Source organism: Eublepharis macularius, chromosome 9, assembly GCF_028583425.1.
Source record: "Eublepharis macularius isolate TG4126 chromosome 9, MPM_Emac_v1.0, whole genome shotgun sequence".
Taxonomy (NCBI): domain Eukaryota; kingdom Metazoa; phylum Chordata; class Lepidosauria; order Squamata; family Eublepharidae; genus Eublepharis; species Eublepharis macularius.
In genome coordinates, this window is record NC_072798.1 from 37,228,758 (window position 1) to 37,298,874 (window position 70,117).

The following is a 70,117-nucleotide window of genomic DNA, read 5'->3' on the forward strand; positions in this document are numbered from 1 at the left end:
CTGGGTCCGCTCCCGCTGGGCGGGTAAGGGGACCTGGCAACCCTAGTTGGCCATGATTTATTTTTGAGCCCCATTATGAGCTATGTAGCATCACAGGGCTGAAGGGATTCAAGAGATCAGTGCCCCTTGGGATCTTTCACACAGCAGAGGGCCGCACATGCAAAGAGCAGTTAACATACCCTTTGGACTGTTATGTGGTACAAGCAGATCATTAGAGTAAAAGGGACACCATGCCAAGGTTTGAAGACAAGTAGATTTAAATAAGCATAGACGTGAGCTGAGCAGCACAGTACATGCAAAAGCAAAATTTCAACTGTAAGACACGTCTAAACAGTGTTGAGTTGAAGCTGTTTGCATATCATGCCACCTACAATCACTTGTGACAAGTTCCAGAAAGTGCAGCTACAGTAGCTTTAACTTTAAGCTCTCCCCTCCCAACCATTAACAGGAGTCAAACAGGCTTGCAGGGAAGTGAAAATGTAGTCTCACCATTTGCTGGCCACTCTCTGGAAACAGTCATCCTTCCAGGCACATGGGGAAGTTTATACAAAGAGCTCAACATGATTTCAATGAGTAAGGCGGGTGTGTGATAAACACCATCCTAGAGGCCATGGGATGCCATCCATACCAGGATAGAGAAGGAATGTCAAATCAAGGGGTGAGCCTTGCAGGTAATGGCTGCCTGGCTAAAGCAGTAGTTGGACCCCCCCCCACCCCACCCCATCCGCCTAGCCTCTGACCAAGGATGAAAGGAGCAAGAAGCATCATGTTCTGCAGCCCAAAATACATTTAGGTTGCTCAAAATAAAGGCCTACATTGGTACACAAAGAAAACAGCAACGCCTGAAGCTTCAGGAGAGAAGCCAGTGTAATGTAGTAGGTTTTTTATTGGACTAGGTTCAAATATCCATTCTGCAATAAAACTTGCTGAGTGACTTTGGACCAGTGATTCTCTCTCAGCTTAACCTACCTTGTAAAATAGAGAGGGGAATGGAATCACACACGCCACCTGAGCTAGTAAATTGGCTGTCGGGGTTGTCAGGAAGCAGAGTTCCAGTAGGAGCATGTAGATGCATATGTAGCTATTGGCTGTTTTCAGGCTGGCTACCAGGGAATGCCTGGCATACTTCCTCACAATCTCATTAAGAAGAAACAGCTCATTAGATACTTCTGTAACAACACAAGTTCAGACCTCTACACTTCTAAGCACATGGCACTGTAATTCAGTCTTGCAAAACAAAATAAAGACATGGAAGGGTTAAAATTCACAACTTTTACTCCCCCCCTCATATCTCTGCAAAGCAAATTGGGTTAGATACTGATTTCCCAAGGCCCCTCATTAAGTTCCCTGGTCAAGCTGAACCAGTGCTATCTCTCCATTGACATAACTTGGGTATACTGAACACCTAAGTTCCGATCATCGCTGCTAGTGATGCTAGGAGGTGATGAAATCAACCTCTAACTCATGCCCAAGGGGTGAATGTGGGGATGTAGAGGGAGAAGGAACACAAACCTCTAAAATAGGAGCCGGTTATCTTTGAGCACACTGTGCTGCTTCAAGTCTCTCCCTTAGAACATCTCGGTCAATTTCTGGTTCACCATAAACTACCCACAGGGCAGAAAGACTTTATTGAGCATGCTTCTTACTACTTGAATGCTGAAAGAAGACACCTGCAGGAACCTGGACAAAGAGTTAGAAGAGCATTTTGCCAGCGAATGGGGATGATCAAAATTGGATGGAGTTGTTCTTTCAAAAAGGATGTGGCCAAAATCGAGAGGGTGCAGAGGAGAGTGAACAGGATGATCAGGGGTCTGGAGACTGAGCCCTACGAGGAAAGGCTGAGGGCCTTGGGAATGTTTAGTTTGGAGAAGAAGAAGGTTGAGGGGGGACATGACTGCTCTCTTTAAATATTTGAAAGGCTGTCATTTGGAGGAGGGCAAGGAGCTGTTCCAGTTGGCAGCAGAGGGTAGGACCCGAAGCAATGGGCTTAAATTACATGCACAAAGGTACCAGCTGGATATTAGGAAAAACTTTTTCACGGTCAGAGTAGTTCAAAAGTGGAATCAGCTGCCTAGGGAGGTGGTGAGGTCCCCCTCACTGGCAGTTTTCAAGAAGAGGCTGGATGAATACTTGTCAGAGATGCTTTAGGTTGATCCTGCACTGGGCAGGGGGTTGGACTAGATGGTCTGTATGGCCCCTTCCAACTCTATGATTCTATGATTCTATTGTGGTTGCTAACTAATACAATACTCAAGTGATTGCTAGGCACTGCCACACTTGGTATACAGGAACAGTACAATGTAGGCGATGTATTGGTATGAGAATGCGTGTTAATGAAAGTTATAAAGGACAATCTCAGCTGTGCTGAAACGGAGAACAACTGTGCTGTGGGAAGATACATTCCTGCAGTTAGAGGTACCTGCCCTTTTCCATGTGCCCTTTACCTTACTTCAAAAGACATAACTGCAACATGGAAACAATATATATGGTAATCAGGATTTCTTTTCAGGCAGAGAGTTCCAGACCATCAAAAGCTACATGGAAGAATTCAGGCAGAAAGATGGACAAGATACACAAATCAGCAGCCAAAGACATATTTAGTACAATCTATATTATCTCTCTATTTTTATTTGTCGTTTTTGCTTCTTTCCACAAAGCAATATAACATCACAAAGAACAAAATAGAGACAGGGCTCGTCTCTCAGTTCACGTCAGTTATTACACAATAGGTACAAAACTAGGTAACTCTTATCATACAGGATATTTTTTCAGTCGTTTATATACAAATAACTAAAGCAACATGGAAAAATATTAAAAAGGAAATTCCAGGGGATATATATTACACAGTTAAAAAAAAAAGTCAGGAGGAGACTGGAGGAGGACTAAGCAAGAAGTGGTCTTGGTAGGATTGATGTATACGTACAGATACGGCTGATCACCCTTTAAGAATGCAAGATCATTGTTGGGCTGAGGGATCAGGCTTGTTGAACCTGCCCCTTTCCTTCACTGGTAAACAGCAAAAAGATTCAGTACTGGTGCTTTTAGGGCTCTACATGTTTTTAAGGCCTCCCAGCCACAGAGTACATCACATCTTTAGCCACTACTGGCCCTCCCACTTGCTTTGACCTGTTTATTTCAACTTCATAACATTACTTTCAGGAAGCATCAAGAATAGTTGGATCCTATGCACAGTATATATTTATATATAGTATAATTTTTAAAAAATATATAAAAATATATATGTATATATAGAATTCCTCCCGGTGGTTAAATAACTGCAAGTCAGCAGCATGGATTTCAGCCACATTTTCCACCTATCACATACAAAAGAGGGTTCCCTGGGAAGACTTATCATTAATAAATGAGAAAGATGTGTGTTGGAGATGGGCATAAGAAACTGAAAAGTACATGGATATAGAGGGGATACACAAGCCCATAAAAACACGTGGGTAGATGAGGCAACATCGCTGCCGCCACCAAAATCACAAATTTAAAAAGCTCAAAGAAGCTAAAAGATAATTTCAACGAAGGGCTCTTTGAAACCTATCCTCATTTCATGAGGCTGCATGCACTAGGAATGGGTAGAAGTCTTTCTGCTGGCACGAAAGAACAATTCATCTCCTGCTGGTGCAGGGACCTGGCCTAGCCCCACCCATGGGGTGTGCTACACAGGCACTTGTTCTCCTTCTGCAGGAAAAAGACACAGCTTGAAGTGGCCATGTCTAGTACTCAAGTAAGAGGGAAGGATTTCCTGGTAGGTGGCCTCAGTATCTTTCTTCAGCTGTAAGACAAGTCAAAGCCTGGCCCTCAACAGCTTAATGACAGTATGTGGGTTTCAGGGAGGTTGTGTATATTTGTTTTTTAAAGCAGCAACAGGATTTTAAAAACCAACCCACAAGAATCTATTGCACAGGTCTAAAAGGAAAAAAAATAGGGATGATTTCATATTTACAGAAACGTGTCACTTTTAAACCTCTACTTCCTTCATCTCCTGAGTTCTCAACCTCTCTAGCTATTTTGAGCAGGAGATATGAATAGAGCTGTTATGCTTCCATCTCCCATCCAGTTTCTTCTGGAACATACAGAGTGAAATACAAACCACAGCAGCAGCACAACCATCCCTCCAGGAAATACAGTCACAAGTCTTGGCAAACCTGCCTAGCCCCACACACTAACACTTTTGCCCAACTAGGCACAACTTGGATGAAGGGTGCTGCTATTGCCACTGGCCATGATGCATGTGTGCATGAGAGAGACAGAGACAATATTAAGGCACAGAGAAAATAAACAGGAATCATTCTCCCACAAATCCTTATTTCTGGACTTGCCACAGGAGGAGTCAAAGACACCTAAAGAGAACAGATGCCTAATTATCACAATGAGTAGTGGAAGCAAGACATTACAGCAGCTTAGAACAGAACTCGTATTACTGGTAGTGAATGCGGAAGCGGAATTGAGAGAAGTGTGGGGAAAGGAAGAGGTTTAATGTTATTCCCCTTTTTTGAGGGCAGTGTTAATACAGGCACAATTAACCACAACTACAGCACAGAAATGCAACACATTGCACCACTGTATTGCCATTTCCAGCTTTAAATAATCGACACACTGAAGTGTCTTTTAACTGGCAGGCATTTCAGCTTGTAAAGGGAGCTTAGAAGCCTGACATGGAGATGTTCTGTATAGGCCAGGTCAGGACTAACAGCAGACTAAAAGAAAAACCATAAACAATTTTCAATATACAGGCTATAGAGAATGCAACAGCACAGTAATAGGTGTACATCAGAGAGAGCTGTTTCTTGCTCTTGGTCCAATTGAGAGTGAGGGAAGAGACCAGGAAATGTCCACCATCCCAGGTGAATATTCAGCATACACTATCCCAGTGGCACTTGAGCAAACCTAAGTGATATCAAAAGGATAAAATATGGACAACAGCAACAGAGATCTGGGTATCTTGCAACATGTTCTAGAATTTAAATGACAAGGATGTAGAGCTCTGGAGGGCCAGGTGGAACATAAAAACATTAATATGAAGCTGTCTGTAGAATTCCTCCACCTCAAAAGAGGATATAAAAGGAAATTAAATTAAATGACCAAATTCTAAAAATTACTGCATATTAGCTTTATTACTGATCCAGCAGAAGAAATCCATGCAGAGATGCAAATCTGTTTATGCAGACTCTTCTACTGGAAAGTAATGCAACTGAAGGCAATTCACCCAATGCGCATCCAATTCAGCATGCGGCTGAAGATGCGTATTTCATCCATCTTGCATCATGAACAAAAATGGTTATCCCCATCTACTATCTGCAGCAGTCTGTGACTGGGACTCTCTAAACTGTGGCCATTAATGTTTAACAGCATGTTTTCCTCTGCTGATGACAGGTACTATTTTCGAGAAAGCAGTGAGCTCTTCAAGAGAACTCAGTTTCATCACAAGAAACAGCCTCTGTTTCTATAAGGAAGAAGTCTGATACCTACTTATTGTTTCAATCCAGAAGCCTCTCTTCTCCCTACCCTTTCTACTTCCCATTTTGTGCAGCAGAATGTTACTCCCTTCTGAGGAATCCAACGTGGACCACTGGGGAGGGACCACGGCTCGGTGGCAGAGCGTCTGCTTGTCATGCAGGAAGTCCCAAGTTTAATCCCTTGAATCTTCAGCTAAAAAATAAGGAGGATCAGGTAATAGATCTTTATTTAAGACCCTGGAGAGCTGCTGCCAGTCTGCATAGACAACACCGTCCTTGATGGACCAACGGTCTCACTCAATATAAGGCAGCTCCATGTATGATCATTGGCAGAGACAGGAAACCTGTGTTACTGTAGCACTCCAGGATATTCCTAAAGGGATTATCATCAAGATTGCCAAGGTTAATATTGAGCTGTTCTTAGTGTTCAGCCTGCACTTGTGCAAGAGTATGGAAGTGCATTTTAGCAGTGCACATGGAAAAAAATTGGCTACTTCTCATTTCAGTCAGTTTTATTTCAAATAGCTAAGCAAGCGAGTAAAAATGCATCCTGTGATTGTGTGTTGCCTGACGCCTACCCATCCCCTAAAAAATAATAAAAAGCGGAAACACCACCTAAAAGAAAGCATGGTCCATCCTGAACCTTTGCTCCCTCCTGTATGTGATGGGTTTTTGTGTTCTTTAAATTTTTCTTAATTGAAACGTGCTCCAGTTAAACCTTTACACACAATTCTGGGCGAAGACAATCCAAGCCACCTGTCTTAGCCAAAATGGTCCAAACTTGCAACTGGCAACAGGAAGAGCCCACTCCTGACTTGAGCACCATTTAAAAATGCGATATGACTTGTGTTTCAGGTTCAATAAATAAAGAGGTTGTTGCATGCTTCATTAAGCTTTTTAGAACTCATCATCTGAGCTTAGCAACAGGGTCTTTTCGTTGTCACGGGCCCCAGAGTTGCTATGGGAACGTGAGATGATGTGACTGCCATTACGCCAGGGTGGTCCATGTTCAAGGGTTGACTGCTGAGTGTACTGCTGGTAGGCAGGGGAAAAATTGTGGATGGCATCTTGCACAATATCATGGGGGTTCATGGTCTCCTTAAGGCTGCTAGAGATGCTCTTCATGGGGGCACAGCGACCTAAGGGGAAAGCAAAGCAAGTAAGGATAGATGGAGCAGAGTTCTACTTTCCTCTCACCCAAATAATTCTGGCAAAAGTTACCTGATGGTTGTACATTAACAATCTCATGAATTACTAATGCACAACCAACAGGTGACTTTTTGCAAAAGATTATGAAAAGTTAAAGGGAAGATAATAATTGTAAGGGTGAGAAATATATTCAGGAGCAAAGTGGCTTCAGGTAGCCTCAGTCCAAGTTAAGGACAGGTGAAAAAAGGTGAGAAAGGGTGAGTGAGCAAGTGCCCAAAGCAAACTCTCAGTGCATGCAGGCAAAAGAAAGTGAAGACAGAAGTAGCTCAAAATGAAATGCAAACCTCCGGGTAGGGAAAGGGTAGAGGAAGCACTGCACATTTTTACAGGGCACCCTTCATACAGGTGCAGAGGAAACATGACAACTCCAAATGTTGCTAAATTTATTTCCAACTGGCAGTTTTCTTACTTTAAAACACAATGCTATACAAATAATATAGGCAATCGGTTGAAGGTGCGTGAGTCACAGAAGCCATAAGCATGTACAGTGGGCAAGCTTTATGTGCAGCTGCAAGTTTTGTTGAAGTTTTCCTCAAAGTAATGGCCACTGCTGCAGAGGAAAGTCACTCGTTTTTTGCCTTTTTAAAAAACAGCTTACCTCAAAGCTTCTGAAACAAAAACTCCAAAGGAGCCTCCCATTGCATTTGTGGTTTTTGTACTTTTGTTACATATAATGGCGTGCACATACAAAAGACAAGGCAGGGGAGCTGGAAGAGCAATGGTTTCCCAACAAAGAGAAAGTGAAACAAAGAGAGAGAGAGAGAGAGAGAGAGAGAGAGGATGGCACCTACCGTATGGCCCATATGATGGAACAGCTGCACCAGACACCAGAGCCCAAAGCAAAGGAGAGGCAGGGGAAACGAGAGAGATAGAGAGGGAGGGAGGGAGGGAGGGAGACAAAGAGAGGAGAAACAACAGGCTGAAAAGGCAAGTTATTCTCAGACTCTTCACCATGACATCATCACAACTTGCCACTTGATAGCAAACCTAGAAATGTAAGCTATTAAAAAAAATCTAGAGGAGAAGGCCCTCTCTACTTAGCTTTCCCTCTCAAACCCCTAAAAGTGAATTACAAGCCCACCTCATCTCAGCCCTGTGCTGGACCCACTCCCATCCTCAAGCAATAGGAAAAACAATCTATATGCCTAAATTCTGACTACAACATTGAAAGGACTGGCCCTCACAACAGTTTTTAGCATGAATAAGAGGGGAAATCATCTCTACCATTTTTGTTTTGCTGGCAAAATACTCACCTTGCTTTGGAGTCATGATGGTTCAGGCTAGGACAGGGTTTCTCTGGCTCCTCTATCCTCATTATATCCACAAAATATCCCTACCATCTCCCCTCACCCCAAGGCAACTGCCTCAGAGCTGTATTATATTACATCACACAGATGGAATATTAAAGAGGAAAAGGATTTCAGTTCTCCTTCTGCCTACTTCATAAGCTGGAAAAAAGGGAGGGTGTGCTTGTGCACTCGTAACAGGGCTCACAAGAGGGCTTCACCTATTCCAACAGAAGACTCTCTCAGCTTCATAATAAATATAGCTGAGCCCATGGAAAGGAAAACCAGATCAGAAGCTGACCCACAGAGGATAAGAGAGATTGTCCAGTTGCCCACATGGGGAGCTCAAAGGAAGAATGAATGGATCCATCTGGAATGGATCTCCCCTCTCTCACCATAGATCTATGTGCTGCCCCAGCCTCCCTACCTTGTGCATCAAGACGCTTGTCCGCATAAACCTTGTATGTGAAGGCATGACGCAGAGCAATGGCTGCGAAAAACATTTCCACACAGATGATGAAATCCTGATAGCCAGCTGCCACGGTCCCCTCGCCCACGGATACGCTGGCTGATTGGATCTTAGGGATCGCGCCACATTTTTCCAGAATGGCCAGTAACATCCCTGAACAGAACAAAAGCAGAGGGTGAAAGCAGAGAGGAGATGCAGAATACTCAACTGGGCCATAACTAACAGCCGTCTGCAAAGAGACCCTAAATTTTATGGCATTACACCCACCCACTCTTCAGATTTGCTGTATTTCTTGTACACTCCCCAGCTGGAAATTTCACTGAGCCTCCTCATTCAGTTCCTACCTTATACCACCTTCCTCCACACCATGTCTCTCCATCCGGTTCCTACAAATCCCTTCTCCTGACACCATTCCATCTCCAACATGAGACATTTGAGATCACAGCTGGCAGGGATTTGCCACCTCATTTCCCCCTTTTTGGCAATCTCAGCAGGCATCACTTCCTACTTAATCGTCGGTAAGTGTACTATCATATTGACATAACAACGGTTTTTGTGACACTCCTCCTGCCACTGTCCTTTTGTGGTTGGAACCTCAGATTTGAGAAGTACAGGTCTGCTATTAAAGAAGTTGAATGGTGCACCATAGGTGAATTTCAATGGCAAGCAGTGAACAAAACAAAAATTAAATCACAGTATCGTCGAACAAGAAAGTTTTCAGTTCATGACTGAATTTAGATCTCCGACGCTCATCAAGTTCAGAAAAAATGCAATCCCACTGGTATTTGCTAACATTTGCAAAGGTGTGAAGTTATGGCCAGCTGCAGCCAGGAAGCTGATTATTCCTACTGTGCATCATATGGCAAAGGCAGGCTTTGTACCAGCAAAGGCATTTTCTCATTTTCCTATGGCATTTATGGGGATGTAACCAATACAGCACCTGGATGCTAACCAGAACAAGCACCAGTTGACTCTGCATATAGCAAATAATAGTAATATTTGATTTATATACCACCCTTCAGGACAACTTAATGCCCACTCAGAATGGTTTACAAAGTATGTCATTATCATCCCTACAACAAAACACCCTGTGAGGTGGGTGGGGCTGAGAGAGCTTCTGGAAGCTGTGACTGACCCAAGGTCACCCAGCTGGCTTCAAGTGGAGGAGTGGGGAATCAAACCCAGTTCTCCAGATTAGAGTCTCGCACTCTTAACCACTACACCAAACTGGCTGCTAAGCTACTAAGCCAACAAGGATGCTTCAATCATAGAGAGCATTTTCCAAAACGTGTGCTGTAATTCCATTTAGAGCATTTCTGATCCTGCTTTTCTCCCCAATGGGTACTCAAAGCACCTTACAGGAAATACTAATACAATTTATACAAACAAAATATAGTATAAATAAATAGAAACACCCTCCCCCCTGAAATATATGAAACATCCTGAGCTGGTCTGATATCCACCAGGACCACAGGTGACAAACGATCCGAGGGCTCATGCTGCTGGCCACAGCCAGCTTTAAGTACAGCATATGCCCAGCCTTTCCAGGTGCCTCTTCAGCTAGCCATGTGTTAACACTGCACTACCAAGATGAAAAAAGTGAATGAAAACAACCCTTGAGGTTCCAAACGGCTGGTATTCTCTGATATGCTGGAAAATAGGACTGAAGCCATCTTCTGGTTTAAAATTATTTTAAAAATACTGCAGGATTTCACACTTGTCCCTGATCAAGAAATCTTATTGCAAAATACTCTCCTGCCACTTGATTGAACAAGTTATCTTATTAGAGTACAGTGAGGTTGACAGCAGAGTCACAAGCATTAACTGATACTGAGGAAAACAGTAGATTGAAATAGTATCAGAAGATGGAGTATAAGCCTAGGACAGGTGACAAAAACCTCCACAAATTTTTGTGGCTGATAAATATGCCTTGCCCTGACCTAGATAGCCCAGGTGAGCCCAATCTTGTCAGATGTTGGAAACTAAGCAGGGTCAGCACTGAATAGTATTTGGATGTGAGACCAGAAGGGTCGCTATGTAGAGGCAAGCAATGGCAAACCACCTCTGTTATTCTCTTGTCTTGAAAACCTCAGAAAGGGTTGCCATAAATTGACTGAGACTTGATAGCACTTTACACCCCCCAACAGGTCTGAATGGTCTTTGAGGCCTCCCCAGTCACACACCTGCATCCTGTTTGCAGAGGGGATGAGCTAAGTGTCTCACCTTGCCAGAAGGACAGGAAAATGACAGACTTGACCATGAAGAATTTGAGGACAGGACTATAAGGGCTGAGTAGTTCACGTGTGGCAAAATAGAAGAGGAATAGGGCGTAGAGTGCCAGGCTGACCGAAATATTATAAATGATTGTCACATACAGATACCCGCTTGTGACACTGTAAGAAAAGAAAACATGAACAATCTCTCAGATACCTTTAGAGCCTTTCACCCCTTCAAGCAGTTAGATATTTTTTCCCTACCTGAATCCTTCCTACCAATTCGATCATTTAAAAGGAACCCAACATCAAAAGGTACAGGTAAAAACCATCATACTACCAGTTCAGCCTACTACAGCAGTCCCCATTCACAATACATGCAGGGCCTATTCAAGACCACCCTCTGAGAACATGGTAGTCGTAGGGCATGCCAGTGTAAACGTGTAACCTACAGGGAAACATATGCAGACTTTTCTAGAGCTTTTCATGTAGCTACCATGTGTCTCAACAATTGGGCTAATCAGCTTTTATATCTGATTCATTTCCACACCCAGCCCTGATATGGTACTGGTTACAGTATTTCCTGAGTTTATCCTCACAATGGTTTACAGCACTATGAGCAGAGTTATGCCCTTCTAATCCCACTGACCTCAAAGGACTTAGAAAAGTGAAACTCTGCTTTGGCACCGTTAGAGAGGTATATTAGGCCAAGAGTTACTTGCTCAAAGTTACCCAGCAAGCATCTCAACTAAACAGAGACTGGGCCCTCATTTCCCAACACTTTGACTGTACCACTTCTTATTGATTTGGCTTGCATCCTGCTCCACCCCATGTCCCAGAGAGGCTTACTATGACAAAGTTACTTACTCGAAGTCACCGTCCTGGTACTTGCCAAAAGCCTGAAGGATAACTGTACTAATAGCCATAAGGGGCTTCACCACACAAAACTGCAGAGTAGCCTGGAAGAGACAGAAAAAGGAAGGCAGACATAATGAGCATGAAGAGAACAAATGAACATATCTCCCCTCCAAGATTTGATCTCTAGTCAGTTCAAACCATCTGTGGCGCTTTTGCTAGTGAACTATGATTAAAATGTCTGTCCAAACAGACTGGCATTTTGATCATGGGTTCTCTGAATTTCAAAGATCTCTGAGAGGAGAGGCGGGGTAAAAGTATGCACACAATATGGCTTCTTTTCTTTCTGAAGAATACATACTGCAGGATGCTGCTCACAACTCATTTTGAAGCTGAACAGAGAAAAAGACAAGGCAACAATACACACCACTTTTTAAAAAATATGCTTTTTAAAGGAGACTTACACATTAAACATACACAAAACCACCAGGAAAAAAATTATGACTGTGGAAAATAGTTAATATCTAAATATAGTGGCTTCTAATTAGAATAACAGAAGATGATCAGGTTTCTTCAAAAGATTCATAAAGTTGTTTACCATCACAGAGATGGAGCTACTCAACCATTAAAGCTAGATTTCATATTTCAAAACAGGAAGACTCTGACCGAGGCATTTTTGTTATAAAATCTTGGCAGCAGTTAGTATTGTCACAATGTTCCTGTTGGTTTGTACCATTCAAACTCTGTTCTTAGCTGCTTCGGATCCCAAAATGTTGGGAGAAAGGAGGGACTGTAAATATTTTTAAATAAACATATCCTGTAGATCAAACAAAAGGGTATAACCCATCACAGTAATAACATTTCCTCCAAAGGGTTTAATCTTTATACAGCTTATCCAAACATAGACGAGATATGCTTTTGGTTGAGAACATTTCCTATATTTATCATTTCTATTATTTTAATTATTCTCTCAAATGACAGGGTATCAGATTCAAGCAGAACAAGAACTTCTAATAACTTTCTTTTATGTTCACACATGACAAAAAAGTGGTACCTTCAGTAAAATTCTATTCTAAGCTGGTGAATCCCAATATTTCCCTCACTTTATGTTGAAGTTATTGCCCCAATTATCTTTCAAAGACAAAATAAGTGATAACTCTAAGAGAACTCAACAGACCTGCCAATTTTATTATATATGAGAGCCTTAAAAACTAATGTTTGCTAATACTTCCCCAATTTGCTAAACAAATGCATCTCAGACACATATGAGCGCAGTCTGCTATGTACACAATTCACTAACTGGCAAGGACTAGAGGCTGCCACAGTGAGTCCAGAAGGCAACTTCTTTATTCATGCTGCTGTTGTGGGTATTCATGCTGGGACATATCCAGCTACTTTCCTTCCTATCAAGAACATTAAATCTGTTAACAATGCCGATTCCAAATAATCAGATCCTATGTTTGGCACACAGCACAAGCATATCATTTCTGAATACAACAGTGAATATTCCACTGAAAAGAAAAGGTTTGAATACTACAGAAATTAGGTTTATGGGAGTTTCTTAATCCATATATTTTATGCCAGTCACAGGTACCAATTCCACATTTCCAAGTATATACCTTCCTATAACCTGCTACCATGTGACAACCCAGTACTCCAAAATGCAGGGGACTACGGTCCCCTATCCCATTCACCCCTTCCTTGATGTATAGCCTCAGCTCCAACAGAGGGGAAAGGACCACATTGATTTTTTTTTTTTTTGAAAAATTTTTATTGGGTTAGAACATTTTTATTTTTACATTACAGTCAATTTTCCCCTAATTTTTCGTTTCTAACCCCCTCCCTTTCCCCCCCTTTTGTTGACTTCCAACAGCTTTCCCACCCTCTGTCCCTTTTCCCTTACTTCTATTAAATTCCTCTGTCTAAAACAGATATACATTCTCCATTATATTAAGCAGTACATCTTTAACTCCTTTACTTATTATACACCCAAACTATACGTCTTTAGATAAACAATTTATCCCGTTTTCCAGTTTTGAATATTTCTATATAAACCTATATATCATAAACCATAAAAATTTCCCACATTTAAATCAAACAATTTGATTTGTTCTCTATATATTGCTCATTTCAACTTTTTATGGTAATTCTATATAACTCCTCGCATAATCAATCAATTTAACTCTTCTGTACATTCAGTTTGGTGCATATAATTCTTATCAAAGAAAGAAAATATTATTATTTACTCAATCCTCATGTTTAAACCTTATCATTAATTATTCTCTATCAATGTTCTATCAGTTAACCTATACATATCTATATATATCTCAATCAGTTAATCTAACTGCTTATAAATTCACATTTCTCTTCCACCCCCGGTAAAGTCACCCCTCTCTTTTATACTTTTATTATACTTCAGTAGTTCTCAAACTGCCACAGTTTTCCTCCCACCTCCCATTTCTTCTCCAAATATTGTTTCAGCTTCTCCCAGTCTGTGTTAAACTGCCCTGAGTCCAGATCTCTCAGTTTTCTTGTCATCTTGTCCATTTCAGCCATATACAGCAATTTGTAAATCCAATCTTCAATAGTTGGCACTTCTTGTACTTTCCATTTCTGCGCGTACAAAAGTCTAGCTGCTGCAGTCATATAAAAAATCAACGTCCTATGATGGGCTGGAATTCCCTCCATTCCCAAGTTTAGCAGCAGGAGTTCTGGGTTCTTATTTATTTGAAACTGTAAAATTTCACTCATTTCTCTTATTATTTCCCCCCAGAACTGCCTAGCTACCTCACACGACCACCACATGTGATAGAGGGAGCCCTCATGTTTCTTACATTTCCAGCATTTATTAGAAGTATTCAAGTTCCCTAGCGCAATCTTCTTTGGTGTCATGTACCAACGATAGATCATTTTGAAAATGTTCTCTTTAATATTAATGCATGTCGTTGTCTTCATTGTAGTTTTCCACAAGTATTCCCATGCCTCCATTGTTATTTCTTTATTGAAATTTATAGCCCATTTCACCATCTGTGTTTTAACTATCTCATCCTCAGTATACCATTTCAACAGTACTTGGTATACCTTGGATATTCTTTTCTTGTCTTCTTTAAGAAGGGTCTGCTCTAGTTCCGAGTTCTCTGTTCGTATGCCCCCTTTTGCAAAGTCCGAGTTGTATAAGTCTCTGATCTGTCTATACTGGAACCAATCATAATTAGGTGATAGTTCCTCTTGCGTCTTTATTCTAAGTTTAGATACTTCAATCTTAGTTATTTCTTTGTACGTTAAACATTGTTGTTCATTATCCACAGCTCTCGGATCTATCACCTCATATGGAACCACCCACAAGGGGGTTCCCTCTTGTAGGTAAGTTCTGTACTTCTTCCAGATTGTATATAGACTTCTCCTTACAAAATGATGCAGGAACATCGAGTTGACCTTTACTTTGTCATGCCATAGGTATGCGTGCCATCCAAAAATTTTTTTATATCCCTCTAGGGCTAATAGTTTCTTATTCTTTAATGTCATCCAGTCTTTTAGCCAAACTAGGCAGATTGCATCATGGTAAAGTCTCAGATTGGGCAGTTGCATTCCGCCTCTCTCCTTTGCGTCTTGTAGAACTTTTACTTTCACTCGAGGCTTCTTGCCTGCCCAAACAAAATCTGATATTTTCCTCTGCCATTTTTCAAATTGTTTAGAGTCTCTGATGATTGGTATTGTCTGTAACAAAAACATTACTCTTGGTAACACATTCATCTTAACTGCTGCAATCCTGCCCAACCATGACAAATTCAGTCTATTCCATTTGATCAAATCTCTCTCTATCTGAGTCCATAATTTTTCATAGTTGTTCTTGAACAAATCTATATTTTTTGCAGTCAGCTCAACTCCCAAATATTTCACCTTACTAGTTACTTCACAGTCCGTTGTTTCCATTAACAATTGTTGTTTCTGCTTAGTCATGTTTTTACATAGTATCTTTGACTTCTTTTTATTAATGAAGAAACCTGCCAAGTCACCAAACTCCTTGATCTTATCTATCACTTTTGGCATGTTCTCCAATGGATCTTCTACAATTAACATTATGTCATCTGCAAATGCTCTGACCTTGTATGAATAGTCCTTTATTTTTATTCCTCGTATTTCCTCGTCTTGTCGTATTTGTATCATCAGAATCTCCAATACTAATATGAACAACAATGGAGATAACGGGCAACCTTGTCTTGTTCCTTTACTAATCGTCAATTTCTTGGTCAGTTCATCATTCACTACAATTGCTGCAGTCTGGTCCCTATATATTTCTTTAATTGCTCTGATGAATCCTTCTCCCAATTGTAGCTTTTCCATAGTGGCAAACAAAAAATCCCAGTTTAAATTGTCAAACGCTTTTTCAGCGTCTACAAAGAAGAAACCAACCTCTTTATCGCAACGCTTGTCATAGTATTCAATAGCATTAATCACTGTCCTTAAATTGTCTCTTATTTGTCTGTCCGGCAAAAAACCTGCTTGTTCTTCCTCTATAACTTCCGAGAGCCACCCCTTCAGTCTCTCCGCCAATATCTTTGCAAAAATTTTATAATCATTGTTAAGTAATGATATAGGCCTGTAATTTTTCACGCTAGTCAGATCTTGGCCCTCTTTTGGGATCAATGATATATTCGCTTCGCTCCAAGTGTCTGGAATTCTTTGATCCCTAAAAACTCCGTTCATCACCTCTTTTAGGAATGGTGCCAGTTCATTGGCCATTGTCTTATAAAATTTAGCCGTAAGTCCATCTGGCCCTGGCGCCTTTCCTAGATTTGCGGATTGTATTGCCATATTTATTTCCTCATCAGTTACTTCACTGTTCAGCTTATTTCTCCAAGCTTCCGAGATCTCTGGAAGTTTGGTTTTCTCCAAATATGATGCTATTGATTCTTTGTTTACTTCTTTTTTATTATACAGCTTAGCGTAAAATTTATAAAAGGCTCTGCTAATGGTAGTCTGCTCCAAATACGTTTTGTTTTCTTCACAAATTTTATTTATTATTTTCTTTTCCCTTTTCTTCTTTAATTGCCATGCCAAATATTTCCCAGGTTTATTAGCACCCTCAAAAGCTTTTTGATTCAGTCTTTTAAGGTTCCACTCCAATTCTTTATTACTCATTGCTGTTAACTGTTCTTGAAGAATTTTGATTTCCTGATGTATTTTCTTTTTCCCTGGTCTCTTTTTTAACTGTACTTCTTTGGCCTTTATTTTCTCCTCAATCTCTTGTCTTTTCTCCTCTTTCTTTTTCCTTGCTCTACCATTTAAGTCCATTAGTATGCCCCTTACAACCGCCTTATACGCGTCCCAAACTTTACTGGTTGGTACTTCTTTATTCACGTTGTATTGTATAAAAAACTTAGTCTCTCTTCTCAATGTTTCCATATTCTCACTTTCCTGTAACAAGTCCTCATTTATTCTCCAGGCTTTCCTTTTTCTCCTTTTTCCAAATTTCCACATAATTGGGTTGTGATCTGAGCCTACCATCGGCATTATTTCTACCTCCTTAGTCCATAACGCTAAGTCCTTTGAGGCCCAGATCATATCAATTCTTGATAATGTAAGATGCCTTGCAGAATAAAAAGTAAACTGTCTGGTTTTAGGATATTCTCTCCTCCATACGTCTTCGAGAGTCTCTTGTTGAATCAACTCAAAAAAAAGCTTTGGCAATAGTCCTCTTTTCTTTTGTGCTTTTGTAGTCTTTTTGTCTAGTTCCAAATCTGTCACTCCATTGAAATCTCCAGCAAGAATTATTTGGTCATATACAAGATCATCTAGGTGCTTCCTTAAGTCTTCAAAGAAGCTTTCCTTTGCACCGTTAGGTGCATAAAGTCCGACTACCAACACTCTCTTTAAGTTCCAATTACATTCCACTGCTACAAATCTAGCTTCCACATCTCTCATAACAAATTTTGGCTGCAGCTCCTCTTTTATATACAACACCACTCCTCTTTTTTTCTTGTTGGAAGCCGCTACAAATTCTTTGCCCAATTTTCCAGATTTTAAATATTTTACATCCTGTTTTCTAATATGGGTCTCCTGCAAACAAACAATATCACATTTTTGTTTTAGTAGCCAATGAAAAATATTTTTTCTCTTATTCGGTGAGTTTAGTCCATTTACATTCCAAGATAATACTTTACACTCCATATTCATGGTTTTGTTGGTAAGTCTTTTTCATTGTCCTTAATAAATCTCTCCATCTCCCGCTCAGATCTGATGCGTTTTTTTGCCCCTCCAAACTCAAAGGACACTCCTTCCGGTAACTCCCATCTGTATCTAATATTCATGTCCTTCAAAGTCTGAATTAGCACTCTATATTTTTTCCTGTCCAATAACACTGATCTGGGCAATTCCTTCATTATAATAATCGTCTTGCCATCAATCTCCAATGGATCTTGAAATTGTTTTGTCACAATCCTCTCTTTCATATTTCTAGTTGTAAACTGCACGATCACATCCCTTGGTAATTTCCTCTGGGTTGCAATTCTCGAGTTCACACGATACGCCACATCTAGGATAGCCACAATTTCCTCCTCCTCCTTCCCCAGGTAATCAGCCAACACCTCAGTCATCTGTTCTTGCGCTGACTTCCCTTCCACTTCTGGCAGACCACGAAAACGAAGCTGCTTCTCCATGTGTTTAGTTTCTGCAACTGACATCCTCCCCTTCACCAGCCTCATCTCTGTTTGTTGCGTGTCTATTAAATTCTCCATCGCGTCTTCTACTGTTTTAACTCTCTGCTGCGTTCCTTGTAATTCACTGCTAATCGTTTCCACACCTTTTTTCACTTCTGACAGCTCCGACTTTACTGTCTGTGTAACTTCCTTGACCTCTTTAATAAGCTCCAATTTCGTGTCCTTAAGTTCTTTCATCATGTCTATAAGTTTTTTGTCCAAATTTTCTATTGCCGATTGCCACTCTTTTTTCGACATCGTGGGGCTTGCTTTAGCTCGCTCCCACGAATCTGCTCTCTTCCTCAGCTCCGTGGCGTATAATTAAACGTTTTCCTTTTTTTTTTTAAATGTCCCAATCTTTGCCAAAATTAATTTTTTATATCCAAAATGTCGGGCGTCTTTTCTCTATGGTTTCTCTATGTTATTATAATCCAAGATGGCCTACTTCCTCTTCCGCTGAAGCCACGACCCTTCCACTTTCAAAGATGGCGATTCCCCACTTCCTGTCCTTTGGCAAGGGCCGCTTCCCTCCAGCCACTCTATTGTTGCTACGCACTTCCTGTCTCCCGTCTTCCCACAGCAGGTCTCGCGATGGTGTCTTTTTCCCACAGCTCCAAAACCACAGGTATTCAAAACAATAGTCCGATTTTTGTAATAACTTCTTTAAACTTAGTCTCTTTTAAAATACAACTCCTGCCGAGTCTTCACCTCCTTTTCACTAGTCTGTTGCAGTTTAAAAATCTACTTTCTTTCCTCTCTGTTTTTGTCAATCTGTCCCGTTTCAAGAGATAGCGATCTTTACCTTCTCTTCAGCTTTCTCGGGTTGTAATCGCTGTTTCGATCTTAAATTCTCCTCTCGACTTCCCTCCCCGATCGAAGCTTGGGTATGTAGGTCTTATGCCAGCCGAATTGGCCCCAAAATTGCCGCAGAGATTATAGCCGACCCGTCGCAAGGTGGGACCTCAAGGATCGGGGGGGAGACTCTTTGTGTAGAGCCCCCCCTCGTCCGAGATCTAGCTCACCCTAGGGTCTTGAGCGTTCTTTGCCTGCTCCCCGCCTGAGAGCAGTCGGCCGCGGGTTATTTTCACCCCCTCCGGCCGGTTAAAACGGCAATCCGGTCAGCTCCACAAATGGAGCTGCGTTAGACCTCCATGAATCCCAAACCGGAAGCACCGGGAAAGGACCACATTGATATGTAATTCAGCCCATTGCTCTGAGACACTGTCAAATACTGGGAGTGCCCAATACTGAGCTGGACCATGTTCAGTTTGCATTAGTTATTCTTACACTAAACTCTCACCAAATTTGACCACATTCACTGCAGATCAGCTTGCCTCAAGCCAGAACAGCCCATTCCTGTCTGAAGTTAAGCTCTTCACTACAGATACTCCATGTCCCTGTTCAACAAAAACATTACCTTCCCACCAATATCCATCCCTATTCATTCCTGGGAGGTTTGGGGGAGATTTTTTGTGCGGAAAATTTCTCTTGAATGTACATATTTGCACTACAGCAAGTTCTATTTCCTCCTCCCTGCTCCACCCCATAATTGCCCATCAAGACAGCAAGTGCTGTTGAAACTGTTTGAGTTGTGGCCACAACTAGGTCTACTGTGAGATTAAACATCCTTTAACATTGAAAAAAAGGGGAACTGCTGTTTCTTGCTTCAGAAGTCAGTACAGGACTGGCAACTGTATAGAAAATTAATCAAACAGACAGATAAGAGCCTTCATCAGCTGCAAAAGATAGGGATGACAGTGATGCATAGCATACAAACAGGGGCTTAGTCACAGAAGAATATCCTGATTTGCAGTTCTGAGATGCTGGAGGGAACACTGGCAGCTGATGGTGGCCTTGGATAGCTCAGACTGGAACACTAGAGGAATATTTTAGGTATGGAGTTTATTGTCTTAGTTTTCATGGTGGACGAGATCACCTACTGGTTCAAAGTCCTGCTCCACAGAATGCTAACTTTTTCCATTTACATTCCTAGGCAAAATATGAACTAGCAGGGCCAGTACCAGGTTTCAGGGCCCCTGGGCAAAGAGTGCTTCAGAGCCCTCCTATGCCTATTACTAGGCTCCCCTACTTCCCTTCACCCATGTGCCCCCACCCACATATGCCCCTTTCCTTTGCCCACTCACAAGCTCTTCTACCACCTGCAGTCACAGCTGCCCATACTGCCTGTACACCCCTTCCTCGATGGTGCTGGGTGCTGGTTGCAGCTAGCAGTACTACTGCCTTGGCCACAAAGAACACCAAAGCTTTGTGCACCACTCACATGTCCATCACCAGCAGCGCTAGGCAGCATATGCAGCTGGGAGCAGAGGTGACAAAGCACTCACAAACAGGCAGTGAAAGGGTGTGAGTGCAGGCATTAGAGGAGATTAGAGGAGTAGGGAGTCAGCAGCAGTGGGCCCCACCAGAAGTCACGGGCCCTGGAAGCTTCCCCATCTCGCCATGTGCTGATGCTGGCCCTGTGAACTAGGCACTGTGTTCAGAGAAAGAATAAAAGAGCAAAAGACTCGGGGGTTTCAGCAGCAATCTCTTTTCGTGTAGGCACACAAGCAGTAGGAATTGGCTATACAGAGGAGAAGAGAAAGCCAAAGGAGGGGGAAAGATTGCTTGTGATAAGATGCTCTTGGATGGTGGTCATAAGACTTCAAGGAGATTAAAAATCCCAGCACAAGCCAGCTGGTGAGTCATTGCCAAGATGCGAACTGGAAAAGGTCAAGCTAATTGTTAAACTATGCTCTGAGCTTTCTCTTCTCCATTTTAGAAATGGTTTAATATTTTTCCCCTTCTTTCTGCAACGCAACCCCACAAAGCTTTTATTTTTAGACATTTCTTGGTGAAGGAAGTGTTAAGACATGCGGGAAGAGCCAGTGGATGCAGGTGACCTAGACAGACAGCAACTCTGTCACTGGGCAGAAGTTTGGGGAAGGACTGATTGAGCAAAATCTGGAACTGAGCCCACCCTCTTGAGAGTCTTACATTATGCTCAAGCTGCTGTCCAGTTGCCTCAGAATGGCACATTTGCCCAAGGCAAACAGTGTGCCAAGAGCACACAATCTTCATGGGGAAGAAGTCGGGGGAGGGGGGGGGAATGTTCTCGGATCTTGTCAAACCTGTTGTTTTAACAACTGTTTCCAGAGAAACCCTTTCTTAAGTAGATTAGCAAATCCAGACACACACTTCTTTATGACTACCTCCACTGCAGGTAAAAGAGCCTGCTTTCTGGGTTGAAAACTATAAACAAAACTGCTAATCTCGATTGCTTTGCCTTCCTGAACACACTTGGCTCCATGGCACATAAACTCAATGACATTCTACAGTGAAGTTTCCCCTGCAGTACTATGTATAACAGTGAACAGTTATTCACCACACATCTAAAGTCCAGAGTCTGAAAATATGGTAGCAGTGAGCCAAATGATACAAGGCTACGGAAGGTGGCAAAAACCAAAATATCAACCAAGTTTATTTTTATTAGTAATTACATGTTTGATGTCTTGCAAGACTTCTGCTTGAAGTTACTGGCTGTGATGAATAGTTTTAAACAATAAAAACAGACATTAAAACAAAAATAATCAAGAACCAGGTGCCTGTGAGTTCATTTTCCAATCATCTCAATGTATTTGCACTCATTGGCAAAAACAGTAAAAGCAAGGCATTCTCAGCAATAGGGCAAAAATATTGCCTGCACATTTTTCTTCATTATCTTGATACATAACAAGGCTATATAATTTAACTTTTTTAAGCATGCCAAAAATTCAATGAAAGGCTCAAAGGATTCCTCTTGGGAGCCAACTGTTCTTAGGTGCCAACAACACATTTAGATGTCATGTGGAATGGATGGTCCCCCAGAAAGGAAGGAAACAGATCAAGCAGTAATTGCCTGACAGCAGACAAACCTTCTCTGTTCCTAACGGCACCACTACAATGGGAAGTGAACAGGTTATTAATTTTTACAACTCAACCCTATGGACAGATTTAACCAAGAATAATTTTCTCAGCTGTTTATGCAGACTTGACTGCATAATTTTTTCACTGTAATGATAATGAAGAGACTGCTTTCTTCCGTGGTTCTTCCGTGACTGCTTTCTTTTGCAAGCCCTTGCCACAAGGATCTCTTGCTTGCCCATGTGACAAGCATACGTGAACCTGGAACTCAATGCGCATCATGAACTACAAACACCGTGGACACTGCCGAGTCAGAAATCTGCGTATCTTGATGCAAACTTGAAAAAGAGACTAATTGCTTCACACCCACATAGACTAACAACAGCAGTAGCAGCGTCAGTGCCCCATATATATAACCCCCACTTTCAAATAGACAATTAGGCTATACATTGTTCCCTTACATAAAGGTACACTTGAACCTTCTGTTGTAAGTCTTATTCCTAAATCTACTTCAACTAAAGAATGTTCACCACCTTTTTATAACCCTTCAGGGTATTCCCATTATACATTCCCTTTCTCACGAAACCCCTTCTCTGTGTCTTTTCATCTATGTTTCGGAAATTATTTGCACCGGCCTTTATTCAATACCATCTGTCAACCTCTGTAGCACTATTTCATGCTTGTTTATAAAAAGGGTTTCTCAATAGTTGCAAGGCTAAACATTTTTATCAAAGCAGGTGGGTGAAGATACATTGTTTGGGTGCTTCAGAGTGATACTGATTTTGCACTTGGACATTACCAAACTGTATTGCAAAAAGAAGATGAATGGAGAGTAAGCATATGAAAACCAGCACGGTATAGTGGTAAATGTAAATTTCCAGGGATATCAGCTTTCAAATCCCCACTCAGCCATGAAGCTCTCTGGACGAGGCCGAACTAGTCGCATCCTCTCAGCCTGCCACCCATGGTTGTTGTGAGGATAAAATGGGGAAGGGGACCACGTACATTGTCCTGCACTCCTTGGTGGAAGGGCGTGATTACCAGGTACTGTTGCCTTTTTACAGGGGAGGCCATCAGAAAGCTTTCAGTAACGTACAAGACAAAGGAGATAAGCAGTGGGTGAATAATACCGTTTACCTAAATGCCACAAAATCTACTAAATGTTGGGGTAATCAAGAGAGAAAGCTGAATGTGGTAGAGAAAAAGCTAATCATTGTTGAAAAGACAATGGATCATATGAAAAATTAATAAAGTGATCACACCTAAAGAAAAATCCTTTTTACCCTTCCTGTTAAACTCATACTACGGCAGAGACAGTAATGTTGCTAGAAACTACGCTTTTCTTATGCTGGAGTTTCTGGGTTCTAGCCCTGTGGGGTTCCTGCATTAACACTCTCCACATTGTTTAAAAAATGAAATAGCCCCAGTTCTCTTATTGCAGAGCAGGGGCTTGGCTGAAAAGTGAAGCTGTTACATAAGCAAAGCAAGTGAGATGGTGCTTCACAATTCCCTGTTTTATAGTTCAAACATATTTCTTCAAGACTACACAGCTAATGTAATTAGATAGTTGTCTTCCATTTCTAGTGTTTTAAAATAGTAGTTTAAAATAGTAGTAACATTTTCAGAGGTAAGACTGATTTGTCTGAATTAATAGTTGTGTGAAATTTCTAGGTGACAAACAAAATGGTCACCCTCCCAGGGGCAGACATTTAATTGCCACCTCTACTGAATAAGATCTGGGCTGAGTTTTTGTTCCTCCTCCATTTCAGGTATGTAGCCTGGGTGTGGCCAGAGATGCAAGCTGAAGGGAAGGAGCCAAAAGGCTTTTGATCTGTGGCTTGTTCCCTGTGGCCCTGAGTGAACCAGGCCAGCAGATCCAAAACCAGCCAAGAATACAGTGCATTGCACTGTATCATGCAATGTACTGTACTGCATTTTTGTGCTTTGGATCCCCATTGAGGGAAAAGGGGAGGGTAAAAATACTTAAATAATACATAAATAAAGTATGAAATTACTCTTACTGCCAGTGCTGCCTTAAACTTGTCTTAAGAAGCTTTGACAGGCCCTTGTTTCAAAAGACCCCATGAGGAGAATCATCACTGCAACTGACCAGCTCACAGATCAGATCCTCTCAGCCAATACCTGTTTGCAGAATCTCAGGAATCCAATGGAGTACGTCTTTCCCCATAAACAACAAGTGCCATACATGCAGCTGGACCTAAAAGCAACACAGCAGGATAGCCTATCAGAGAATGTTATGGCATCTTATGATGTAATGACAGTTGTATTATATTTCTTTTTGCTTTTGTGTAAAAAGGTTTTAAAATGCTGCTAACAAGCACACTAAAAACAGAAAACCAAAATAGGTACATTTTTAGAGCTGACCCCTTTCCACCACAGCTTCCCTTCTCCATGCCACTCGCGTCATAGTCTAAGCCATTTCCACTCCCCACTCATTTTAACAGAGCTGGACAGCATTCTCCATTTCTACCAGAGTCGTTGACCAGAAGAAAAGGTCTCCCTGTTCCTGATGCACCATAGATTACACAAAGTGCTTGGTGTACAGGAATAACAATGCTGGTTCATTCCAAAGCACTAAATGGAAGTGAAGAGAGAATTGATAGAACAAGTGCAAAACGGCTTCATGTACAATTCATACACAATTAACATAATGGCTTCAACCACTTTGGTACAGTTAGTGGTTAGCACAGAAGAGGGATCTGGCCTTGCCTGCCTCTTTGTGGAGTCTCCAATGACAGAGGCAGAACAAGTCCTGTGTGTCTGGAGCTGGAGCCAGATGGGGCTCCGATGCCAGTCCTGTGACCACTGCAAAAGCCACTGCCATTTAGCAGGGACAAGAATGGGACACAAGGCTTACCTACAGCTCAAGAGGCAAGGCTGGTGGATGGTGCAATTGTGAGTCGGGGAGTGCTCAGGCCAGCAGAAATGGGTGGTGATCTGGCAACACCATGGCTTCAAGTCCTAGCAGGTCAGAAGCCAAAGCCATGCTGCTGCAGCCCAACAGCAAGTTGATGGGGTCAGGCCAGGGGAAAGTCCACAGCAAAGCTGGTCATAAAGGGATGCGCACCACTCTCAAGCCTTTCCCAGGGATAAGCGGCAACCCCCAGGAATGGCTGGTTCCCCATGAACCAGAGGAAGGGGGAGGAAATTGCAGGGACTGTAGTTGCTAGCAGTCAGACCCCCCCCCCCTCCTCACATGGAAAGGACAGTTTATGGATATGAAATATCATAAATCCTTTTTACAGTAAATCCTAGACACTGCCTGACCTCAAGCAGAGGGGATGCTAGCTGACCTAGAGACTGGAAAGTTACCAAGCAATGAGTCATAGGGGGGATGACTGACTGACAGCCCTCCACACCCCTGAGAGCAGCATAGATAACGAGGCTTCCTGAGAAAACTCCCTGCCTAATCTCATCAACACCTTCCTCTAGCTCCCCTCTCCCATTTACCTAATCAAGATGCACAGTTGATAACCTTCCTCCCTGGCACTCACCAGGTCATCAAGCAATATTTTTACCTATAGTCCATCCCAGATAGTCATATCACACCTTTCCCAATTTATTGTCCTACCTCCAGACAAGCCATTTAGGTGTGGTTTTGGGGAGCAAGACATTAGCCTTGCCCCAAGGTACGTTTTGCTCTATAATTGGGCTTTCCCAGTCATGTACTCTGTGCGTGTGACCTGGATCCATACACCCACCCTCAAGTTCACTTCAGCCTTCTTGTTCTCAGCGTGAAATGCTGGTCATTTTGTTGCTGTTTCCACTGACCCCTCCTTCTTCAAGATTGATAATTATTGCCGTACCCCAAATGGCTCTCTCCGTTTTCCTCCCTGTTTTTCTTAGCTAGCCTTGTATGTGTGCTGTGTGTGTTTTGTGCTTGTTTGACTGCTTTTTTTGAGCTATTTAAGCTCCTCCAACACACAACCAAGGAAGATATAGTTGGGGCTACTCCTCTCTCCATGAAGCCAGCTCAGAGAGAAGGGCAGGAGAATGACGGGAGAGTCCCAACAGGAGGGGGTGGACCAGGGTGAAGATTCAACCTCCTCTCCTCACAGTCTGAGGCCTCTGCAGGGGTGGAAGTTGAACATAATATGCCCTCAGAAGCGGACATGCTACATCTTCACTCAATGACCCATCATCGATGGACAGCCTTCCCCTTAGCGCCACTAGTGCTGGCCCCCTTTCTCACACAATGATAGATGCCTGCTTGCCAACCAACTTCCACCAACGGAGGAAAGGCAGATATAAATTATAACATGATGCTGCATACTCACTCAATAGGCTTTCCCCTGATCTCTGACATGATAGAGCTTTCCCCACCAAGGTACTCGTAGCAGAGACTAAGGAAGTTGTAGATTACAAAAGCTGCAAAAAACAGAACAAACCAGCATAAAAGCTCAATATACACCCAGTATTACAAAGGAAAGAAGTTACCTACACAACATGAAAGAGAATATCTAGCTCATCCCAGAGCGAATAAAATACTAGTTTTAAAAATTCATTCCCTGGCTTTCTGCCAGCATGGAGCTCCCAAATATTTTTTTTATTACCAAACAGTTGCCCCTGAAGAGGGGAGAGGGTGTGGGTGCTTGTTTGTTTCTCCACTGTGCAAACAACAATTCTATGCAGAGAATGATGAATTCGGAGTTTAGGAAAATGGTAGCAGGAGGGGAGTTCAGCTGTCCTAAAGCTTTCCATAACCATGACTCCAATCCAAATCAGGGTCAAACACATGGCTGTTATTCCAATAAAAAAAACACTCTGGCGAGCCATTCACGGATCTTCCACCTTGTAAATTGGTCCTCATTTCCAAAGAATCACACTTATCAACTTTCTGCAGGTGACACAGGTGCTGCCAAGGCAGCTACAGGCATAGTGGTGGGGAAACTTGCAATGGGAAATTCACCCAACATCTCTGTCCTGAATCTATAAGATGTCACAGAAACAACTTCTTGTGACAAAAAAAATCCCATCTTCATTTAAGGGCATTAGAAAAGAGAGCAAGTCAGTAGGCAGCTGTCTCAATTAGACTTAAAAACGTTCTGCTGGCACTTTTCAGTTAACATACACAGGTTCATCTCCCATCCAAACTTTTACCATAATTCAGTTTGAACTCTGAGCCATTCTTTCACCTAGAAAAACCAAGATCTGTTCAGAATTCTTTTTTGCCTCAATTAAGATGCCATTTTCAGAAACACAGTGCTCTCTAGTGTCATTGTGGGACACTGGTGATGTACCAGAGCAGATGGGGAAGTGCCCTTAAAAAAAAATCAGCCACACAACTTCCTTGTTCATTTTCTGTTTGCTTTGAAGGTCTCTTAACTAGCTACTGACCAAGTACCAAACTGCTAAACTTGACAGGGATAGTCTCCAGTATCAGCCACTGGTTTTACAGTCAGATTTTTTTTTTAAAGGAAGGATAACATGGCACTTGCAATTTCTGTTCATCAAGCATGTGGGGATTGATACATGCTCCAGCTTGTCTAGAATTTCAATACGTGGCTAGGCTTCACCTATGGCGATACACTAGGCTAGGAGTGAGTGAGTTCCTACTAGCAAGGATGTACAATTTGGATTCAGAAATATCCATAATTCAACAAGCAATTCCATATTCCAAATCCAAATGTTATAATTCCAGATCATAGATCCAGAGGAGTTAGCCGTGTTAGTCTGTAGTAGCAAAATCGAAAAGAGTCCAGTAGCACCTTTAAGACTAACCAACTTTACTGTAGCATAAGCTTTCGAGCATCACAGTTCTCTTCGTCAGATGCGCATCTGACGAAGAGAACTGTGATTCACGCATCTGACGAAGAGAACTGTGATTCTCGAAAGCTTATGCTACAGTAAAGTTGGTTAGTCTTAAAGGTGCTACTGGACTCTTTTTGATAATTTCAGATGTTTGTAATAATTTCCAATATTCAAATTCCACTGGTTCCTAGAGAAAGCAGACTGAGTTTGCCAGGGAAACAAAAGTAAAATATATTCCTTAAACAGTCCAGCATGGGTGGAAGAGCATGCATGGAGCTGCATGTCCCCTGATTGGTATTGCCATCGTTTTACCAAAGGAGTGGGGTAAGAGCACAGCCTGTGACTGATGCCTGTCTACACTTATGGAATCCTGAAGCAGGCACAGACAAAAGGAAGTACTTTCTCACTGGTCTTTTCAGATTTAAAAGGCAGACATAACTGCTTTGTAATCCCTCTGCTGTCCCCTGTAGATTAACGCTCCGCATGCTGAAGCAGTCACTGTATCCTTGTTTTTGTTTTGGCTTAGTTAAAGTGGGAATTTTTCCCTATTGACCTTAATGGAATTCTGAATATTCAGAAATAAACTTTTAAAATCCAAAGGGTCACTGTTCCAAATTCTGGTGCATGTTCCTTGTTCAAACCTCATCTCAGCCATTAATCCTCTCCCCCATTTGCACTACAAGGATAACAATCCTGACCTACCATAAAGATTACAGAGATCATACTTTTTATATAGGGTATGTCAAAGTTAAGATTGCCATTAGACACATTAGTCTTAGATTATGGTTATTCAAGGAAAGCTTATGTTCTCAAAGATGCTGACTAATCTAAGTTTAAATACAGTTATTTGAAATCTTTTAAACCAACTCATTTCTGACTTTGTTATCCTTCTTCAGGTACCAGAAGCAGACAGGGCCGTATTAACCAATGGCTGAGCCCCTAGGCTTTCAGGTATTTTGGACCTGCTCCAGCATGTCAATCTTTCACCCAGAAAAAAATTCGGGTTTCCCACTTTGGATTTACTCAAAGCAGGAAAGAGCTTTGTAAACACCTGAAACACCAAGCGGCAAGCTGCTTTGGAATCAAGTATTTAAATCGCTTTGGTATGCTCCGTAAAGATTTGGAGCATACCAAAATGAGGAGGGAAGCTTCCAGCTGGCCAGGCAGCTGATCCAAGGGGATGGATGCTCCTTTGCACGCGGCTTCACAGCGACAGGGAAAGGAATATTTAAATGCCCTTTCCCAGTCGCTGCAAAGCAGTGGGTAAAGGGCATTCCTCTTCCCCCCCCCCTTGGAACAGCTGCCTGGCAGCTGATCCAAGGGGAGGGATGCTCCTCTGCCCGCCACTTTGCAGTGACAGGGAAAGGAACGGAAGTGTCTTTTACAGCTAGCTCCTAGTTTTCCCATATAGTTTTCAATTGCAGTGGCTGTCCCTTTAATGGCAAGGTAGAGTATGACTTGAGTGTAAACAGCCAATCTGTTTTCTGTTGTTTTCTTCCAGCCATTCTGCTTCCAGGGCCATATTATTTATAAGGCTGACTAGGCTGAAGCCGAGGGGCCCCACAGAGATTAGGGGCCTATCAGGGTTTTTTTGCTGAGGCACACCCCCATATAAATTACATCCCTCCTCTTGGATCAGCTGCCTGACCAGCTGATCCAAGTGGGGGGGAGAGGAATGTCCTTTGCCCACCGCTTTGCAGTGACAGGGAAACAGCATTTAAATGCCCTTTCCCTGTTGCTGCAAAGCGGTGGGGAAAGGGCATTCCTCCCCCCGGCCTTGGATCAACTGCCAGTATTTTACCCAAATCGCACAACCCTACACCTCACTACAGCTAATAGCCTGACCCTGGTATAGTAGGTACTAGACCGCAGTATATAGCCCTATATCCATTTTGAGGGGCTCCTGAAGAATTCTATTAACAATTTTAAAAATATTGTTATTGCGAGAGTAGAACTCCTCAGAAAAGCATATTTGGGGGGTATAATTGTCCAATACTGTAATATTTTGAAGTGAATAAAAATTATTATTTATTAAAAATATATAATTTATGGATAATTGTTTTAATGTAAGAGACAATTTGTTTCACTTCAATAAGGAAGCAGTTAATTATTTTATTAATAGAGGTTATATAAGAGAATCAATTAATTGTAATTTATGTGCGGGGGTGCCTCAGCAAAAAAAACTTGATAGCCCCCTAATCCCTGTGGGGCCCCTCGGCTTCAGCCTAGTCAGCCTTATAAATAATATGGCCCTGGAAGCAGAATGGCTGGAAGAAAACAACAGAAAACAGATTGGCTGTTTACACTCAAGTCATACTCTACCTTGCTATTAAAGGGGCAGTCACTGCAACTGAAAACTATATGGGAAAACTAGGAGCTGACTGTAAAAGACACTTCTGTTCACATCTGTTTAGGCTTCGATTTACACAATGAAACCTGAATGTGTTTACTTATGTATTTAAAATATTTATATGCCTGCCTTTGAACAAGTCATCATGACTCAAGGCAGGTAACAATATAAAATACAATGAAACTGTATAATCACGGAGAAAAAAATCAAAACAATAAATATAACTTTATGTTAAGCTATCATTAAAAAGAAAACCTATGCTGAGACTAGCAAAGATATTCCACCCTCAAATTCTTTGTCTCTACTTCAAGCTCCACCTGGATGGATTTCTTGAAAATAATCACACTGAGATATCTTGTCCAGTCACAGGATTTTTGAATGCCATTTATTCTTTTATATTGTTTGGTCAACAAAAACTGCTGAGGGACAAATCAGGGAGTGTGCTCTCTCTCTCTCTCTCTCTCTCTCTCTCTCTCACACACACACACACACACACACACACACACACAGTTTGTTGAAATGTGCATGTAAGAGGCCCTCATGTAACTGATGGTATCATTTGGTCCTATAACTGCTATTACCAAAAGTCTGCCATGCATTTTCAGATGAAGCAATGAGAAGAAAAAGATGCTTGTGAAGAGGCTGTCTCCAAAGGAAGATGGGGAGGGGGGGCATAAGATAGGTATTGTAATGGGCCTGTGGTAAGAGTTACAGGTAAAGAGGTTTTGGAACTTATTTTTAGTGGACCAACATACTTTGATGTTTTTATGATCAAGGTCATGGTCATCTCTGAGGAAAAAAAGTTTGACTGTCTGAATTTCTGGAATTAACTACTAGGTTACTGGTAGGAGGCCAAAGGGCATCTGTTGATTATTAAGGTGTGCTAGTGAGTAGGTGCCTCAAGGATGGAAGATGGGACTGTAAGTCCACCCCTATGACTTTTTTGCTGAGAGCTGAGTCACTCTCAAGTCCCCTTGTGATGACGAGTTGCAGGAATTATAGCCGCAAGCTGCAGAGGTTCTGTTTTTGTGTTAGTGATTGTCTTCTTGCCATGTATCTTGCTTTGTGATCTAGTTGTCTGTTGTCCAGAGGTAGTAGCCAAGATAAAAACCAAGTTCCTTTCTTATTCTGTGTTGCCCTCATCTGTGAGGATCTCTCTTATGAATCTTACTTCTAACTTCACTTTTCCTTAGGCTTCCGATAAAATGTTTGCTGTCACATCACTTGGCTCTTGCATTCCAGAACAAAAAGGCAGCATGACCCAGAATGGAAAAGACAAGATAATAGAATATGGAAAGTGACAAGAGCACACAAATGTTCTTCACCTGTACTTGAATGCTATTCTTACATTAACATGTTGCTCTTATCATAGGATTTGTACAGGACCCAACAAAACTAATGCCTTAGCCCTGTGAAGGAAGCCTCAATCAATTTGGCAAAGTGCCCATTATCTTCAAATATCTACAAAGCAGGCTAAGCTCTTTTGTGGAAGGGAAAACCAAGCCACATTGCTCCCTCTAGAAGGCCTCTTCTCCAGCATTCTGAAATAGGAAGGGTTAACTGCAGGAGGAACCACTCTTCCAAATTCTTGGAAAGGAAGAGATGAAACTAAAAGGGAAAAGAACAAAGACTTTCCTAAGGTACTTTCACTATTCTCAAGGAAGTACAGTAATTACTGTAACAATATCATTAACATTTTCTCAGTGTAAGAAGATATTTGTCAAAAATGGATTACTTTTTAAAACTTAAAAAAAATCACTAAATGGCATTTTTAAAAGATGCATAAGAAAAAGGAAAGGACGCTCTGAAGCACTGGTTGATACAAACTACATTTAGGGTTAAAAACTAGATATTTTGTTAATAATTTCCAAGGGTAGTTTTCCCTTGGGAAAAAGCTGTTTTAACAAAGACAGATTCCCACCCTCTCCTGTTTCCTGCTTTTTTCTAAGCTGTGAGTATAGACAACACAAAGGGAGGGGGGGCACCAAAATCTCTCATACAGCACACCAAGTGGGACAAACTTGTGAACTTTAGAATGTGGCCTGACCCTCTGAGCAGATGTTGCGATGTTTGCAAACTCCCTAGGCGCGGCAGAGGGGATAATAGTGGTTGCTAGGAGATGAGTTTCACAGAGCAGCAGGCTTCTTGCAGGGCCTTTGTATACACACACACAGCAAGCGCATGGGGAAGGGGAAAACGGATGAACAAAAATGGTCTCTGGATTGGGCATGCACATGCACTTCTCTGCCATCTGCTATCAAGTCCTAATTCATTGTCATAGGCATGCACGGCCCACTGATCCCTCAATCAGGTCAAGTTTACCCATGTGCTAGGGACCCCCCCACCACCGAAGCAGCATATATTGCACCAACACCATACAAGACATACAGCCATGAAGGCTAGTAGCAAATTAAGGCTACAGTGATCTCCCAGTACAGACTGTTCCAAGAAAATAATAAATAGAAGTTACTTGCTATAGCCACGATTCTTTGAATGCCCTGTAGTGGAGTCACACAGATGGGGCTGTGCAAGAAATGTTCAAAAGTTTTTTCACTGGGGAGGATTCAAATTCCTGTCTTAATTTATATGAGATTTGCACTCACCAAATTAAGGGAATATGGATTACTCTCCCTAGTATGCTATTTGTTTCAGCCAGGGCTTCTGTGCCTTTAATATCTTGCATGGCCAGTCAAAATTCAGCCAATAAAGCTTTTTTTTCCAATGCCAGGAAAAGCTTCACCTGCTCAATTCCTGCTGGTCAAACAAGTGATAAATCACAAGAGGTCTGCCAGGAAAAGGAGGGGGGGAAAGAGCACAATCCTTACTTAACTCCTTTAGTCTCTTTAGTCCCCATTTTACAAAAACTTCTCCCCAAGGGAAAAGGGTGGGTCTGTAAGTATGGAATTCAAATTATGGATAGAACCAATTTCCTTTAGGGTTTTTTTTGGTGAGCTCTGTACAATCTAGCAAATGAGAGATCTGAGAGCATAGAGGGTTTAAGATGCCAGTTGAATATGATTAGCAGTACAACCAAGTAAAAGAACAAAATTTTGCAAGTTGGAAAGCTCAAGTTTGCAAGTACACCTCAAGCTAAATAATTTATTTTTAAGTACACAGATAATGTGAATGTTGTTTGATACATTTGACACTTAGAATGCCTTTACTTTTACAAGTTCTGGATGTTACAGTTAGTGATTCAAGAAAACCCTATTATCAATCTAGGCAAATCTCCAAAGAGTATTTTCCGCTTTCTTTTGGCGGCGGCAGTGGGCTAGTGGGTGGTAGAATGACATATGAAGTGCATTTCAGACTAAGAGGGGGGAAAGTTCCATACTTTTGTCAATACTGCTGCTCAGAAAATCTTAACAGAAGATACCTGTACCAAAGATAGCAGGCAGCAAAGAACACTAGAATGTCTGCTAATTTGGGTCAATGCTCTGTTCTGAGTACCCAAAGCAGGAGCTGCTGTTATTTATTCAAAATAATTCCAGCAGCATAAAAACACCATCCAGTGACACCTTAAAAGACTAACAAAATTTGTTACAAAATAAGCTTTGGCAAACTAGCACATCAAATGCACTGGAGTGCATATGGTCCATTAGGACCATATTTGTATATTAACAAAAAGAAAGGGATGGCAGGGGAGATGTTACAAAGAGATGATGGTTTAATACAAAAACCAATTTTAAAAAGTAATCAATTCACTCTGTGGGTGAGGCAACAGCCAACAGTTTTTAAGGAAATTAGGGTTAACATAGAATCTAGTGCAAAATAAGCAGACACAATAGGAAGTTACAGAAGTATAGTTAAAATGACAAGGGATAGGATATGCAAGATATTATTACCTATAATAAATGAAAATTTCATGTCCCTTGGGGGTAAACAGTCTTAATGAATTCCAATTAATCACTTAAATTTTGGATTCTTCCTCTGAAGTTTCTTTGTAGAACAGCAGTTTTTAGCTCAGCAACAGAATCCCCCAGAAGATTAAACGTTCACCCACTGGTTTCTGAATACCATGATTTTTGATGTAAGATCTGTGATCATTTATTCTTTTGTGTAGAAACTGACCTGTTTGTCCAATGTACAGAGTAGAAGGGTGTTGCCAACATATGATGGCATATATTAATGCAGGATGAGCAACTGAATGAGCCAGAGATGATACAGCTGCTGCTTATTAGGTCCTGTGATTATGTTGTTTGAGGGCCAAATTAGACGAGGGTGTCCTCATAGCCATCATGAGCACTGCCACCATTTTAAAGTCATTTAAAAATGCTGTAAAGGCCCAGCCCTGCGGTGCATTAGTCTGAGGTGCTCTCCCTCCCAACCTCACAACACCTTACCAAGTGCCAAAATGCCTATGCTACTCCCTGCATGGCCGTTTTGACACTTGAGGCATGCAGGAGGAACAACAGCACCGTGCTGTGGGGTCAATCCTGATTGGTCATTCGCAGGATGACGGTAGCATTCTCATGAGAAAACTGTCACATCTAGTTTGACCCTGAGTGTATATGAGGACACAGCTGGCAGTAGGTTTGGTGTACAGTCTGCTTCCTGAATGTATGCCTCGGTTGTGTGGTTCATTGCTGTAGATGAGAAGCTGATTTAGGCTAGGGGGCTGTCTGTAAGAAAGGAAAGGCCTGCTACTCATGGCTTGCGAGAGAGAAATGTCAATATCCAGGATGCACTGCAGGGCATAACTGAGGCATTGGGAACAGTTTGAGCTGCCGGGGACAACAAGCATTGCTGTGTTTTATTTTCTTTGGGACTATTTTGTTATCGGCTATTTCTGAGTATAATACTGGTTTCGTAAATCCATTTTCAATTGGAGAGTTCTCTTTATTGTTTTGGGCATAAGTTAAGAGATGAAATGTTACACTTCCCTTGGTTTTGGAATCCAAAATCTGATCATTGTGATATATATAATACACACACTAGCAACCAGGCACATTGTAAAAATAACAGGCTTTAGAAAATGGCCTCTGGAGGGCCATGCTGCTACACCGGGTCTTCTCGGGCCTCCAAAGGGCCACGCTGCCTTCCCAGGCATCACTGCACAGTCAGCCAACTGCATACCTTTTTCCTTCTTTTGACTTTACTTTTTATCATCATCATCACATTCGATTTATATACCGCCCTTCAGGACAATTTAATGTCCACTCAGAGTGGTTTACAAAGTATGTTATTATTATCCCCACAACAAACACCCTGTGAGGTGGGTGGGGCTGAAAGAGCTCCAGAGAACTGTGACTAGCCCAAGGTCACCCAGCTGGCTTCAAGTGGAGGAGTGGGGAATTAAACCCAGCTCTCCAGATTAGAGTCCCACGGTCTTAAACACTACACCAAACTGGCTCTGAAAGCTGTCTTATGTATGGCCACAGTTTTGGAGAGACGGCTCACACCAATTTGGTAATATTCTGCTGAGTGTGCCAATTATAAATTCTCTTTTCTTACCTGAAGAAAACCAATTGACATAATCTTATACGCTATGCACCAGACTCTTTCCCTCTGCATATCCTTCTTTAATTCTCATCTCTCTAGTGCTGATACAGGCATTATTTTGTGGTGATGTTGTTCACTTTCATCTGAACAACTCTCTCATACTATGGGAGAGGAGGAAAAAATGCCTACATTCAAATAGAATTATGTCTTTGTTCAACTTCCTTTTTTGTTTCACACCGAGATTCTTTAGTTGCTGCTATACTGACAAAGAGTCATTGCTGGTAACCTGGCACACCACCGCTGTAGTTCTCCTGGTGTACCTGATAACCTTTCCCTCATATAAGCATATACACCTTAACCTTTAATTAGGACGTGCCTGTGCAGCAACCATGAAAGGCTCCTTCTTTCCCACACTTTCAGGCTCATACAAAATGTTCTCTTCATTTGATCTTGTTTCCATGCCCTCCATATCCTTACCTTCATAGCAATCCCGCACAGTTCCAAAGTAAACATAGTACTGGTCATTGGTGAAGAAAAGAAGACTTAGCCATGAGTCAACAGCATAAATGGGAACAATGAACAGGATCCGGACAATGTAGCGCTGCTCGTTGGGGCAGCTGTAGCAGCGCAGGTGCATGTAGATCTGGTTGAGAAAAAGACGGAGATGAGGATGAGAGACCGATCACTATGCGAAATGAGTCTGGTGGGAGAAGGGAGAAACACGGCAAAATTGAGAAGCAAAGCTATTATCTGCTCTCATAGCCTCCTTAGATTCTACAGTCTCATTAAGAATATACACTTGGTTTATGTGTGCTTTAGAAACTCCTTATCTGTTCATGTGAAATAATTTATTATATGGTAAACAGCTTTTACAAAACAAATAATCACATACAATTCTAAAAAAGAAATCAAATAAATGCTTTACAATTGGTTGCATCCTCTGAACATCCAATCAATGATGCTCTCTAACCTTGCCTACCCTCTACCTTCTTCCAGAAACTGTCCCTCCTTGCCCCTTGGAGGTCTCATAAGAGTCAAAACAAGATTATTAGAAAATCAGTTTTAAAACTCATATACAGAAAATAGTTTATGCACATGACATAGGAATTCTAAGCAGTGTATAGTAGTAACACCTTCTGAGAGGTTATAATCCCATCAATGCTCTCTAATACCAAAGACTTTGTTGACAGCTTTCTAACTAGATTGAATTGTTTCTTAATTTTTTCCCCAATAAAGTTGCTCAATTCCATTATCTATTAAAATTCTTATCAAGCTGATGCAGGATGGATAGAGATTACATTAAAATATCCATCATGAACAATGGTGCTGTTCTTGATCCTTAGAGTGGTCTGTTGCAATTGTGGCTAGTTAACTTTAGCACACTACCCTTTCCATTTGGGGCTTTCTTGTAATGCCATTATACCCAGCCAGCCATACATGATACAGTGGAAAGATGCTGAGCATTTCTTTCCAAGTGACTTCCAGGCTTCACAGTTAACCAATGAATGAGCCCCTGGGGATGGGCGGTATATAAATTGAATAAATAAATAAATAATTAGCTGTGCAGCATTCATAAAAGTCAGGAAGAAAATGCCACAGCCAAAGCAAATTCAGGATACACATTAACCCAGGATCCCACTTCTAATGAGCCAATCCTGGCCATTCTTTAATAGATAGCTGCTATGGAAGAGATATACTCTAAGTCTTAAGAAGAATCCTGCTGGATCATATCAAAATTACATCTAGTCCAACCTTCTTTCCCAACAGTGCTCAGACAGATGATTGTGGCCAGCTTATAAGCCCAGCAAGAAGCATTCCTCTGTTTGTTCCCAGCATCTGGTATACAGAGGTATTCTGGTTCTAAACACAACGATTCCATAACTATCCAGGTTAATACTCATGAGTAGATCCATCCTATATGAATTGTCTCCTTTTTAAACTAGTTTGTGGATAACTTTCTGCCAGCTATAGCTTTATTTCATTTATAGTCCACCTATCTGCCCAATGGGGACCCAAGTAGTGAATTTAATGTAGTTTATTTATTCATGTGTAAATTGCTGTCATTGTATGACACACACACTGTTTGATTGCAAGAGTTTACTTATGCGATTTACTTTTGTGTGACTCATTGTCATTGCACGACTTACATACTGTCTGACTGCAATATCAATATACCTTTAGAACTTTTGATGATTGGATTTTTTGCCTTCACCTGTGGTTTTCCACCTTTTTCCTGGAAATTTATGTGAGGGTGCCTCCTTTTTCTTTTTTGCAATGGGGACCCAAAGAAGCTTATATCATTCTCCTATCTTGTACTTTCTCTCCACAACTCTGTTAGGTAGTTAGACTGTGTGTAACTGGCCCAAGGTCACCCAGCAAACTCCCACAGCAGAGTAAGGATTCAAATCTGGGTCTCCCAAATTCTACTTCAACATCAATACTCTAACCACTGCACCACACTGGTTCTTACATGAACTACACTGTCTTACATACAAACAAGCACAGCCTGCCAAGCTCCGGAGTTTGCAAATACAATTCTTTCTCACACAGAATTTATTTTGTCCTGAAGGGTATAAGCAGAAATTCCTTTTGGCAGTTATATTTTCTTTATTTATAGTCTGCCTTGAGACCTAAAGTGGAGTACAAAGCATGATAGGAATAATAAAATTTACAGTAAACAATGCTACTTTCAACACTCCATGGGAAAACAGACAAGTTGCCATTGAAAGTCTATCCCATATATACCACTCATTCACTGAGTTTTTGGATTATACCGTAAGTAAAAAGCCCTTCCAATTCCATCACCTGGGGGTTGGTTCCAAGATCTGAAATCAAGTGGTGGCCACACCCACACTCTAAACAGAAGTTTGGTCAACTAGGGACACTGAGAGCTAAACCACACAAAATGAATTACACAAGGATGCTCAAATGAAGGGATGTTAGCCAGGAAACTTAGTTTGAATTTCACCTCTCTCTACAGAGCCAGCTATATAGCTCTTCAGAGGGTTTGTTAATTTCCTCTTTGCCTCCCCAAAGGCTCTGTTAATTATTAACAAACCTTTGAAGAGTGATCTAGGGGCTCTGTAGAGAGAGGTGAAATTCAAATTACACTTCCCAGCTAACATTGTGTCTCCCTTCATTTGAGCGTCCTCTGTAATTCATCTCATGTGGTTTAGCTCTAAGAGAGGGACTATTTTTGTCACATGGAAGTAGAGTGGAGAAGTTGCTTATACATGCTACAGACAATAACATCACGTACAAGCAAGCTGCACTATTCCTAATGCAACGAGTACCCATTCTAGGCAGCAAGTTCCATTAATATTACATGATCCAGGGGTGTGGGGCCTGGCCAGTCAATTTCTCTTTCGAGGGCTGCAGCTAGGCATCACTTTAGCTTATTCTAAATGGTTACGGAAACAGCTTTGTGTTCTAGCTGAGATTCAGGATTAGCTTTTGAGACAGTATCCTTCAAGGACAGAGATGTGAAAATGTAGCAAAGCCAAGCCATCAGAAACAAGACACAGCACCATTCCAGCACCCAAATACTTAGTTCCCATTTTGTCATCGTTCAAGAAGCCCCATCCCAGAACTGCAGAGAAAGTATCTTTACAGACGGGATTTTTTGTAAAAAAAAAACAGATTTTTTTTTTTACCTGATGGCAGGTGATGAGTAAAGCTGTCCACACAAAGAAACCTGAGATGGCTTGAGCAGCTGTTGTCATTAGGAATATTGGCTGTTCCACAGCAGTGGGTCTGCCATCTGCAGGCATCCCAGATAAGTTGGGAGCTGCAGCCAGGGTGCTGGCTGTGGAGCCCAGCTCAGGCACTGACATGACTCCAGTCATTACCATCATCATGTCTGTGGGTAGAGTCACTTGTGTGCTGTGGGTTCTTCAAACCTGAAGGGGAAGCATAAAAAGTATCAGCAGAAAGAATCATAGTAACAGTAATAACCTACCGAAGTTGAGTCATTCTTCTCATGGAGGGCCCAGAATGGTTTACATACATTTTCCAGACTAGACAATATCATCAATGAAACATTTGTGTACCTGTGAATTACACCTCGACATGGGATAGAGAAATTGGATTGAGACGGCCATTTCTCCCTCTCCCATAATTCTAGTATACAGGGGCACCCAATGAAGTTGATGGACAATAGGTACAGGACAGACAAAAGGAATAACTTCTTTACTCAGCAAGTAATTAAATTTTGAAATTCACTGCCAGTGGAGAGAGTGATGGCCACAAACATAGATGACATTACAAGGCGGTTAGAGAGATTCATGGAGGACAGGGCCATCAATGGCTACTGACCATGGTTAGAAAAGAGAACCTCCATATTCAGAGGCAATAAATCTTTGAAACCACTAACATCAGAGAAAGATCTTGGCTTCTGTGCCCTGTTTGTTGGACCTCCAGGGCAAGTGGCGGGCCATTGTGTGAGGCAGGATGCTGAACTAGATGGACTATTGGTCTGATCTACCAGGGCTCTTATTATGTTCTTACACTTTCAACAAAACAAATGGTAGAGAAGCTGCGGTTTTGAATTTTGCACACAGAAGTTCAATCCCCAGCCTTTCCAGTTAAAGGGCCCAGGCAGTAGATGATATGAAATACCCTGAGACCCTGTGAAATACCCTGAGACCCTGGAGAAGAGCCACTGCCAGCCACAGCAGACAATACTGACCCCGACAGACAAATGGTCTGACTCAGTAAAAGGCAGCTTCATGTGGTCTCAATGACTGTAATTGTGGAGAATTTGGAAAGCTGCCTAAACGCAGTGCTGTACTTTAATAACCCACTAGAAGACTTCAATCAGATTAGTCTCTGGAGTATTAAATAACAGTTGCAATCATGGATCCAGCTTAGTTAGGTGACTACTCTGGGACAGAGGCAGAAATTGCATGCTGTTCCATCCGCTATCCCCTTCATTCTGTTGACCTCAAGAAACTAGACTCCGTGAAAAGAAAGGATGTGGATGGCACAAAGCACCAATACCAATCTATTGTTTGTGGTCCAAATGAAGGTTAGCTTACAAAGTATATGTGTGTTCAACCAACGTATCGCACTCATCAATACAGTCCTGAGGTGGCAAGCCTATAATCTCAAACATACTTAGTACCTTTAAGTTTGGATTTAAGAGGATCCATCTCAGACTGTAGTAAGACATGTGAAATATAGTAAACCCATTTAGTATTATGGGTCTTTGACTATATCACAGGGCAACTGGAGGTCCAGTGGGCCTTTGTGAGTATGTGTATATTTCATAAGCACATACACTATAGGTACAGCATGTCCCATTTTTCAGGAATACTTCTCTTAGAATTCTCACATTTGGGACTGAGCATTCTGATAGAATAAAAAAAAGTATAACAGCAAAGGGAAAAAATACCCCAAACACTTAAGGCTCACACATTTATCATTAGCAACATTCACTATTGAGGACGCACCAAAAGTGGATGCAGCAGCAACTGATGCATTTAAATTGCTTTTGATGAAATGTTAAAGCTACCATTCTTTACAAAATGGGAGCTGAAAAGCAAAAGCAATATATGTATTAGTACTTGTGGATTTAAAATGCTGAGTAAATTATAACAGTTGCACATGAGTACTAATAATTAAAAATCCTGAACACTGAATATTTCTTTATGAATTGTTTAAAAATACTATACATGACTACTGTATCTTACTTTCCTCCTGCCCTGTCAGAAGAGAGCAAATAAGGTAAAGCACCGAGAAGGAAATAGCTGGACTCCTGTCCTTTCAAAACAGATCTTTTTTATTATTATGGATGGGATAGCAGCCACTACTCATGTTATATAACAATTCCTATTTGACTTCTCTCCTTTTAAAGCAACATTCATTATTAAAACACCAACCCTTTGGAGCAATTCTTCCATAGGCTGTCTTTGCCCTATTGTGAATTTATTTTAGGGAAAAATACAACTATTTTGAGAAGAATGAACAAGAAACAAGCTATCTTTAATATGAGATCGGATCCCAATGGAGTGCAATGGTGGCGGAAAGCACTTTCCCAAGAACCTGCAATCTAACTGGCTACACAGCATTATAGAAGGTGGCACCAATCCACCTCTAGTTTATCCGTTTACATTTCAAACAGGTGTACCGTGCCTCTTCCTGTGTTGGAAGTGAATTTCATCAATATAATAAATCATACCAATAAGAACAACAGCAGAGAAACTAGCAAAATAAGAAACACAATCAGTGGACTTTTTGTCCCCAAATAGCTATAAAACAATGACAAAACATGATACTCTTGGAAAAGCTTGGAACAGGATGGCTTTGAATAAATTATAGAACCTAACTGGGGTAGGGTAGTCTATGCACCTACTCTGTTAGGCTGTTCAGGAGTGCTACTGCCAAAAAGGCTGATGCTGTTAATTACAGCCAAATTGACCTATTAAAAAGGAAAGCACTTCAAGAAGCAGCTGCTGAGCTGACCTAAATTGATGAGTGAGTTTATATAGGAAGGTGGGTACTTCAAGTACAGCATGGGTACCTAGTTAAAAAAGAAAACCAAGCTATCTGCACACAATGACTCAAGGTCCTAGACAGGGATGTGCATACACAGGTACACTGCCCATCCTGTCCCATCAACTGGGCCCAGATGAGCATCCCAATTCAAATGCAGATATGCATGCAGATGTGAACTGGCATTGGCTGTACACATAGAAGCCTTGCTGTGCTGAGGAAATTAGCTTGAAAGGCAGTCCCATTCATTTCAACTAAGTGTGTAGAGATTAAGCCAAAAAGCTTAAAAGGGTGAGGATGCTTAAGAAAGAATAGTAAGAGAGACTTCTTGGTAGCAGAGTAGGACTCTGGAGGTTCAAAATGAATGCAAAATCTTAGTACAACAAATAGGTTTTGAGGAAAGATTCAGGGGAAGTTGAGAAGCTGGTGGTGGGTACAGCAGGACAGATGGCAAGATGGCTGGCGATGAAAAGGAGGAAAGGAACAGAAGAGCTTTGCTTCTCTGAAGGAGAGGAAGGGAGAAGAGAAACTCCCTTCAGAGAGAGAGGCCTTCTAAGAACTAAGTAGCTGGAAAGTGGAACAGAGAGTAAAGATTGTGCTCAGTGAGCACAGGGGGGGCCTTTGCAGGGTCTAGAGGAAGCTGGTTTCCTTCTGACAACATTCGACGCCTTTGAAAATCCCACAGGGAAGCAGCAGTTGAGGTTTTTACTAAGTTTGTAAGCACACACGTAGGAAGGATTTACCACAGATGAGTGCTGCTGAGCCAATTAAGCTTGAAGGAAAAATGGAAGAAATAAGTAGGCACAACAGAACGCCTGTCAATTCCATAAATATGCAAAGGTATTAGAAAATTCCGTCTCTACTTATCTAGTGCATTTTTTTCCAATTCTTTTTTCAATGAACCCTGGGCATGATTCTCCTTCCCCCATTTTACCTTCATAACAAGCCTGTAAAGTAGATTAGGCTGAAAGGCCGAAAGTCACCCAGTCAGCTTTCTGATAAAGTGAGGATTTGAATCTGGGTTTCCCAGATCCTAGTCCAGTGTTCTAACTACACTAGCTCTTGCTGTTTATCATAATGTTTACCATAAGGGAAGTTTTTTGCCACCAATATGCATGCATAATGCCATAGAACTATCTGGTTGCCTTCACTCGGCATAGAAACAGTGAACCCATGGAGTCTATCCAAGCCTGCTGTATTTGTTGGTGTCCTGATTTTGCCAGCTGATCACATGAAGCCACAATCATGTACAGCAGGCTTAAAGCTTGCAGCACATAACCACAAGCCTACAAAATCAGACACCTCCAAACAAGGAGTTTTTTTGCAAAGTATACTAGGGATCCATCAAGCATGTTCTTAAGATGCTAAGTTATAACATGCCATTTCAGAAAGCACAAAAGGATCGACTAGGTTTTTCATCATTAGCCCTGGTATAGTGACCAAGAATTCAATGCTACCGTTACTTATGTGAAAGTAATTCCCTGAATAAAATAGATCATATTTCTTAGTGAACATGCAAAGGGAAAAGCAGTAAGAGACTCAACTGAGAACAAGGAAGGTTCTCAGTTGAGAACCTGGTTCAAAATCTTATTTCAACCACAGATTCAGGCAGATGGCCTTAACTGAGCCATCATCTCTCATCCTCACACCACATCCTCTCATCTGGAATATGGGGATACTAATACTTACACGGCTGTTGTAAGAATTATTGAAATAATGTACATGAAGCACTTTGATCGCTCCAGGGTACTACACAAATGCAAAGTATTATTAGCCAGACACAAAGCTATAAATGTCGTGATTTGTTTTTAATTTCTTGCAAGCTAACCAAGACTTGAAAGGAATGGAAGGCAATAGAAACATCCAAGACACAGAAAAGCAGAGTACTTTAAATAGCAGGTGTGTGATTAGACATTCCAGAGGCTAAAAGACAACACATGAGACACATACTGCCCTCTGGTGAGTGTAAGCTGAATATTGCCACATGACATCAATATTATTAACAATATTCCTTTTCCCCTATATTATCAAAACACATGCTATGTTTTTCAAGTAATGTTTTCTACCGTTTTACAGCATCCACAGACATCAAGTGAAATGAAAAAATGTATTTTACTTAGACAAGAGTTTTCTATCAAGCTCTAACTCAAATACAGCCTATGATGCCAAGCATGTGCTCATGCATGTGCATGTGCATGCGCACAAGCATGCATGCACACACTTGTTCTCTTCAACAACCTTATCCTAACTTTTCAGGCAGACAAAAAGGCTCTTTAATCCAGTGAGATCAGCAAAAGGGGCGGCTATAGAAAAGTGGTTAAGTGGAAGGGCTACGAATCAGCATTCTGTCGGTTCAAATCCCGCTACTGCCATGAGCTCGGCAGGTGGCCTTGGGTAAGCGACTCCTCTCAGCCCCAGCTGCATTGTGAGGATAATAATAACACAGACTTTGTTTACCGCTCTGAGTGGGGCACCAATCTGCCTAGAAGAGTGGTATATATGCACAGTTATTATTACTAAAAGAAGCCTTCCCTTATTATGAACATCAGCTGCTCATTCCTATATAAGAGACAAGACACTGGGAAATAGCAGCAAACAGCTAAGGAGCCCAAAGGAAGCTTTCTGCCAAGGCTTCTAGATGCTGTTCACATAGGGATAATTGAAGTTAAGGAGTTTTTTGCCTGTTTCTTGGGATTTGTGTGGGAGTGAGTCACTGGACAGAATTAATGCTGCTGGCCTTCTAATCATAGCAGCATTGAAAATACAGACCCTGTTAAAAACTAACAAAGCACAGTGTTGCCCTCTTGAAAATAGGTGCAGGAAAGAAGGTACAGGTTTTAACAACTTGTTGTTTTTATGATCTGCTTCTAGCCTGAGGACTTTTGTATAAAAACCAATTTAGGCGGCTAATTGTTTTGTGCACTGACTTGTTATTAATGTTCATGTTTTATAATACTGAAAAGCAGTATTTTATCATTGCCATCTGAAGAGAAACTGTATTGTATAAAGTTGTTTTAATGTTATTTGTATGCTGTTTTATCTGTTTTTAACTGTTATTTATGTAAATTGAAATATTATACTCCGCCCTGAACCTACCTGGCAGGGAGGGTGGATTAAAAATCAAATATAATAAATAAATAAAATAATTTTATTGTACAGTTTTATTTTGTGAGCTGTCTCAAGGTAGGTGTCTGGACAGGCCGCATGTAAATTTTCTAAACGAACACACATGAAATTTACAATTGTTCCTTGAATGTGCATGGCATCTTAGACTCGAACCTTCATCTTCTAGGTAGATACTGCGTTAGAAGTTATTTTTTCCTTCATCTTTTGAAAAATAATGTGAGAGTCAAGCTGGTATCCGAAACTGTCTCCTAAACACACATACCAGACTCCGTTCAGATCTCAAGGTTCAAAGTTACCATGTTACAAACATAAAAAATTTATAAATGCAGTAATGAATGATCAAGTTAAACCCAAGACCTCATTTAATCAGCTAATCAGTCGCTGACCAAGAAAATGCAATCTCTGTTCATGCAACTGCCTCTACCTGTATACTTCTATGCTCAATTCAAGGTGTTGCCTCTGACTTCATTCCACATTCCCCCCCTTCCCACCCTTGGCTTGTTGAGGACCTTATGCCTCTTTCTATAGAGAAAGGTTAAGATCAGACTTTCTTCACTGTTAACTCTTTGAAATTTTCTTCCCTCCAAACGCCCTATTTATTTACTTACATCATTTATACCCTGCCTTTCTCCCCATTGGGGACCAAAATCAGTTTCTCATTGCCTTGTCCTCTTTTAGATAGATGTAGGGTGTATGTGTATTTAAAAAGCCATTTTGTGATACCCAACGAAGGTCATCCTTTGGGGGCTTTTTAAAGTGTGCTTTATGAACTGTTTTCAGTGCAATATTTCTGATGTTCTTTTATTACGTACTCTGGATATGTACAAAGGAAAGCAGAATAGAGATGTTTAAAAATAAATAAATGCAGCTTTAAACAGAGAGTTACTTTGAAGACAAGAAATGATCTCTAGCATAATCTCATGGGCAAAATAGGAAAGAAACCCCTGACAACTCTTCCGATTTCACATTTTCATCAATGTGCATTTGTGAAGGTTGAAGTTTGCTGGCAGCTGCAAAATGGCACTCTTCTAACATTTTATTTAAAACTAGTCTACAATGAATCTTCCTAAAAGGTGATAACAAAGGTATGTGCAACTACAGAACAACAGCATATAGTCAAAAGTCTGAGAAATAAAATCTTATATTCCTGTGGAAATAGAAGGGTAAAGTATACATGTAGTCCTTTGTAGACACATCCCTGTTAGGTCTAAAAGTAGACACATCCCTGTTAAGCCCAAAAGTAATATATAATTAATGTAACCTACATATAAGATTTTCCTACCTGTTGCTTTATGATTTCTACAACAATAATCCAATGTGAAAGTACAAAATACTGCAGAAGGAAGTTTCATGATGAGAGCAATACATGCAGTATACTAAGATACAGACTTAACTTTAAGAACACAATCTCCTGACATAACAACAGCCATACATCTCAGGTTCATTCACTTGCTCATATTTCATCATTATATATGCCATCAAGTGTCAACAATACCCTTCTATTCTCTGTATCAGACAAACAACAAAGAATAAGTGGACTTAAATCTGACATTAAAAACTACAATACTCAAGAAACCAATAGAAGAACATTTTATTCTCTATGTATCTACTTAGTACCTATGCCAGATGCCATAGCATGTACTCTGAATCAGTTACCAGACCCTTGTCTGGTCTCCAGTTGCATTCCCATTACAAGAAGTAAAAAACATTCTGGAATGCAGTAGAGTGTATTTTTAAAAGCTTTGTTTGGATTTTTTAAATTCACATAAAACAATTCTACAACCTGTTAGGAAAGGGGTAGATAATCATAAGGTAGTAAATATGTGGGCCCAGTATTTTGTGAGCTGGCTAAAAAAGTGGGATCAGGGTCTAAAACAGCTGAAAGCAAATAATTTAAATAACCTTAAAGAAACAGTGTGCAATCTGCATCACCAATTCCTTTTAGGGATTTTGGGGGGGGAGGGTGGTGGAGGCCAGGACACAGATGGCAAGAACCACCCCCCTCAAATTTCTCCCCCCCCCACACATACACACATTCACTGCCTTTCTTTACAGACTACAAGCTATTATTACACCATGACACCATAGCGCTTGAAACAGTACCACCATAATGGAGTAAATGGTGAGGCTGCAGCCACTTTTATCATAGGACAAAAGAATAGTTGATATAATGAAACTTTGTGTCACCAGGTATTCTCCGCCTCTACTGTACCTTTTGGGATCACACCCCAAGCCAGCTTACTTTCACTTCTGGATTGCATATAACAATTTTGTCCACCCACAATGACCACTTTGCTTATTAAATGATATAATTCAACTATCCGCATAACACACTGTCATCCAAACAAAGCTCTTGTAATCGTGCTGAGAAGGAGTGAATAGTCTGAATACTCGTGAGATTTTCGTCCATTCATCATATCTTATCCAAACAGCTGGCAACGCACTCAGAGAAACAAAAGACAGAAAATGCCAATCAAGCTTTAAAAAAAACTTTCAGAACAAAAGGCTCTTTGCTGTAAATGATGAAAAGAAATGAGCATCAACAACCGTTTTGTCTGGTAAAGGTTCAACTTCTAAGTAATTACAAACTTTAATTAAAGCACGTTGACACGGTCTGCATGATTTAGAGCAGTGAAAACATTACTGCCCAAATTTAATTTACTGCATGATTTAGAGCAATGAAAACATTACTGCCCAAATTCTCAATTTATCCCTGAACACCCCTCTCTTTACCATTATTTCACAGTCCTTTTCTTTCATTCCTGTGGTTGCCTGCACCCTCATGTTTCCATCTTTGGCCTGTTCTTCCCTTTGCTCTAGTCCACACCAGTGTTTCCCAGCCATGGTTCTGTGGAAACCTGGGGTCCACAGGACTTCATCAGGGGTTCCACGAGCAATCAGCCAAGAATTTAACATTTATGCAAAAATAAACAAGCTCTTTACAAATATGTTTTCTTGACAATTTTGCAATAATTGAATTGTGTTCCCTACCATCAACTTTTTCTGGCCTGTAAATGTTTTCATAGGTTGGTGTGCCTCAGGATATGAAAAATTAATTTAGAGGTTCCTCCATGGAAAAAAGGTTGGGAATCACTGGTCTACACCAAGGCAATCAATTCAGTTGCCCATCTATGCTCCACTCCAAGTCAGACCTCAGATGGGAAATAAAATCTTTTTACCATGAACTGCTCTCTCTTTCTCCAAGACAGCATTTTTCTGCTCTACTCATTTCTGCCCCCTCTTTGTTTTTGGTACGGTGATCCTCATTATAATAGGTCAACATACCAGTCCCTCTCCCCCTTCTGGAAGGAAGTACGAAATAAACTGAAAGGGAGGAAGCTGATCCTATGCTTCCACCAAAAACAGGATTAAACTCTGGGTGTAGGGTGTGTCTACCCTGAGAATCAGAAGTGGTACTCATGACCTTGCGGTTATCACTCCCCAAATAAAAAAAGCACACAGAAGATCACAAACTAAAGTCTGTGAGATTTTTAAAAACAGTTCAGGGGACTTACTGAAATCCAATGGCAGGAACAGAAAGATGAGAACAAGGGTTTCAAGTTATGATTCTATGATTCTAAGTGGACAGAACTTCTTCTGGGCTTCTAGCCCTTTTCAGCAATCTAAATGCTCAATGGTTGTCTGAGATAGACCAACCGAATTTGTGGCAGAGATGATACTTGAATCAGGGACTTCACTAGCTTTCAGTCTCACAGATTCCATGTTAATTTAGTGTAGCTAAACACAGAGAAGATCTGTGATACCATAAAGTTTACAATTTTCATCATGAGCATGCATCAGTAGGCTTAAATGGAACTTAGAGATAGTAGGTTTGTTATTTCCCTAGTGTTCCAAGGAACAGTGATGTCACCTACAGTTAGTGTAGATACATCTCTCCCCAGCCTTTGAAGCACTTTAATCCTCTTCCTCAACGTTTTCTGATTGAACCAGGAAACATCAAGTACATTCAAGACAGAATTGTAGAAGTATTTGTTTCTTTTTGTCTCCTGCTTCCAAACATAGAGGGGCTACAGCAAGGAGATGGTTCATCTGTACCCTGTTTTCATTACAACCTTCTTTTTCACACTTCACCTTGAACAAATTTAGGACAATGCACCACAAAATATAGTACACGCTCACATCAACAGGACTGTTACTCATTCACACCTTTCTATGAATAAAATAGCACTCAAGGTACCTTACGATACACAGATTAAAAGCTAATTTACAAAGCTAATACATAAACAGAGATGAAGCTGCTATCCCATCAGATGGGAGTAGCAGACAGCTATCTAATGTCTATCCCAAAGGCAGCAGCTTTCGTTAGGAATACGATATTGCAAGCCACACACTATTCAGCAGGGGCAGAGGTTCAGGAGGTAACCATAACCCACTAGTGGTTAGAGTACTCTTTCAAAGAGAACAGGCTGCAGCAGGTGAGACGTGTTGGCTAATTCTCTCCTCCTCCTCCTGCTTCCTGTAAATTGTGTCCCTCAGGGATTATTAAAATGATCACCAGACTGCATTACATGCTCAGTGTTCCTGCTCCCTGGACACAAGCTGATCTGTTGCTTTCTCAGTCACTGTTTGGACTGAAACAAACAAAACTAAACATCAGTGGACATGGCTAGGCTAGTGCCAAAAATGGGGATGCAACTAGAGACAACATTTGGGTTCAGACATACCCAGAGCATCTGAGAATGTCACACATTAAAACTGACAGCTCTTGATAAAGGGACCATTTGGCCACGGAACACGCTGCCTCTAGAGAGATCCCACTCCTCTCCCCAAGTATGTAGCTCATACTGGAAATTGGTTTGCTAGATATGTCCATCATATTTTATAGCTATTTTAGCTAAAGACTTTATTTATCCTATTTTACTACCGTGATTGATTACAGATTGCTTTTTAACACACCCATGGGGCTCTGGCAGGATGAATTGTCTTGGCAGGAGTCTGATCTTCCATCACTTCTAAGAGTGAAGTCCTATACACAGCTCCTCTAATCTAAGTCCATTTATTTCAAACTCTGAGTAGGGTTGCACTGAAAGAGTACTAGGAGAAGATTTAACTCAAGGGTGTGTGTGTGGCATGAATGAAATCAAAGCAAAAATCATGGCCTAGTCTTATGTAAACCTCACATTAGGGTCATGGTTGGCAGCAATCTTAAGAGTTGCTGTGACTGCCAATTAAGTTTCACTCCCAGGATTTACAGAACAAGACACATATAACTAAATATTACTTGGGAATTCTTCAGTTAATTCTTTTAGTGGAGTTGTTCCATCCAATTTGTTTTAGCACCTATTGTATAGTACAGAATACACCCAACAGCCTGGCATGCTGCAGCTATCACAAATTGTTCATACATGTTATCAAAAAGTACACATTCAAGAAATCTGCCTGAGACCCAAGATTGCTGCTGCCTACCTGAGTAGACAATACTGGCCTTGATGGATCAGTGGCTCAGTAATTCAGCTTCATGGGTGATGTAACTGAACTTGGAGCCATGGAACTTGATAAGTAGAGCGTATAATGGTTAGTATTCCTCTAGAAAAAAAGACCACAACCAACAAAAGACTTCCTGTATCAAGAGTGTCTTGAAACCTCAGTATCACTTTTGGTCAATATAAAAACAATTTAATCCCAACACTAAATGCTTCACTGTGGTTGAAACAAGCGTGATTCAGCACACGACTCTACTTACTGCTATTAGCTTTGCATCGCATCACAAGTATTTCACCTAGATCCCCGTTCGGAACCAAAAGAATAACAAGGCTGATGCTATGCCACTCAAGACAACATGCACCACAATCCACAAATTAAGTACAGACTATGCTACATGCAGTGCACTATTCCACTCCCCATGTTTCTTGCTTTGTTTAAATCTACTTGTGGCAGGAAGCTGCTACGCAAGTGCCTCCATATTAGCATTTTTTGGATAAAGGCCTTTCAGTACCATTACTTAAACAGTTGGCACATAAACATGACACCTCTCTCGACTATGAGCCTTTATCCAAGGCTGCCATCAACTACTCTGCATCACAACATCCATATCTAGCACCCCACCAGCCCATCCTTAGATCATCTTGCTACACACTATTGCAGCACCCAGAATTATCCCGATGCCTTTATTATTATTATTAATAATAATAATAATAATAATAACAACAACAACATTCAATTTATACACCACCAGAACAACTTAATGCCCACTCAGCACAGACATGCCTCCACATCCAACTGTTGAACATATATCCCCAGGGCGTTAAGAAACACCACTGGCTGCTCTTTCAAGGGCCTTAAAGCATTCCCAAGTGGGCAAGGGCGACACTGAGTGCGAAGAGATACTGCCTTCGTGGTTCCTCGCCCTCTGCTTCCGAATGCCTGGTGCCACTAATAGGGTTGCCAGCTCCAGGCTGGGAAATTCCTGGAGATTTGGGGTGGAACCTCGAAACGGTGGGGTACCGGGAGATAAGAGGCCTCAGTGGGATATAATGCCATACAGTTCTCCCCTCCCAAGCAGTTATTTTCTCCAGGCCTGGAGATCAGCTGTAATTCCGGGACATCTTCAGCCATCACCTGGAAGTTGGCAAGCCAAGGGCCGGCTACGTGTAGGCGCTGCTTCCACCCCTCCTTCCCCTCCTTACCGCCACGCGGCACTGCCAGGGCCAGCCGGACCGACGCCGGCGGAGCCGCCGCTCCGCCCGTTCCCCCTCGCCCGGCCAGCGACCGCTCCGTCAGTCGAGGGACGGGGCGGAACGAGAGGCCCTCAGGAGCCCATGGCCAAGGCAGCCCGGCCTCCCTCGACAAGGTCCGTGGCTGCGCAGCCGCGCCGGTCCCGTTCCTGGTGGGAGCCGCTCCCGGTTCTGTCGCTTTGGCCCGGAGGGAGCTGGGGCGGGCTGAGCAGAAAGATTGGACAGGCGAAGGCGAGAAGCCGTCCTGCGCAGGCGCCAATCTCGCTCGCCTCCCTCACAGCCCCTCACCTTCGGGGCGGAGGACGGGCTACGGGAAAGCGACATAAACAGCCGCCCTTAAAGGGACAGCGTGGCCCACGCAGATGGCTTCTCTGCGCGACCCGGCTGCGGCTTAAAGGGGCAGCGCGGGGCTGGCCGTTGGTGACCGTCGTCCTTTCTGTCCCCCCCACTTGAGGCCTCCGTAGGCTTTTTACTTGCAAAGTACCACAGATTTATGGAGGCCCCTGGTTTCCCTCTTTCTTGCTGCGCTCCGCACTTACAAAAAGGGCTGCAATCCTAAGGACGATTTCTGGGGAGGAAGACCCGCATGTACTGACATGGGGCTCGCCTCAGAGGGCGCCTGTTTTAGGATTGCTGCCAAATTTATTTGTGCTAGAGGAGCCCTGGAGCATGGCAGTTACATCAACTACAAAATTCCCTTAAGAGTAAATCTGTCTCATCCTAAATGAAAAAAAAGCGTTGTGGCAAGTGAAATAACAATAACTGCGTTTATATACTGCTATTCTAGACAGATTAGTACTCCACTCATAGTGGTGAATAAAGTCAGTGTTATCATTATCCCCACAATACAACTGGGGAGTCAGGGCTGAAAGGAGTGGCTTACCTAAGGGCACCTGCAGAACTCCTGGCAGTAGTGGGATTCGAACCACCAGAGTACTGATTCATCATAACCCAAACACTTAACCACTAAAGCAGCTTATTGAGGCACAAAAATTGTCACTTCATCATATTTGCAAAGGGTATCCTCAGAGCCACAAAAGCTCAGGCCATGCATTTTTGTTCTATAATATAATATGAGCTGTATTTTCCCATTGTTTTGCAGCTCACTGATGGGGGGCGGGTAAGTTAACCCCAGCATAGGGGGTAAAGGGGGGCAGGGGAACTGGCTATTTGACATAGACGAAATTTCCCACAGGGTCACTGCTCTTGGATTGGCAGCTATCACTCATCTCTCCTTAAAACAATTTTTAACTCTCCGAAACTGCATGCCCTGGGGGGAGCAGCTGCCAGGGGCCCACAGCTGTTGGCAGGGCTCACTGCTTTTTAAAAATATTCGGCTTATACCCTGCCCTTACCTTGTACAGTCTTCCCTTATCAACTCAGCTGCCGGTGGCTCTGGGGATTCCTACAGCATTCCTAGCTGTAGTACACATCAACCATTGTTGCAGTGGAAAGGGCCCGTGAGTGATAGGAGGACCCACAAGCAGGCAGAAACAAGAACACACAGGCAGGTGGCGATATGCAGGTGGGAGGGCAGAAAATATTTTGTGAGTGAGGGCACATCATGGTGGACAAAGGAAGGGCCTGGGCAATCTCTTAACTCCCAACCACCACCACCACCACCAAAACTGGAACTAGCCCTGATCATGAATACAAACTATTATTTATAGATAAATACATCCTGTAATTAGTATGTTATGGATGAAAGAACTGGGTTTATATTTCAAGCCTGCAATGGACTTATATTTGTCGAACTCTGTTTAGGATCGCCCTGTAGATAACCCTAGAGTAGACCAATCAGTCTCTCTTTCTCAGCCTTTTGGCATGAACTTCTGAATACTGGCGCCCTGTTCATTAGATCATGAAGTGAAGCCACAGACACACCAAAGCCCATGCCACAAGTCTTCAGAAAGGGAGGAAATTCTTGAAAGTCTTGAGAGTTGTGGAGGTAGTAATTGTGATCATCAAGTCCCTCCCGACACTCTACCAGAAAGATGGTTTTATGTATTTATTGTATCTGTAGCTGCAATACACAGGGAGACTGCAATACACAAGGAGACTAATAAAGCTACTCTAGCATCCAAAATAGCAGCATTGGAATTGTTAAAGTAAGCCCCATTTAGAAAATGTTATGGTAGTCTAATTTACTTGCTTCATTTATAAACTACCTTTCTCCCAAACGGGGACCTCAAGAGGCTTTCATTGTTCCTCTATTTTATCTTCCCAACAATTCTGTGAGGTGGGTTAGGCTGAGAGTGTATATGCTTGACCCAAGACCACCCAGCAAGCTTCTATTGGCACAGCGACAATGTGAACCTGGGTCTTCCAGATCCTAGTCCAAAACTCTGGGCACCGATTCTTTCACTATATGCTATGGAGAATATTTTTTGATTATTTTTTTAGCGCAAACACCTCTTGAAGATAGTTTCAAGTGGGCAGTCATGTTAGTCTGCAGTAGAATAGCAAGATCCGGGTCTAATACCACCTTACCAACTTGTTTTCTATTGAATGTTCTGGTGAGAGAAGATCTTGGAAGATTAGTTTAATATGTGACCAACTCTTAACAGAGATAGCCTAAGAATATGCTAAAATAGGAAAGGAACAATTCAGTGATGTCTCTTTCTGAGCTCAACACTAGGGGGCACCCTTGTTACCCTAAAACCAACTGCAGGAGAATAAAGGAGAGGAATTTGCTGAAGATGACTTAGAGTTGTATGTCTACTGCTGCAGAGGCTCATGTGATTACTTCATCATACACAAACAGAACCATAGCCAGACCTGGGGCCAGTGGGATGCTGCCACACCTGGAGCACTGATTTGCCTCACTTATAGTTATTATGAAAGACAGTCTCTTTGATTTATGACACGACCCCCCCCCCCACTGAATGAATGTCAGTCTGGTTTTATAACAGGAAAGAGTCTGGTTAATAATAATAATAATCAGCAGCAGCAGCAGCAGATGATTTTCTTTCCAAAATCCACCCCAATCAACTGAATTCTGCCCACCTAAGATACCCTCTCCTAGCTCAGGAAGATGGTTTCCTTCATGATTATCTTCTTGAAATAAATCCCTCTCCACCTGTGAGCATGGAAACGTGTTTGAATGGGATCATAGAATCATAGAGTTGGAAGGGGCCATACAGACCATTTAGTTCAACTCCCTGCCCAGTGCAGGATCAGCCTAAAGCATTTCTGACAAATATTCATCCATCCTCTTCTTAAAAACTGTCAGTGAGGGGGACCTCACCACCTCCCTAGGCAGCTGATTCCACTTTTGAACTACTCTGACTGTGAAAAAGTTCTTCCTAATATACAGCCGGTACCTTTGTGTATGTAATTTAAGCCCATTTTTTCGGGTCCTACCCTCTGCTGCCAACTGGAACAGCTCCATGCCCTCCTCCAAATGACAGCCTTTCAAATATTTAAAGAGTAATTATGTCCCCCCTCAATCTCCTCCAAACTAAACATTCCCAAGGCCCTCAGCCTTTCCTCGTAGGGCTCAGTCTCCAGACCCCTGATCATCCTTGTTGCTTTACTCTGCACCCTCTCAATTTTGTCCACATCCTTTTTGAAGTGAGGCCTCCAGAACTGCACACAATACTCCAGGTACGGCCTGACTAGAGAGGGGCTATGACCTCCTGCGATTTCGATGCTATGGCCCCTTTCATACAACCCAGGAATGAATTGGCCTTTTTTACCACCGCATCACACTGACTGCTCATATTTACTTTACAGTCCACTCTTACCCCAAGATCTCTTTCACATATACTACTGCCCAGAAGTGTATCCCCCATCCAGTATTTGTGCTTCCCATTTTTGTGGCCCAGATGTAATACTGTGCACTTGTCTTTGTTGAATTGCATCCTATTAACAGCTGCCCACTTTTTTATTTTTTTAATTACTAAACTCAAAAAACTACAAAAGGGAAAAAGGGAGAACAAGGGGAAAGGAAAGGAAAAACATATAAAAAACACACACTACAACTACAACTACAAGTCTTGCATTCCCTTCATAATACAGTTATTTAAAGTTAAACTTTCTAATATGCCATTAGATTGGTAGACCTTATAAAATACAAACTACAGTCAGGATCAGGTCTTCTTCCCCCCCCCCCCCCCCCGCGTCTCGGTCGCAGCTCTCTCTGAACAGCTACAGTAGCTGCGCTCACTGCCTCCCCCCCCTTCCCCCTTCAGATTCTGGATCTTCTCCTTGCTGAAACTCTTGATGATTAAATACAAAGTCCCTCAGTTGTGCGTCTGATGTTATCTTGTAGGCTTGATCTTTATAACTGAACCAGATGCCTTCCGGAAATAACCATTTGTATTTTATTTCACGCTTCCTCAGAAGAGCTGCAAACCTTTTGTATTTGAATCTTTTCTGAGCTAGAAATGGAACGTCCTTCAATACCTTAACTGTGTTGCCCAGAAAGTCCAAGTCCACATTATACGAATTATATAAGATGGTGTCCCGAGTCTTCTTAGATGAAAAGTCAATAATAATCTCGTGAGGCAGCTGACGCTTTGTTGCATATTTTGAAGATGTCCGGCGGACTTCCAAAATATCGCTTTTTAACTCTTCTTTAGTTGCCTTTGCGGATGACGCCAAAAGTTCCGACACCAAATCCTTTAAATTGTCATTTTCCTCCTCCTTTACATTTTGAAGACGCAATACCGTCTGAGCACGCTCCACTTGTAGCCCTATCAGTTGATTCTCCAAAAGCTTTACTTCTTTGTTTGTAGTTTTCATGAGTGCTGCATTTTCCCAAGCAGACTGCTCTGTCCCAGACGCTATGTCTTTAATGGTTTTCACTTCATTCTCAATTGTGTCAACCCTTTGACCGATTTCATTTAGCTTATCAACAAAGGGCTTCATAGCTTCAACGATCGACCGTTTAACCACCTCTTCAAGAGACTCTCCTTTCCCTTGCAATGCAGCCGAGACAGATTTGCCCACAGCCAGGCTCTGCTTTTTCGTCGCCATCTTAGGGGAGGGGGGGGAGTCCACCAACTAAGTTTCAAAACTCAATGAAGGGGAAGATATCCGAGCCTTCTTAGCTTCAACTCCCACCAATCCTTCGCATACGCTTGAAATAACAGAAGAGATTCGCTTACTTACAGGTTTTCGCCTTAAATCTGCTTGTTACCGTTCTCCATGGCCCGGCAGCACACGATGTGCTGCGCAAGTCTGCCGGCCTCCGTTGGAGCAAACGGGCAATTTACCCCCTGCATCAACTTCAGGGGGTTCTTCCCGCAGCGCTCCGGACCCTGGCCCCCTCACTGGGAGCCCTGGGGGTTAACCCTCGCAGGTCAACCACCCGGTCAGGCTGCTCGGGCACCTCCTCCTGGACCTGCAGAGAGGAGTGTCCGACATGGCCGGGAAAACGAAAATGAATCAACAGCTGCCCACTTTTCCAGAGTATTCAGGTCTTGTTGAATTTTAATTCTATCTTCTTGGGTATTTGCTACTCCTCCCAATTTGGTATCATCAGCAAATTTAATGATCAGCCCTTCTTCATCCAGATCATTGATAAAAATATTGAAAAGTACCAGGCCCGAAACCGAGTCCTGCGGCACCCCACTGGACACCTCCCTCCAATCTGATGAAATGCCATTGATCACCACTCTTTGGGTGCAGTCCTCTAACCGGTTCCCTATCCACCAAACTGTCCTATAGTCCAGGGGGGGGCAGGGCCGGATCGAGGGGGGGCAGGAGTAGTAGTCTGCCCCCGGTGCCACCAGGGAGGCAGCGCCGGGAGCAGCTGCCAGCTGCCAGAGGGCACAGGCCGCAGCGCGGGCAGCCTCGCAGCCCCCTGCGCTGCCTTTCGCCTGCCCCGCAGGATGGGGCAGCTGGCTTGCCGCGCACCCCCCGTCCTGCAGGGCAGGCAAAAGGCAGCGCGGGGGGCTGCGGGGGACCTTATCAAAAGCTTTACTGAAATCCAGATAAATCACGTCAACAGAGTTCCCCCGACCCAGCAAGCTGGTCACTCGATCGAAGAAGGAAACCAGGTTGGTCTGGCAAGATCTGTTAGGGACAAAACCATGCTGACTTCCACGGATCACTGAGCGGTCCTTCAGATGCTTACAGATTGATCCCTTTAAAATCTATCCTAATATCTTCCCAGCAACCGAAGTCAGTCTGACTGGCCTGTAGTTTCCCAGGTCATCCTTCTTCCCTTTCTTGAAGATTGGGATAACATTCGCTCTTCTCCAATCCTGTGGCACATCCCCAGTCCTCCAGGAGGCCTTGAAGATGATGGACTGAGGCTCTGCAAGTTCTCTAGAAAGTTCTTTCAGCACTCTTGGGTGCACCCCATCTGGCCCAGGGGATTTGTATTCATCCAGTGCAGCCAGATGAAGGGTAACACAAGGAAATAAGAGGGAAAAACCTTTCTGACCTGCACATCTTCAGTTTAAGGTTTTCTGACACCAGTATCATTCATAGTTTCACGTGGGTAGCTCTGTTGGTCTACGGTCAAAGAGTAAGATCTGAGACCAATAGCACTCTAAAGTAGAGATAGGCACGATCGGCATTACGACAGAAAAATACCCACGATAATGGCGTTTGCTCGATCGGGACCCGGCGGATCGGTGCCATCCATGGCAACCGATCCAGCGGTCGGGGGGGGGGGCTTGATCGGTATCTGATCGGGGATCCAGTCACTCCAGCGCCAGCAATCTATTCCCATGGCAACAGAGCCAGGGGAATGCCTGAGCTGTTTGCCCTCCTTCTGTCGCCCTGGAAACCCGAATGGAAGCCCAGCTTTCCTTGACCAGCAGGGCTTCCTTCCAACCACGGAGCAGCAACACACTCACCAGTTGGGAGAAGACAGCCAGGGGAGGGAGGGGGAAGGGGGTGTTCTGTAGCCATGGGCACTCCAAAGGGTTTTTTGCTTTTTAAAAAAACGGGGCTTTGTAGGAGGAATGGCTGTTTTTCTGTCACTCTGTTTTTAACCTGCTTTTAAAACACTATTTTATGGGAAAACCTCATTCACCAGGTTAAAAACTTCTCCCCCTTCTCCTGTGTGTGTGTGAACGTCCCCTCCCTGAGGGGAGGCGGCTTGTCACCGCCTCCCCGTGCCCACCGGGCCTGGCGGTCGCCTCCACCACCCACCTTCCCACATAGCTGGGAACAGCGGGGCGCCCCACCGCTTTAGCCTCCCCGATCTCCAGATCGGAAACGGGAGATGATCGGTGTGGATCGGTGATTTCGGGTTGTCGCCGGCACCAATCCCCAATGAGCTTGATCGGTAATTTTTTTTGGATCATGCCCACCTCTACTCTAAAGACCAACTAGATTTACAAGGTATGAGCTTTCTAGAGTAAAGGTCCCTTCAACAGATACAGGATGTCAGGTATCTGATGAAAGGAGCTTCAACTCTCAAAAGCTCATACCTTAGAAATCTAGTTGGTCTATTGGACCCGGATTTTACAGTATCATTCATAGATACTAAAATACCAAGGCCACATTTGAGCTTTGAGAGTAAATTGTTGAAGTGTCTGTTGGTTAGGATTTTCCATTCATTTATTTGCATCCACCACCTGAAAATGAAGCAGCCGCTCCTATTGATGAAGAGTGATTCCGCACACGTTGGATAATGCACTTCCAATCCTCTTTATAGATCATTTGGAATGGATTTTTTTGTGTGCGGAACAAAAAATCCACCTCAAACGATTGATAAAGTGCATTGAAAGTGCATTATCCAACATGTACAGAATCACTCAAGGTCTGCCTATGGCCGTGAAAGAATCTGTACCTAAACATCCTGTTTCTTAGTTGGTGGGAGCTGCCTTTTCTGCATCTCTTTCCTTACAACCTAACTACATATTACAAAGTAACGCAGGGGCACCCAAGTTATGGAACACCCAACATGGTGGCAAGTGCCACCTGCTGGGCCATTTTGGGTAGCATAAGGGAAAAGATGCAGGAGAGGAGGGCATAAGCATCCTCTCCACACATCCTGCAGTTCTGCTCAGAATCAGGCCTCCACGTGCACAGGAACTCACAGCACATGCCTAATTGAAAGTCCTTGTTGAAGTACACAACTTTGTATCACAGCTAAGGAAAGGAAAGAGAAAAGGCACTGAAAAGCCTGGGCCGAAAGTGAAAGGTAAAATTGGTTGCAAGCTTAGTACTGCAAAGGTCTTATAGGCACATTACAACGAATTCCTATGACTTAAAAAGGCCAAACAGGTAAAAAAAACCTCATTTCTATTTTCTTCATTACATAGGAAAAAGCCTTATCTGCCAACTGACCAGAACTCGGAAAGCTGGTCATGCCAATGAAAAGCTGGATAGTTAACAATAGGTAACTATCCAGTTGTGCCCAGAGAGGGCACTCTGCAATAGCTGAGAAACTTCTAGGGTAGCCTTTTTGTCTTATCAGGAATCATATAAAAAACCTGAACTATATTCCTATGGAATGTGCAGCTTGAATTCAAAGCATGTATGCTTTTCAAATACATTCTCCACCTGTTTACATTGTACAGTATATAGCACACTTTGTTATGCTAGTGTTCTCAGACGTGTCACAATGAACTTTGAGAACAGATAATTGTTTGGGATGTGCCAACCAAACTTGCATTTTAAAACAGGAAACAGTTAATGGGATTTATGTCTGAGTTCCAGCTACACCACTTAAATCCTAAGCACAAGCACATGTTTATTTATTAAAATATCGATACCCTACTTTTCCTCAAGGTAGCTTGAATCAACTGAGCCTACTTGTGAGTAAATATGCTTACATTCTGCTGTGTATGCATTGTGCAGACTACCCATAATTTTTTTTTCCATTCTCGATTACACATCATTTCTATTAACATGCATTTGTAAATTAGCATGCTCTCTTTTCCAGCAGAGGAGGCGTCCACCCACACACACCTTTTGAGCCCAGGTTTCCACAGCAGCCACTTTAAAGGTAAACATCTTCCCTCCCACTAGACTGTCTGAAACTCTGCAGGAGGTGACATCTGCATGCAAAGACTCCTTAAGGTTCACTGGAAGCTTCTCTCTAGAGAACTAGACAGCATTTTATTTGACAACATACTTGCAACTCTTTCTACAAAAAGATGACATTCTTGTGCCTTTTCAGGGTGATCCTATCACACAGGTTATGGAGGCTTGTCTAGTAAATTAGTATCATGGTGCTAAATGTGGAGCAATCAAAAGCACCTCCCCCAGTTTTGTTTTCCCACCAGAAGGGTGAAAGATTCTGGATCCCTGTATTTTTTCTCCACTGGGGGAAAAAGGAGAAAAGAAGGAGATATTTTGATTAGGAAAATGTCCTTTGGGGAACAGAGTTAAAAGCATTAAAAAGTATTAAGCACTTCTCTGCCCACTCACTTCATTTTAGGAAAAAATAATGAAACCATTAACACTTCTCAGAGATCTCTTGATGACAAGACTCATTATGGGGGTGTCTCAGTCAACACTGACATACATGAAATTGCCTGTACAGTTAAAAAAAGACCAAAAAACAAAGCCCCCAGAGTCCAATACTTGATTTGTTTAGTTTTTTTTTCTTTGCTGTCTTTCCAGAACAAAGCTGACTCAGGCAGACCACACCAATGAACCATAAAATAAGAAATCAGAATTCAAAGCACTAATAGCAATATAAAGTTATAAACAACCCAGATGAACACTGATAAAATTACAGCCAATACAGCATAAAGCAAAGTAACAACCCAAAGTTAGCAAAGCAAAACATAACCAAGGGTAGCAAGAGACTGTAATATTTACTTGGCATAATAGTGGAACAAGGGAAAACATCCCCAACATTAATACTAATCAAACCCATAAAAACTTTAAAAGCTGACAGATAGGAACACCATAAAGATGGCAACTTTAGAGACAATCTCCCATATACATTCCAGGCCAAACATGTAGGCCTATATGGGGACTACACTATACACCTTTCAAACCCTCTGAATGTTTGTCCAAAACGATCAGGGTGCCTATCAGCAACTGTACAACTTTTCATACAAACAAACTCAACAGGCATGCTGGTGGCTGGGGCACATCAGGGCCAACCAATTCATAGACCCAGTTACAGTATGTCAATCCAAATCAGTTAGTGGACAAACAAGCTTCTTCAACCATTTTATGAATTCGATTGTGGGCCAATGCAGAGGACAAAGCAAATTGTTCTGGGAATGTGATCCTGTTTAATGTCAAACCAGATCGCGCTATGGGAACTGGAGCTGTACTGAGAGTTGGTTCATGCGGCTGCAGGCAGCAACATGAGAGCACACACATACATCGTATCAATGGGCCATCAAAGATCTAACGGGACAGACAAAGCTTTCTCAACACCTCAGATACTGTCTTTTTTTTAAAAAAAAATGAATCTGTTCAGACAGCACGGCAGAAAAACTCAGCTATGTACATGCTTCACGAATCTATTGTGTTCCTAGCATTGGCTTGCCTTTGTTTGCATTTTAAGTGCCACGAGGTTTATTGTCTTCCAGAGTTTAGGAAAATATGAAGTCTACAAACAACTAGGTACAAAAAACACTTGATCTTTTATTATCTAATGCCTAACAGTAGTACTTAATTTATTTTACTTATTTAGAACATGTTTATGTCATCTTTACACCCAAATGGGATCCTCAAGGCAGTGAACACAAAAACATTAAAACATCATTTAAAAATGTACATATACATATATACACATACATACATAAAACACAATATAACATATAAAACATATTATATATACATTTATACACACACAGAAGTGCAACCAACATTTCTTATTGCACCCATAACCTTTGGCAAGCTCCAGCCGCACCAATTGCCCCTTGCTGCCAGCTGCTACCCAAGGAAAGGGTTAAGTATAACTCTCTTGGCTTTTGCCAAAGCTCAGCCCCTTTGATTCTCTTCCAAGTCTAGATGTTTGATCAGATCCAGCTGATCTTGATAAACCTTCTGTTCTTTTGAAGTGTTCTTTCTCTTAAATCAGTGCTTTGTTCTTTAGTTAGAGCCAATATTCATTCTTCATCTGCATTATAAAAGCTTTTCAGGCACATCCAGTGTATGTTCACACTAATCCTTTTATGTGAGATTGCTTTGGTTAATGACACCTCTTCACACTTTCTGCTGTGTGTGGGACACAAGGTTTTATATACCAACTTCTAAAATACTTGGTGGCTAGAGGCATGTTAGTCTTTAGCCACTTTGAATGGTAACAAAATGTTAACAATAGTTGCATCTGATGAAGTGAGCTCTGACCTATGAAAGATTATGCTGGAATGTTTTGTGAGTCTTTAAGGTGTCACTGGACTCCTGCTGTATTTTAAATACTTGGTGGGCATAGTGATCACCAGCTGCAAAAACTAAACAAGCTGGACCAAAAAAAAAGTGGTTGCTCTCACCTGAGAGCACACCTGCATTTATTTATTTTTGCCACTACTTGTCAAGAGGAAAGATAAAGAGTTGGTGGACTGGAGCCCCTGGCCAATAAAACCCTATTTCATCAGTTTCATTACATTCCACAAGCCTATTTTCACAGTCACGCTAGGAAATTACTTTCTGAAAACAAGATAAAGCTGAGATCCTCCAGTTACTGAATCTGCACCCATACCTATTTCCTCTCATATGCCATTGTATGGAATTGCAAAATATGTATAGACTTTGGCAACGGCTGTTAACATTCAGATAGAACAGCCAATCCAGTACTGTTCTTTTCCCATCAGTGATTAACATTTTTTATGTGTGTGTTATGTGCCATCAAGTCACTTCTGACCTATGGTGACCCTATGAATGAAAGACTTTCAAAACGTTCTTTCATAAACAGACTTGCTCAGATCTTGCAAACTGGCTTATTTTGTTGAGTCAACTCGTCTCGTTTTAGGTCTTTTCCTTCCACTTTCCCTAGCATTATTGACTTTTTCAGAGAATCTTGTCCTCTCATGATGTGACCAAAGGACAATTGCCTCAGTTTTGTCATTTTAGTTTCTAGGGAGAATTCAAGCTTGATTTGATCTAGAACACACTTATTTTTCTTTTTGGCCATCCATAGTAACTGCAAAACTCTCCTCCAACACCACATTTCAAATGAATCAATTTTCTTCCTGTCAGCTTTCTTCACTGTCCAATTTTCACATCCGTGCACAGTAATGGAGAATACCATAGTTTGGATTATTTTGAGCGTGGTCCCCAGAAAGACATCTTTATCTTTAAGGATCTTTTCTTCCTTCACAGCAGCTCTTCCAAGTCTCAAACTTCTGATTTCTTGGTTGCAGTCTCCCTTTTGGTTGATGATTGAGCCAGGGAATAGAAAATCTTGAACCATTTCAATTTCCTCACTGTCAACTTTAAAATTATGTAATTCCGCAGTCATTCCTTTTGTCTTCTTGATGTTCAGCTGTAATCCTGCTTTGGTGCTTTAACCTTCAAGTCTTCACTATTTTCTGCTAGCAACATGGAGTCATCTGTGTATCTCAAATTGTTTATGTTTCTTCCACCAATTTTCTTCCACCTTCTTCTGAATCTAATCCAGCTTTCTTCATGATATACATAGAGGTCGAACAGGTAGGGAGATAATATGCATCCTTGTCGGACACCTTTGCCAATTGGAAACCATTCTGTTTCCCCATATTCTGCCCTAACAGTAGGCTCTTGATCAGAGTACTGGTTGTGCATCAAAACAATCATATGCTGTGGCACCTCAATTTCTTTTAACACTATCTATAGCTTTTCATGATCCGCACAGTCAAAAGCTTTGCTGTAATCTATAAAACATAGGTTGGTTTTCTTCAGAAATTCCCTTGTATGTTACATTAGCTATCATAAATTTGCAATGTGATCTCTAGTGCCTCTTCCTTTTCTGAACCCATCTGGCATTTCTCATTCCATATATAGTGTAGAATTTTGAGCATCACTTTGCTTGCATGGAAAATTAACGTGATAATTCAATAGTTGCTGCACTCTTTGGCATCCTCTTTTTTTGGAATTGGAATGTAGACTGAGCACTGTGGGGAATTGTTCTGTTTTCCACATTTGTTGACTGATTCTTGTTAAGATTTTGATGGACTCACTGTTCTGTAGCTTGAAATAGCTCTATTGGTATTCCATCTACTCCAGGTACTTTGCTTCTCTCAATTGCTTTGAGTGCAGCTTTTACTTCACTTTCTAAGATTCTGGTTCTTCATCAAAAAATTTTTCTTCAAAAGTATCTGTCATCCTTCCATCTTTTCTGTATAGTTATTTAGTGTATTGTCTCCACTTTTTATTTTGTTCTGATCAGATACTGATTTCCATGTTGATCTTTCAGCATCCTGAGCTGTGGCTTGAATTTCCCTTTGATTTCCTGGATCTTGTGTAACAAATCTCCTGTTTTTCCTTTTTTGTTGTTCTCCTCTTATTTCTTTGCATTGGTTATTATAATAGAGTTCTTTGTGTTTGTGTGCAAGTTACTGAAAAGCTGCATTTAGAATTCTGACTCTTATTTTTGTTGCCTTTTGATTTTGCTTCTTGTCTGTCTTTAGCAATTTTAAGAGTTTCTTCAGCCATCCATTTAGGCTTCTCCTTTCTTTTTGCTACAGGAATAGTCTTTGCACATTCTTCCTTGATAATACCTCTGGTTTCAGCCCATAGTTCTTCTGGTTCACAATCAATTAAACTTAGTATTGCAAATTTACAAATCTGTTCTTTTCATGGTCTTTAAATTCTTCAGAATATTATTTAGATTGTATTTTGGCACTATGATTCTTCCAGTGTTTCTCTTCAGCTTTATTCTCATTTTTGATATCTTCCTATCTGTTCAATCGACATGCAGAACATATAAAGGAAGCTGGATTAGGTTTAGATGAAGGTGGAGTGAAAATTGATGGCAGGAACATTAACAATTTGAGATATGCAGATGACACCACTTTACTGGCAGAAAATGGTAAAAATGTTGACTACTGATGAAAGAGGCCATTAATTCATACGGTAATCATAAACAACTTGACAGCACATAACACAATAATATTGAACACGAAAACCTATACACTATTAACAGACAAGAGAGAGACTGAGACTTTGATCTAGGCTCAAAGCACAGCTGTTGCATACTCATTAAATGGACTTGGATAAATCAGTCTTTGAGTCTGAGATTGTGACTTACTTTCCTCAGTAAAATGGGATATCACCAACAGAATAAAGATGCTAAAATACTTTGCAAATCAAATAGTAAAAGCCAAACGAACATGGAAGCAATTAGGAATATTTATTGTATTTAGAGTCAAAATAATTTATCATTATGTCACTTCTGATTTGTTCCTCTGGAGGCATATGTATGAATAAGCAAGAGGGGAAAGATGACCAGCATAGTTTCCTAACCACTGCACTGCAAGCTTCTTACAACAAAGTACTGGGTATCTCTTTGATAGAGTTTTTATATATGACAAAGGCTGTATACTGATTCCTGTAGAGATTAATACAGACTTGTCTGGGCATGTCTCTTACACAAAGGAAACTATTTGGACAAGCTGATGCATTCATCCCTTTTAGAATAAGATAATCGAATTAGAGCAGGTCCCATAGATAAGGTGTGTTGGTAAAGAGTGGTTGGCTGCCTTTCAGATTAGCTAAAACAGGAAAAGGCTGTTAATACAGACCTACACAAGTTGATTTGGGTGGGAAATGGCAGCAACACGGATATTTCCCACAGCAAATATCTGTAGTGTGAATGTAATAAACAGGTGTATAAATAATATTTTTAAATGTATTCACTTATAATCCTCCTTCCTCACTGAGTCACAAGATGAATTACAACTAAAAGCAATACTCTAAAAACAATACATACAACCCCACAAAATTAAGGAAAATTGCATTAAAATACAGTATAATACTGACAGTAAAACAGGAATTACCAGAATATGGAGTAACACAGTGAAACATGGTATTACCTACTATCTACAATGTAATAAAAACTGGGTTACAAAACCACAATGAACACAGCATAATAAACACAATGAATACTGCCTTAAATTACACACACATATGGGCTAGACTCTTATTAGATTTATTCCATTTTACACATTGGGTGTATTTGCACTTGAAACCCTTGCTTGGGCTAGGGTGCCCAAACTCACAGTTGTAATAAAAAAAACCATACCTGTTTGCTACAGAATACATTGATAACAGCAATATTTCATGCTTAAATCATTCATAGTTTGAAACCTCTTCCTTTGCTTGACAGAAAAATCAAAATCAAAATGTGCATTGATTTGAGGATTTCTTTAGGCAGTATGAATAGAGCAGCAAATGTTCGTGAAGGGCAAAGGCCACATTGACAGATCAAGACACAAAAGATTTAATGCTCTTACATCAACAGAAGATGGCTGGTAAGAAATATTGACTCACCTGGTTTCTGCATTGAACTCTGCAGAAACAGCACGGCATCAACCCCCCTATGATAAGGTCAGAAGCTTTTTAGGCTCTTGTAATATCCTATTTACCGAAGGCAGGCAGGTCCCTCCCCCTCCGCCCCACACACACACACACACACACATGTGCCATCAATGAAAAGAAGGGTCCATCTTAAATTTGAATACAAGTTTAAGGTAAGTAACTTGTTTTTAATGGCTTTTTAATATTGTGACATGGTTTTAATCATAAGCTGCCTCGTCAAGCAGGAGTCTGAAGAGACAGTATAGAAATACTTAAATAAATGTACAGTCATTAAAAGTCCGTGTTTAAGGGGGAGCATCTTGCATTCGGTATTGTTTTCCCTTTGAGTAAATACAGTACATTGTCCGTCCGTCCCCCCCAAATGCAGCCAATTGTTCGATCTACCTCTGTTTTAATTTTAATGGAGGAGAATGAGGTAAAAGAATGAACTGTACTACTTCTGACTGAAGGTGGCTGATTATGGAGATCAGTATGGTGTAGTAGTTAAGAGTATCAGACTAGGAGCTGGAAGACCCACATTTGAATCGCTACTTTGCCATGAAACTCTGATGGGAGACCTAGGGCCAGTCACACACTCTCAGCCTGCCCTACTTCACAGGGTTATTGTGAAGATAAAAAGGGAGGAGTGAAAAATGATGTAATCTACTTTAGGTTTCCTTTGGGGAGAAAGGCAAGGTATAAATAAAACAAACCAAGTAAGTATTTAGAAACACTCACAATACTAGAAACTCCCTGCAAATACAACCAATGTGATGCATTGTGTTAGGGTGTAGGCCTAGGAAGACCCAGATTCAACCCCTCTTCAGCTATGATAGTTACTAAGTAATCTTGAACCTGCCAGATAGTTTCAGGTGGGTAGCTGTGTTGGACCAGCCAGTCTCTCTCAGCCTGTCTTGGTTCACCAGTTGCAAGGATAAAATAGAGAGGGGAACCATGTACATCAAAAAGATAAAAGGTGGGAATAAAAATGTAATTTTTAAAATGTAATTTTCCGTTTACATGGAGGTTTTTTTCATCTTTGTTTTTAACCCAAATGATCATTTGGAGTTGGAACCTACCACCTGCAAGCTGATGACGCTCTCATTCAACGCCAGTGGGCTCTGCCTCTTTACCACCACCTCATTCACTTACACATGAACAAGATCTAAATGACTCAGCTATATGGGCAGAACCCGGCATGTTGCTCTTACACCACTGGGAGGGGAACTTATTCCCTTGGGAATGATTCCACAGGGAAAACCCAAATGATTGGCCCCACCCGAGTAGTTGGGACATTCAGAGGCAGCACATAGCCCTGTGGCATTTGTTCACAGATGAACAGCCTCAAGGACTTTTCTGTTGAGAGGCAACACAAAAATACTCTAAATAAACAGCTCTCACAGCGCCGAAGTCAGAAGCGAAATACTTCTTGGAAGCATTGTTTGGTTTCTTGACTGGACTAACATTCAAGAAAACAACATATAAGGAATTCTAGGTGTTTTTTTTAAAGACCATCTGTTTTTATTGCAGAGTATGTTTTAAAGTAGTATTAAACATCCTCTAGCGAAGACAGGTTAGAAAAGAAACACTTCCGCTGAAAATGCTTTACAGGAAGTGTCTTTCTGGTTGCCAAGGGCCATGGGCTGGTTGGAGCAGTGCTGAACCAGTAGGATGAAGATTGGGAAAGAACTTCCTGAGATAGCTTGATCAACAGACTGCACCAAGGAAGCAGATGAATCAGTTGCCTTGGTAAATTCAGTTTTGGCAGATCTCACAACCCGATGCTGCGCTTAATCACACAGACAGCTAATGTTTGCTGGAATGGGAAACCTTGCTGACTCAACGGTTTCAGCATCACCTTGTAATAGGAAATTCTACACCACAGACCTAATGGGAAGTGTAGGGTATCATCACAGCAATCAGCTGTGTGTGTTTTTAATTCACATCAGTTTCATGATCACTGTTGGTAGGGAATTGTCCCTAATATACTACTCTGCCCTAGTGCAGGCTACCCTCTGCTTAAAACAGCCTGTGTAGATACTATGTCCCGTGCACGGCCTTGCGCTCTGCAGATAAGGAGCTCCTGGTGGTCCCTCACCCACAGGACACTCATCCAGCTTCAACCAGGAACAGGGCCTGGTTCCGGCCCTGTCTGTGGCCTGGTGGAACACATGCCTGATTGAGACACAGGCCCTGCAGGACCTGTTACAGTTCCACAGGGCTTGCAAAATGGAGATGCTCCACTGGGCCTTTGATTGAGAGCCAGCGAATTTTCCCCGTCCTGTTTGCCACTGGCAAACACATGCTCCACTGGCAGCTGCCCTGGGCTGTTCCACAGCTATGTACATGCTTTTTTAGATATTTATCATACCCCGAGTTGACCATGGTGCCAGTTGTTTGTATTGGGTTTTTTTAAAGATCTATACGGTTTTAATTGTATAATATATGTCGTTAGCCGCCCTGAGCCCATTCGTGGGGAGGGCGGAGTGAAAATTTGATAAAATAAATAATTGGTAACAGCCAACAAAATATCCTACAGCCTCTTTAGGCAGCCAGGTTGATTGCTGAGCTGCATCTAGAGAAATTATCGCCCACCGTTAACGAAGACAGACCTACTTCACTGGCCTTCTGCCTAGTAAAAGAGGAAAGTGAAGTCCCCACTTCAAAGATCACCTCAAAACATTTTTAACGCACAGTGCCAGCAGTATACCTGGAAACCTTCCACTCCAAGGGCTTTTAATCTTTAATCTATTACAGCCCACCAGGTATGCAA

General features: G+C 41.8%; 1 protein-coding gene across 1 annotated transcript; it reads right to left on the bottom strand.

Moving 5' to 3' along the window:
* Window positions 1–2,608: 2,608 nt before the first annotated feature.
* Window positions 2,609–52,180, bottom strand: TMEM184B (transmembrane protein 184B). The gene is made up of 9 exons (XM_054988408.1): window positions 51,925–52,180; window positions 39,313–39,558; window positions 36,137–36,302; window positions 26,394–26,484; window positions 24,238–24,313; window positions 11,510–11,601; window positions 10,653–10,822; window positions 8,388–8,582; window positions 2,609–6,604 (listed from the first exon to the last, which is right to left on the bottom strand). Exons 2-9 carry the CDS (start codon window positions 39,514–39,516, stop codon window positions 6,363–6,365), a joined length of 1,236 nt encoding a protein of 411 aa, XP_054844383.1. The 5' UTR covers window positions 39,517–39,558; window positions 51,925–52,180; the 3' UTR covers window positions 2,609–6,362.
* Between the last annotated feature and the right edge of the window lie 17,937 nt (window positions 52,181–70,117).

Excerpts from the sequence above, each read along its gene's own strand:
- TMEM184B (XM_054988408.1), bottom strand. The coding sequence starts at position 39,516 with ATGATGATGGTAATGACTGGAGTCATGTCAGTGCCTGAGCTGGGCTCC. Across the intron at positions 26,485-36,136 it reads TGTGCGGGATTGCTATGAAG|CTTTTGTAATCTACAACTTC; the intron begins GTAAGGATATGG and ends TGTTTTTTGCAG. Across the intron at positions 11,602-24,237 it reads TCCTGAGATTCTGCAAACAG|GCTACTCTGCAGTTTTGTGT; the intron begins GTATTGGCTGAG and ends TGTCTCTTCCAG.